Consider the following 72,089-nt stretch of genomic DNA (forward strand, 5'->3'; position numbering starts at 1 on the left):
CCTCAGTAATATTGATTTATTTAGTTGCTTTTGCATTCTCAATGCATTGGTACTTTCACATCCAGAAATATGACCCAGTATGTTTTCTTCATCCTCAGGCTTCTGCTTCTCTGGGGCTGAGCTAATGCTGTTTTCCCCAATCTTCAGGTTACCTGAAGCTCTTTGCAGGAAGAAAGAGAAACAGCTCTTGAATATACTGCTTCACTAGAAGCAGTGGGAAAGTGGATGGATGAGAGGAACCCATTTGGTTCTGGGTGTTGGTACTGTGGAGTCTCCAGAAAACCTCAGGTGCCCCATCATACCTTTGCACACTAGATTATGAACCATGTATTTTAGGATATACGCGTGTTCAGCTCAAAATGCAAAGAACATTAAATCAGATGCCTGGCTGTGCACATGAAGTGCATTTTAGAACCACCAGCTATTTACTACAGCCTTATTCAAGTCCCACTGAAATAAACATGTATTACAGTGAAGGATATATGCTTAGGCCCTATTGATTTTGAGGCTCTTGGCTGTCCGTAACATGAGATATCAAATGAATGAGACCGATTGCCATCTCTGTGTAACTATGCTTTTTCTCTGGCAGCCTTCTACCCATGGAAAATGGTTTGTGTGATTAGTTTGTCATACCACTAGTGCAAACAGATCAAAGTGAGCTTGCAAGACAAACCCAGACATTATTTTTGCAGCACAACTACAAATTAAATGGGGAACTGCCTAGATACTGCCTACATGGGAAGCCATTTATGGTAAGGGGCCCACTAATGTCAAAACACCAAACCCCATCATTTTCAAAGAAGCTGTAGGTATGGTTAAAGGGGAACCACAAGACAGTTACTTCGCACAAACAGCTTCCCCATGACATCCCAAAGGAAGCTATAGAGGAAGCTGCAGAAATAATGTTTGAAAGCAGGCCTTGGGTAGATGGAGGTACAAGAATGAGGTGATGGGAGAAGGTTCTTATACAATACTTAAACCTGTGACTGCACCCTGTAACTGCAAGCTTTGAAAATAATGCAGTGCAAGGTAGTTGCAAGGAAAAGAAAAGCCATGGTTACAAAATATATCAGTATACATATACAGACACATATCTGTATGGATGCATGTGCATTCTGTATGTTTATATATGTGATAACACCCTCACAGCCATTCACCCAAGTATATTTATTTGTACTATTAACCATACTCTCACATGCATGCACCACATTCACATACACACGCGTTCCAGATAAATCAAAGAAAAACAATATAAAAGCAACCAGTGCTGCGTGCTGATAAATTCACATAGTACTTTCCATTCAAATATAAGGCATAAATTAAAGGGAAAAAAGAGGGAAAGACAGACAAAGAAGTGATAGCAAAACAATTTAAATATAGAAGAATTTTCACAATTGGCATTTCATGTTAAATAAGAATAAATAAATTCATTACATCCATTCACATACCAATTTGTAAAAACAATAAATTATTTATTTTTCAGTGCTATGTTGCTTTTTTAATTTTTTGTTTTTTAAATTTTTAAATTTCTTTTTTTCTTTTTACATCTGTGATCAGTTACCAACATCATTCCCCACTCCTTCCACATAAGATAAACCATTTCCATGGAAAAGTTACTCCATTCAGCCTTATTCAATCTTTAAACCACCCAATAGGTTTCATACAGTGACAGCATGTGGTTTGAGGATTACAGCTTTCTAGTGTAAAGGATTATTTGGAAAGTTAGCCTTCACTGTACAGAGATGCACTGAATCATGGCACCAGTTGTGATTTTAGCAGTGGATACGCTCCCATTCAAGCTAGTAGAATTCTCAGAGAAAATCTGAATAACCAAGCAGTACATCAGGTGGTGACTAGATTTGAGTCTCTGGCACTGACCTGCTTCAAACATAGTCAGAAACTATAAAGTGACACAATTGGCACCAGTTTCACATTAATGAGTGCAGAAAGCAATGCGGAAGAGAGCAAGAGAGGTAGGGAGGGTGCAGGAAAAGGGCAAACACACAGTTCTCCTTAATTTTGCCTTTTTTATTTCTTGCCAAAGTGTACTGTGCTTACCATATGTCACACATGTCCTAGGATCATGCTATAATAAGGAAACTAAAATTCAGTTTCTTTCCATGATTTTACCTGAGTTTGAGTAACTTACATGTGCCCATGTAACTTAGACCATGATGACAGTGATCCTAAACACGCTTACTAGGAAGTTGGCTTCATGGAACTCAATCGCACACACTTCTACATGTATAGGATTACACTGTATGTACACCATCTCTGCATTTAGCTTACTGGATTCAGTTGCTTCTTTTGAGTTTTCCCTTTCCTGCTCTTGAAGGGACTACTTTCAGTTAAAAGTTTCCAATACTGTTGCTTGGGAAAACTAGAGTGTAAGGCAGGGATGGGGAACCTGTGGCCCTACACATGTTGTTGGGCTATCACTTCCTTCATCCCTGACCATCGGCCATGCTAGTTGGGGCTGATGGGATCTGAAGTCTAACAACATCTGGATGGCTACAGGTTCATCAACCCTAGAATATAGGAGCATTGATTCACTGATCTAACCAGTTCTTTTTTTCTAGAAATGGAGATGCTGGAACTCACCATGAACACCTCCCTTGTTGCCTTAGAATGGCAATGGCACCCACCTGAAAGGTGCTGGAACTGAGTTCCGGCAAGTTCCAGCTGGAAAAAAGCCCTGGCTATAACCCATAATGTTCAAGCACCTCAGGCCTCTGCTGATAAAGAATTTAGGCGAGTACTGAAAGGTGATCCTGGACATGGTGCCAAATATGATTAATTCTTCCGTTAATATAAAAAGATTAAATGTTGAAGATTAGCACCAGCTTGAAGTTCATGTCCTGGTTGTTTTTTTTAAATCTCTGCACTGCCCTTTCTTTCAGTTAAAAAAACCGATCACATCCCAAGATCACTGAAGAAAGAGCTGCATCTTTTATAGATAGAAAACTCAATCTCCTTGATTATGCACATAAGATCAGAATTTGTTTAATGGCATGAGAACTGTTTAAAGTCAGGGGACCTCTATATTTTGGAACAGAAAGTGGGTCAAAGAATGTACTAAACTGATATTGCATAGGTGGAAGCATTCTGCAGAAGTGTATTTCATATGTGGCACTCTTTCTCTGGACAGGAATCACAGGTATAAAAAGGAGGCGTGCATTTGAATGTGGATGTTGCTAATTCACCTTGCAATGCTACAGATGGGATGCACTTTTTTATCTACATCTGGATGCACAACCCTATCCATATTTTGCCACAACTAGCTATGCGTAATTACATATGCTAGAACAGTGCTGGAGAACAGCTGTTTTAATCGATCGATGTGTTTTCTGGAAACACCTGTTTGTTTGGATCAACATATTATGTACCTAGTAAATGGACCTACATTCTTCAAAGCCATATCTGTTTGGCTGGTCTTTTAGGGCAATTAGGACCATGCCTGCCTTCCTACAATCAGTCCAGCGGGTGCTGCTGCTGCCAGCTTCCTCCTTGCTAGTTTTGGTGTTGCCATTTTATAATGCAACAGAGAAGAGACTAGAGACATACTGAGAATTCATTGGCTCCGCCAGTCATTGGCTCTGGTTCCGGCTGATGTTGGCTCTGTCTCTATCTACTGTTGGTCTCCCTGCCTTCTGCACTACCAGTCCTAATGGGCATCAGTCTGACTTGGATGTGAAAGTGCAGTTGTCAATCATCATTGATGATAATGTCTTATCAAGTCAGGCTATTACTTATGAATGGGAGTACTACTGTACTCCAATGAAATAGCTGTAAACAGGACTTGTATCAGGTGTTGGCAACCTATAGCCCTCCCGATGTTGTTGGACTCCAAACCTGATCAGGCCTAGTTCATATGTCCAATGTTCAGGGATGGTGAAAGATGTCTGAAATGCCACAGGTTCTGGAGTGCCAACAGGAATGCAAACACATAGTTTTCTAGAGGGCCACAGGGTTTCCTCCTCCTGGCCTATATAAATGGGAGTGGTTTAACAATCTATTCACCCTAAAACATCCTACATTATAAAATAAATGCTTAGAATGGTGCATTCTAACCACTGTTCCAGAACAACATCAGAACTGGTGCTGGAGTGCAAATACTTTAGATCAAAATTAAACTTGGGTACTTTCAGATATAGTCCTGACTCCCCTGAAATCTAAAACTAAATTGCAATGGAAAATCAAGAATTATCCATACTTGCAATATTTGTGGAAGGCACTAGGAACAGAGGGGCAATCTTCTTTTACTGAGATTTTATACCCATATATATATTTTCCATATTATATAAACATCATCCAAAATTCAATTAATTTCATCACATTTCAGATCGAGGTATTTATGTTACCTTTCTAAAATGGAAAATTTATTTGCCTATGCCCTGGAAAAAATTGCACCCTTTTATTGGTGGAAATACTCTTCAGAATATTGACTATAGCCAGTGCTTTTTTTCCTCTAAAATAAATGTTTAGGGATACTCTCATTTTCCTACTCATATTGAAATACTGCCCCTCAATGAGGCTAAACTTATATTCACAAAATGTTTAGGGGTATGTGTACCCCTGGGTCCCCCCCAAAAAGCACTGACTATAGCTATCACTTCTTGTGGCCCTTGCTGAGCTATACTGTACATATTTTCTCAGAAGCTAGTCCCATTATACTCAATGGGGCTTACTCCCAAGTAAGTGGGTATAGGATTGCAGCCTTAATCTACAAAAATATGCAATGTCACAAAAAATAAATATATTTTATAGTTTTGTTTTTTTGTTTTAAAATTAACTAATTAAAACAAATTGTGCATGGGCACCCCCAATTGTATGGGAGTTTTGAGGTGCACCTGAAAGAATTCAATGGAGTGGCCCAAGCCACATGTGCAGAAGATTGCACATGCTCCATCACAACAATGGGACAGTTCGTGCACAATATATCTTGGTTCATAACTGAGCCTGTGCATTGGGATTGGTGTTGTCCGAGTGGTAAAAATGCATCCCAAAATTAGAAGTATTAGACAATACATTGCTACATGCAAGAAACCTATGCTATGTATTTTGATTTCTTCATAGCTTCTTCAGTAGATAACAAATTCACTACATTGTTAGATTTCCAGTAGAAGCCACTGTGAAACTAATAAAAGAAAGATGTGAATAGGTATCAGAATATTTGAGACAGTGAAGGCGTGATCCAGTGCCTCACCAAACTCTCTTATATGTGCTGCTCTCACATGTAGAATTCCTTCACATTGTCTCCCTGCACGTGGAAGGATGCACATATGGGACTGGATCATGACCCTCTCACTTGCTAAAACAGAATTAAGTATGCCCCCCTTTTTACATTTTCAAGATACATACTAGCAGCTCTTTCTCTTTCTCTCTTTTTGCTGCAGAGGTCCACTTGTATGAGAATATCTGGTTAGAAAGGCATTAATACAGAACTAAAGTCTTGTCAGGAAATTCCTAGGATGGAAATGCATTTCCTTTTGTCAAAAATTAAATCTTTTTTTTTTTTTAAATAAAGCAGCAAGCTCTTTAACTTTCCAGTAAAATATCCGCAGCCATTTTTGAAAATGTGGAGTCCTCAATGGCTGCAGACATACTTTGGTCAATCACTTGTGTTGTATAGAAAGGCCTTTGTTCTTCCACAAGATGATCAAGTGATTATAAAGTGACATACCAAAGCAGAGATATTTACAAATAGTATAAAAAAGCTATTGTGGTATCGTGGGTAAGTATGACAAGTTGTCTAAGGACATACTGTGTTAGAGGTAGGTGAGATAAGGGAGATGATTCACTGGTTTATCCTCTTCTTATTTGCAGATACAAAGGGCTTGTAGCGACTAATGTTTAGTGCCTTTGACATATCAAGATCACCTCACTGTGACTCAGAGCAGTGCATATCTTCATTTGGTCCAAATAGGCAGATTCTGCCCATAATTTGAGACAACATGAAAGCATATTGAAGTGTTGGCTTTTCTCTGTGCCGGGGTAGACCTTATGTCAAAGTGTCAACTACGACTTAATGAGGCTCCTTTTTAAGAAGTTGACGGAACCACAGGTTAACATTTTTTGAGCAAGCATTGCTTGAATGCTGAAGGTCTTTGAGACAGATGACACCCTTTAGCTAATTTTTCATTTCTGTCTTTGCACTGGACAGTTCTTGTGTGCCAGCCTGTGTCACATGTTCGAGAGCAAGAAAGCCACGGTCCAGTCACCCACTGGGGTTGGGTGAGCGGCGTTGCCAGTTTGTTACTGCTGCTGTTGCTGGTGACAGAGTTTGTCATTTGGGTTGGCTTCTTTGGCACATAAAAACTGTAACGGATGTCCAATGGTTTAGTTGGGTCAGTTGCAAGAATCTGTACAATTAGGATCTCCTTCGTGCCTGTATGTCCCATTGCATGCAAGAAATCGTCCTTGTGACTCCAGCCACTATAGTTCATGACAGTTCCGTTGAGGTCAATGATGGTTTCTGAGGTTGAGATCATGTATTTCCCATTGACAAGGTACTCACCATTTTTCTTTTTCAGGGCCAAGTAAGCTGTGAATCTACTCTGGTCTTTTGCTTTGAACTGTCGGATTTTGATGTGTGTTGCTCCTTCTGGTATTTTCACAATATCTGTGTAGCCCTTACTGAAATGTAAGAAAAGTACATGTTAGTGAGGAAGAAATGGATAGTCTTTCGAAACCTATTGAAGCCATTGATAGTAGTTCTTATCTGACAATGAACTGGGTCTAGCGTTAAATGTATCTGTCTTTTCTAATTTCCAATAGAAGATAAGCTAATTCAAATTCTGCTGAAGCCACTGAAAGCATCCCACTTTATTAGCACTTGTTGAAATACGGTATCACAAAAGTGATGACGAGAAATAGGGTGATAGTCAACTAAACTTTACTCATAGACCCATTGAACACAGCTAAGTGGTTCATTAAGTTTTGTAGGTCTAAGTAAAACTTAATTGAAAACTATTTGAGGCTTCAGAATGAATTTTTTGGGCTTAATTAAACTAAGTTAAATTACTTCCAAGAAGAGGTAAAGGTTGCACCCTCTAGAACCACCTTCATATTAAAATTTGAATGGGAGAAGAAATACCAGCTTCCCTGTCTTCTTAATTTCCCCCTATTAAATGTCATGAAACAATGACACTAATAGAGCAAGCTTGTATGGGGACAGGTAAAAGATGTGGGGTTAATTTGGAAAATATACCCGGGTTATCCCCCTGCTTTTTAAAGAAATGAAAAAAATACAACTGAATGAAAATTAAAATTAAGCGGACACATGCACACACACAAAAGTAATAATGGTAATACTAATTTTGATTATTTAATTCATAATCCCTGTGAAAAATAATTATTGGAGACTAGTATCTTTTTGTATTAGTATTAATTTCTGACTAGTTATTAATTTCTGAATTAATCCAAAAGCCACTTTGGAATCTCACCTATCTCTAGTGGTAACATTTAACTAATACATTTTACACAGTATAATTTCTATTGCTTTTTGAAGAATTATTACTCTCATGTGTCAGTCGTGTTATATATGAGTGAGTTTCATAACAGGAAACCTGACATTAAGTGAGGTCTTATATATTTAAAATGTGAAATTTGAAATATAGTTGAAATGCTCAGTCTGGTCAGGAACAAAAAAGGGTGAAGTATCCACACACTAATATAATATAATATAATATAATATAATATAATATAATATAATATAATATAATATAATATAATATCCATAATATAATAATATCCATAATATAATAATGTATAATATACACAGTTTGAGAGCAGTGGTAACTTGGATGTGCAAGGTAGTTACCACCAATCAGTTATTAGAAATATTATTAGAAAGGTAGGAATATCTAGCAAACAAGCCAACCTAATCAAGTGGCATACTTACTTGCCGATAACAAATGCCTTCGCTGTAGGTAGAAAACTTTGAGTGAAAACAAAATCTCTATTTTGTTAAGAGTGTGTGTGTTAAATTGGTGGAAAGCAGCTTAGTGGTGGAAGCTCTGCTATCTGCTATATATGAGTTCTGTTACACATCTGCTGCACACTCTATGTTTGAATGTGCAGCAGCACCTGTGAGACCTTTCCAGTGGAAGATGAGGTACTCTTGGGTGTATTTTTGCCATACAAAGTTGCTATTCAACACTGTATTTCACTGAACCCTACATAATTAGCTTTCACCATTGCAACAAACAATTCGGCTTGCAAAACAATAGCTGTGATCAGAATTCTTACCTTTTTTTATTAAAGGTTCCCATAATTTTTGTGCAGCTGGAATTGTCTCCGCCACAGATTCCACATTTATCATACTGCAGCTTTGAGCCAATAATGCCATCACATCCTGTTCTCACGCATTTGCCGCGGACACAGACTGAATTACTGTACGGCCTGCATTCCGTTCCATCAGTCACCTGTTGGATGAAGTCACTGCTGGTTAAAACTACAGTTTTAAGATTCATTTCTGGATGATTTCTTAGTGAACATTCTTAACTTATTGGGAAGCTCAAGAGCAGGGATGGCAGGAATTCAATTCAGTTTGCATTTAAAGCTGAATCTGTCAAATTCATACTTTCCAAAACAGTATCAAGAATGAAGCACAGCTGTGTTTGCAAATTCGCAGTCATCTGAATTTTGTGATGCAGTTCGCCAACCAAACAATGTTGACAAAAAAGCATGGTTGGAGGAGTCATGACATGGTGTACTATGTCATTTGTTATATTTACCTAATTTTAAGACCTGCTAAGGAACAGATGATTGTTATCATGTCATGACATGGGTGGTGCTGTGGGTTAAACCACAGAGCCTAGGACTTGCCGATCAGAAGGTCGGCGGTTCAAATCCCCGCAACGGGGTGAGCTTCCATTGCTCAGTCCCAGCTCCTGCCAACCTAGCAGTTCGAAAGCACATCAAAGTGCAAGTAGATAAATAGGTACTGCTCTGACAGGAAGGTAAACGGCGTTTCCGTGCACTGCTCTGGTTCGCCAGAAGCGGCTTAGTCATGCTGGCCACATGACCCGGAAGCTGTCTGATGACAAACGCCGGCTCCCTCGGCCAATAAAGCGAGATGAGCGCCACCACCCCAGAGTCGGCCACAACTGGACCTAATGGTCAGGGGTCCCTTTACCTTTACCTATGTAAAACCACAGAATTCAAAGAAGGTCTTTTACCCATGTATATAGTCTGATTTCCACAGCATGCTAAGCCAAAGATTGGCTTCGTAAAACTGTGTGAGCATGCAGGTTCACAAATAACAGCTAGTAGCCCCCTTGCCCTTCTCTGGTTCTTTTTGCTACTGCACCATGCTTAGTTAAAACAAGGTTTGGCTTAGCATATTATCTGGGGCTTGCCAGATCTGTCAGGAGAGAGAGAGAGAGAGAGAGAGAGAGAGAGAGAGAGAGAGAGAGAAAAGAAGCAACAGTCTGGCCAGGAGCTGTTGAAGATTTGGATATATAAAATCTTTCAGCTTAAACAGACCTTGGACATCCCTGCTATTCATAACACAAATATTTTGATATCTGAGAGAGAAGCAGTTATTGAAACTACACTTACCTTTTGAGAGAAAACTACATAGTAGCCAGTTCCTTTGGCTCGACAAGTGAGCTTGCAAACATCTCCCGGCAGCACTCCTGCATACTTGGGGACCCATTCTACAAAGGTTTTGACACCTTTTGCATCGGACTGGTAACCGTTTCTTGCTTCACATTGTTCCTGGCGAAAAGCTTTAGCTGGAGAAGGATGATCATTCATTACTATTTGTGTACATATATTCTCCCAATGCTAGCCTACACACAAGGTGTGCATCATTTCAAACACAAATTCACAACACTGGAAGACCCAGAATCCATCTTATCAAGGGACAGCCAATGCAAAGCTTATGGATCATATCCAACAAAACAACACATCATAGCAAACAGTATGCCACAATGTTACCATATTGTGATTCACCTGTGGAACAGCTGTCGTAGCATAAAGTAGGAAAAAACCTTGATATACTGTATATGGCCTATAGGTCTAATGTGCAACTAACACTCATCTAGTGAAGCCCTAACAGATCCTTTCAAAATCTCTCCGGGCAACTCTTCATTTCTTGGACTTCTCTTCTTCAACCACTAGATCAGATAACCACTTGCAATTGCATAAAGTGAATGTATCAATGTAGTTAACCCAGAACAGTAGTGAATGCAGAAATGTCAATTATTATTTAAACCTAGAGTCTCTGCAGAAATAGTCAAGAGTATTTAACCATGTCACTACTGCTCTGGGTACAGTAAGCAACACCATTTGCACAACATTTAAGAAGTACCACAGTCTCTGACATTGTTATTGACTTTGATTTGTGGAAAACATACCATTGGCAGGACACGGCAGGACATTACAGGAGCGGTAGATTGCCCTCTTTCCTGTGCAATACCGGCCATTGTTTCTAGGTGCAGGGTTATTGCAGTGACGATATGCAAACTGAACACCTCCACCACATGTGCGAGAGCACTGTCCCCATGGTCCCCAGGAACCCCAGTTCCCATGGTTTGAAGCCTGAAATATAAAGGATAAAGGTTAACAAAGCTCATCAGCCAAACTTGGAGAAGAAACACAACTTCCAAATTCACTGGCATTTGTGTCCCTGTTTTCTAATTGCATTCATTTCTTTCTCTGCGTCTTTTTCTCTTTTACTGAAACTAGAAATCTTGATGTCGGTATTCAGTGTCCAAGTTCAGTGTCCAATATAGTGCCACTGTATTCTGCTCTGGTCAGACCTCACCTGGAGTACTGTGTCCAGTTCTGGGCACCACAGTTCAAGAAGGACACTAACAAACTGGAACGTGTCCAGAGGAGGGCAACCAAAATGGTCAAAGGCCTGGAAACGATGCCTTATGAGGAACGGCTAAGGGAGCTGGGCATGTTTAGCCTGGAGACGAGGAGGTTAAGGGGTGATATGATAGCCATGTTCAAATATATAAAAGGATGTCACATAGAGGAGGGAGAAAGGTTGTTTTCTGCTGCTCCAGAGAAGTGGACACGGAGCAAAGGTTCCAAACTACAAGAAAGAAGATTCCACCTAAACATTAGGAAGAACTTCCTGACAGTAAGAGCTGTTCGGCAGTGGAATTTGCTGCCAAGGAGTGTGGTGGAATCTCCTTCTTTGGAGGTCTTTAAGCAGAGGCTTGACAACCATATGTCAGGAGTGCTCTGATGGTGTTTCCTGCTTGGCAGGGGGTTGGACTCGATGGCCCTTGTGGTCTCTTCCAACTCTATGATTCTATGATTCTATTCTATGATTCTAAGTTCAGAGGCAGCATGCCACTGATTACCAACAGCTGGTATTCAACAAAAGGACAGAGCTATTGCCTTCCTGACCTGCTTCTCAGCTTCTCTTGAGGCATCTGATTGGCCACTGTGTGGTATGCTACACTAGATGGAACATTGGTCAAATCCGGCAAGGCATTTCTTGTGTTCTCCTGCCCTTAGCGTGTTACCTTTTCAATATTCCATTTTGGATCAGAATCAAACTAGGTGAGTACTGCAAAATGTTGCATTCTAGTGCAAGATAAAGGTAACACTAAGGTCACAAGGAGTTTGTGTTTCTAAAACCAAGGACTACAAGGTAAGGAAGAACTCAGAGTTAACACCCAATTTGATCCTGGGGCAGCCATTGTACCAGCAGCTATGTCAGGTTCTCCCACTCTGGTGCAGATACAATCACTTGGCTGTGCACTAACAGCCCATAATCAACCAACCAACCAGGTAACATACTGTCATGGCACATGTATCCAGAAACTGTTCCAATTCCAGTAAGTTTGGTTCCAGTGAAGGCAGGAGCCCCTATCATGTGTTGTTAAAATGCTAGACTACAGGACCAGCATGTTCTGTGGCTGTTAGAGAGCTCGAGAATTCTTTTTAACCCAAGTGAGCAGGTAAGAGGTCCAGTATCAACTGTATCCTAACAAAGTGGGGTGCCTAGACTAATACCTTGTTCTGTTGATGATTAATTTCCCTTGAATTCTCACTCAAAACAGGCCACAGCATGATTGGGCCTTGTACACTTTCATATGGTTTGATCATTAAAGTAGCAACATACCGAGTAATATTTTTTCTTCGTTTTATCAACACATTTCCCCTGAAGGCAGATCCTTCCTTTTCCGCATGGCGTCCCCTCCACAGCAGGGAGTTTTTTGGTCAAACACACCATCTGACCTTGGCGAACAACCGCACACCACAGACGAGAGCACACATCCATTCCAGGACACACTGTGTATTCAGACCCAAATGCCAGCTTGCATTGACGAATGGCATCATATGTTTGTCCTGGAAGCTCCTCAGGGCCCAAGATCTGTTTTCGTGGTTGATCCAGTAAACAGTTACCTGAAAGGACAACCCAGTTTATAATTTGCTTCCTCTCTATGATGCTTGCCATACCTCTGAAGCTTCCAAACTAGATAAAGTGATCAAGAGTTTGTTCCAAATCCATTCAGTTCTCCGTTGGGCTCTTGTATATCATGTGGAAACGTCTAACAGTAACCTGCTTGTGGCTATATATCCTCTGCTTTTACAATAACCTTTATTTCACAGGCTGCAATTCATAACCCATTTATTTTATTTTCTAGTAGTCCCACCAGAGTAAGTTGGTCTTTAAATTACAGATATAGAAAAAGTATTTCCCCTACTATTAAAAAAAGAAAAGATTGCTCTGGCTTGCATGTCAGCTTATAATTGGTACTATCAGCTTCAGAACCGGGCATAGGGGTTTTCGTTTCTTTTTAATTTCCGTGTACTCAAACCCACTCTATGAGTGAGGTCTTCCATATATATCAATGGGACCTAGAGACATTTCAAAATAAACAAAGCTGTCATTTGAACATGCTGTTGAAAAGCTAAGCCTTCTTAATAAGGAAACCCAGAAAAAGCATGACACACAGCTGTAGCCAAGGGAAACTTGTAAGAAGGGAGGAAGATTCATTAAATCAAAAACCAAATCAGCACAGGAAAGGCCACATTGGTGGCAAGTGCTCATTGGGACCCCCTAAAACCAAGGAGAGCCACAAGACCAAAGAACAAACAGTTCATGTCTATACAAATGGAAAAGAACATGGTATAAGGCATAATTATGTTATCTGTGATGTCAAGCATTGACCTGGCACCATCTCTTTGGAAAAAAAGCCAAAACAACATCAAGTAGTTGTCCTGGAAATTCAATTTTAGAGGATTTTTCTTTCTCATAGAAGTAACTGGCTCTTATGCTAATACAGGGAATTGCAGCCAATCTGAAGAGCTTTCTGTCTTGTTTATAACCCTTGTAAGAGTCCTGTGTGGGTGCCTGTGGTTCAGCGAAGCTTCATTTCTCTTGAGCCAAAATAGATTACCACAACCTGTCTCTCGCTGCAAGCAGTGCCAACTTCCACTTGATGATGGATGAAAGCATGCAGAATATAAATACCTCCCAACTTCAGGGACTTTGAAAACATAATTGGGATAAAGGTCTATATTTCAGAACATTTCTTTTAAATAAAATCAATGATACCTCACTGCCATAAACAGAACTCAACCACCATGATTATTTGTCCCCTCATGATACAATTTTAGTTAAAACACCCTTCTGCATCATTACTTATTTCTCTCCTCAAGTTTATAACTTTATCAGCTCTCTGATGACCCTGAGCCAGCATGCAGGATATAACTTTTACCTCAGACATATTTCACTGCATTTTAAAAATAAACTAATGTGTCCTTGCTACTTGATGATACATTGTTGTGAAGTAAAACACCCCTGGGTTATCTTGTGCATGCTGAACTGTGCTTGGAGAATGAATAGGATAAGGAGACCAAACAACTTATCATCTATATATTTGGAAAAGTTGCTTGTTCGCTATGAATTTGGACACATCTTAAGATAAAAGCAAATTCTGCATTATGGTTCCTGAGATCAAGGAGCAGGATTTTTTTTGTTTGGTCTATATTTGGATGGGACGCTGGTGGGACACGGGTGGTGCTGTGGGTAAAACCTCAGCGCCTAGGACTTGCCGATTGCATGGTCGGCGGTTCGAATCCCTGCGGCGGGGTGAGCGCCCGTCGTTCGGTCCCAGCTCCTGCCCACCTAGCAGTTTGAAAGCACAATTAAGTGCAAGTAGATAAATAGGTACCGCTTTATAGCGGGAAGGTAAACGGCGTTTCCGTGTGCTGCTCTGGTGCCGGTTCGCTAGAGCAGCTTTGTCACGCTGGCCACGTGACCCGGAAGTGTCTGCGGACAGCGCTGGCTCCCGGCCTCTAGAGTGAGATGAGCGCACAATCCTAGAGTCTGTCAAGACTGGCTCATACGGGCAGGGGTACCTTTACCTTTACCTATATCTGGATACAATTGGGCATCATTTTGAATCAAGACAGTGGAATAAATATTTCAAAACCACTGATTCTAATAACGAATTTAAAAATGGCCCTGTCTTTTGGCTTCTTAGAATTCTTGAGCAGTGCTAGATGCAAGGCTACTAGTCTATGAAAAACATTTACAACATATACAGTTGCTACCTTTATATAGTCCACTGTATATGGTCCACAATATACAGCATGGCTAACACTGGAGTAATGTTGTGATTCTACACTAGGCTAGCAGCAAAGTCAACAAAACAATCATCTCAGTAGTTGTTTCTAATATGGAAATCCACACACAGCTAACAGCATCCTTCAAACAAGCATACTTTTGCCTGGGAAAATGCCAGAACTGCACAGCAAAAGAAAATCTGCCATTCCTATAATATAAGCCAAGTCCATAGCCCTGTGGTTGGGAGAAGACATGTAGGCAGACCCACCCCACCTCAGAAGAAATGCTGGAATCCTGTGTCCCTTGGGCCAAAGCTGGTCAACCACCCACTCCTGTCTTAACCACACTGTACTCTTCATATTACTGTAGTCTCAAAGCAGCCTAACATACAACACATATGTTTTTCTCACAGCCATGCACATGGCAAAGCAAACCAAACCATGTAATCTGGCACTGTGGGGCCTGTATACCTGAAGGAGCGTCTCCACCCCCATCGTTCAGCCCGGACACTGAGATCCAGCGCCGAGGGCCTTCTGGCGGTTCCCTCATTGCGAGAAGTGAGGCTACAGGGAACCAGACAGAGGGCCTTCTCGGTAGTGGCGCCTGCCCTGTGGAACGCCCTCCCATCAGATGTCAAAGAGATAAATAATTACCTGACATTCAGAAGACATCTTAAGGCAGCCCTGTTCAGGGAAGTTTTTAATATGTAACGCTGTACTGTTTTTAACACTGATTGGGAGCCGCCCAGAGTGGCTGGGGAAACTCAGCCAGATGGGCGGGGTATAAATAATAAATTATTATTATTATTATTATAGGACGGTGGAAAAGTAATGGCTCAGTACACAAGAAGTCCCTGGGTACAATGTCCTATGAGACATGTCAGGGAAAAACCACATACATTCACTGCAGTGCATCAAAAGAGCCAATTACAGTAATTGGCCCAACAGTATTATTCAAGTCTATCTTAACTATAGCCCAGGAGGCAGTGAAGATTTCTAAATTTCGTCTTGCTTTTAATCTGTCCAGGGTTTTTAACCTTCTGTCTTGGCTCTGTAATATTGTAAACTGACCTGCTTACAGCTGTGGGTGCTAAAGCCCCACAAGATTCCCATTTATAGCTTCAGTATTAAAAATAAATCTGAGGACCTTACTCAAAGCTTCCATTTGTATCTGAAGGTTCCTCCCCCTGGTCTTTGTATTTTCTAGAAGTGCACAAAGTGAACTTTCTGGATAATAGATAAGGGGTGCAAAATGCCCAGAAACTTAACATCGGGGGCCTCTGTCAAATAAGGATTAAATGCAAGGATTAAACTGTTCCTTTTCTCAAAAACATTCTGTCTCAGTTCTTGGACAAACACATTTAGACACTACAAACAAGCTTCTTCATTGCTTTACATGTTCCAATTAATGAGTTAAAACAGTATTTTTGGTAGCTCAGCATGTGACCCTCAATATTTACTCACCACATTGTTTATTCTAACAATAAACAGAAAAATAAGCCAGCTACTTTGCAAGTTTGCTATGTGTGTGGATTGAGAAATGCCAATGGCGGTCTATGATGAGGCAGCTGCTCAGAAGCCAGCTGGTGGCTGCAAGTAACCATGAAGGCTGTGCTTGAGAAACACTCTATTGATCACACATAGAACTGCTCAAGATTAAGTCTATGGCACTACTGCAGAAAGACGTAGTGGAAGGTTCTAGTTAGGCTTATGCATTCACCCAGGAACAATATCCAAAACACAATAACAACAATAGGGACGGGGGGAGGGGAGCTAACAAGACAGCCATCCACAAAGTCCACAGCAGCTATACTGACATATGGGAATCATGATGACACTTGCCAGCAGTGTCTCCCTATTAGGCATACATGGAAGGCATAAATTGCACATAGTCTGCTGTGCATTGACAACAGTGCCTGATCTGTTAGGCCATGCCGTGGCCAATGGTGAGGAGGCTAGGCTGTAGGACCCATATAGATTTCTGGGGCAGGAGATGGGGATCTTCAAGTTCTGCTGCATCCTTCTATGCAGACAATGTGTGTAAGAGTGAACGCCACACATCTCCCATAATGGAAGAGTTGCTTGAGCACCTCAATTGCTTTGGTTGCCCTTTCCTGCACATTTTCCAGCTCTGCAGCATTCATTTTGAGAAGCAGCAACCAGCAATGTATGTCATATTCCAAGGGTGATTGCACCACAGATTTATATGAAGGCACTGGTCACTTTATTTTTAGTCCCGTTTCTAATAATCCCTAACATGGAATTTGTCTTTCCCACCACTGCCACACACTGGGTCATGTTTTCATGGGCCAGTTCTCCACAACCTAAAGATCTCGTCCCTGGCGAGTCTTTGTGTCTCACTGCCTCCACATGCTTCTTTTTGGGAGCTCAAAAACAACAATATTGTGTTTCGGAGGTGGGGGGAAGGGAGAGACAACAGAAGGCAGGGTTGGCGTGCAGGAATCCTACTGTCAACACACACATGTAAGAGCAGAAAGGAGACACATTATAGGATTTTTGTTATCCTGGGAGTGAACCCTGTAACACACATCTTCTGCAAGTATCATGTTGATTGTGCAAACTGTGCCTTTAACTGAATCCTCCTCCACCACAGTTCCTACTTGCATTCTCATGTTTCATAGATGGTGATGCAGCAGAAGCAGCTGGCCAGCTAGGGGAAGACTGCTATGCTAGCTTCCTAGTAGGTAGGCCGCTGTCAGTGGCGTAGCGTGAGGGGTGCAGAGGGGGCCGGCCGCACCGGGCGCAACATCTGGTGGGGAGCGCGCTCGCACTCGCAGCTCTCTGCCCCTACTAAAATCCACAGGTTAGGGGGCGCAAATTACTTGCATTGCCCCGGGTGCTGACAACCCACGCTATGCCCCTGGTCGCTGTTGCTTTCTGGGAGGGAGGGGAGAAAGTGACAGGGAGGTAAAGGTGGTGCAAATGCATGGGTAGAGCCAATCCGGCACTCCTGCCAACGTGTCTGCACTCTGCTGACCTCCCCAGTGCTTCCTTCTCCTGCCACCTGCCAGGAAACTAGCATAGTGACTCCACCTCAGAAGTTGCTTCTTTGGGACATTCACACATCTTAATGTATGAGTGTGGCTCATGGACTCTTGATGGTGTGCTATGATTGGCTTCCGCATCACCCACCATTAGTGATAGCGGGAAGAGGGTATGGAGGAGGGGGAGGAGTTCTCCTGAGCTCTCCACCACCTCTTGTGAGTGCTTATTTTCATATAACAGTTATTTTGTTGATGCCAACAGGGGAGTTGGGGCCTAGCCTAGGGGAGAATAAGAATCAGACTAAGCCACCCATTCATCTCAGAATGAGACCCCTATCCATTGCTTCTCCTTATGCCATTCTAATTACATTTGCACAAAACTTCCACTGACTTTAACCTTATGTTAAATCTTGTGACCATACCATCACAACTTACCAAGCTGGTGTGATTTGGAGCTACACTAGCGAATGGACTTTTGCTGCAATCCCATCCTTGTCCAGCTAATGTTAACTTGGATAAGACTGCAATGCAATGTGTTTAAGACTACACTAAAGGAGTGTAGATATACTATGGGAAATACAACTGTAGATCTTTAATAAATGCCTTATAAAATTGCAGAAAATTAATACTACTACTACTACTAATAAAACTAATAACCCATTTGGCTGTGTTAGAGGCAGTTATCGACAAATAATAACGGGATGAAACATACCATTGCACACAGCACTCAAAACCATCCTACACAATGTTGCCTTTTACAAGTGCTGCATGCATATAGTATGTTTTTCATCCATAAGGATTTCAGTTTCCATAACAACTAGATCCATTCGTTCAGTTAGGTCATTTTTATCTAAGCATTCTGGAATTTGAAAAGGTTGTTTAAGAGCTCCAGTTGCGTTAGCAGCACAGTGAAGGATTTTAAGAGCATTTTGTTGTTGTTAAGGAGAAGCTGGGAAAGAACACTGAAATACTAATATTAGCTAAATAAATCAAACTGTCAGCTTTTGAAGCAGGGCTGTCTTCTGAAAAGACGTGGAAACCTGAGTTGAAATCTCTATTTAGCCCCTGATGCCTTGGGCAAGTCACTTTGCTCAATTTTAGTTCTCCACCTGCCAACTGGTGATAAAAGTGGCCTACAGTGGTACCTCGGGTTACATACACTTCAGGTTACATATGCTTCAGATTACAGACTCCGCTAACCCAGAAATAGTACCTCAGGTTAAAAACTTTGCTTCAGGATGAGAACAGAAATCGTGCTCCGGTGGTGCGGCGGCAGCGGGAGGCCCCATTAGCTAAAGTGGTGCTTCAGGTTAAGAACATTTTCAGATTAAGAACAGACCTCCAGAATGAATTAAGTACTTAACCTGAGGTACCACTGTACTTCACACTGTTGTAAATAATCTACCTATTTGCAATCCTTTTGGTATTTGCTATTACTACTTATTTTTATCTACCAGTATTACTAATACAACATCTCACTGCTGTTTACTATTCCTACAACAGCTTTTCCTCCTCATTTAGGTAGCGGTAGCAGAGTGCCAGGGGCTGTACTTCATTGCATTTAGGAGTCAGATAGCAATTATTGTAATAACATGAAGAATGTTAAAGAAAAGTGAAAGTAACTTCAATTCTAATTAGAATAACAAACACATATTTTATAAATTAGAGTTAAAATGTTTTTTTAAAAAATAAAGTTCCTAGCAGCACATAATGTCCAGCATGATATAGGACACTAAGATATCCATACATACCATGGCCATCATCCAGAAATTCTGTTATTGTTGCTGAAGTGCATTTGGACCAGGGTTTAGAAGCATCAATGCTTGTTAAGATGGAAGACATAAGCCTCTTATCTTCCATGGAACCAAAGTTCTCCTCACAGAATTTGGAGTCGTCATGGGAAAGTCCAAGGAGATGTCCTGAAGGAAGGAAACAGAACAGCATCTCAGTCTTAATACTCCTTTTAAATTAAAATATCCACCCAACTATTGATTCATTAGTCATTTATTTAAGAATGAGGGGACAAAAAAGCAGCTTGTCGAATAAACCTGCCACTATGTTATTTCGGATTATACTTGCAAAGCTTTATGAATGTGATTGGGACTATAAAGTTGGATATAAATATTCTAAATGAACTGAGTAATAGAATTGTAGAGTTGGAAGGGACCACGAGGGTCCAACTCCCTGCAACTCAGGAATCTTTTTGCCCAACTTGAGGCTTAAGCCCATAACCCTGAGATCAAGTTTCTCATGCTCTACTGACTGAGCTATCCTCAGAATCAGTATTTCATTTATTTAGTCATTTAAAATATTTCTTAATCACCCTCAAGCAGGAGATTCCTGGGCAGTGTACAAAAGTGTGATGAAAACTATTCACATATCCAACAAAAACAAAAGATAACTCAACAAAAAACACAAAAAGGTAGTAGAGCAAACACATAAAACCAAGGACCAAAGAAAGCAGTTCCAGTTAAAATAATCTAATCTAGGGAAATAGGAAAGTCCTAATCTGGCATCAAAAAGATTGCAATGTCAATGTGAGGCATTTTTCCTTGAGAAGGCCATTCTGAACCAGCACCACAGAAATGACCACAACTATTTAGTTCGTTATACACAGTGTAATATTAACGTAGAGAACCAGTAAGTTTTATTCTAGATATAAAACTATAGATATTTATAGCTTAGTGTTTGTATAGTGCTTGTACCTCCCCTGCCAGGTACAAGCAACTCCCCATTTACACAGGGGTTGCTTTCCAAGGCACCGTGTGCATCAGTGGGACACACATAAGCTCGGCACAGTATAATGTGAGACCAAGGTCGACTGCTCAATACTGCTGCATACTGCTGCAGATGATCCTGGCTATAATGTGCTATAGAGGAGGAGATGAAGTGCAAGCAAGATGCTTCATGCCAGGATGCTTGCTACACAAATTTGATAATGCAAGCTAGTGAAAGAACTCATACACCACAGGGGAATATGTGCTGCTTCTGCTTGCAAGCAGCTAGCAGGTAGGATCTAAGCACACATCTCTCCTGAGACTTCAGCAATGGGCATATAGATTTTGTTAGCACATCTCATTCTAAAGAAGGACTTCGTCCCACAGTTGACAGAAGAAGTAGCATTACTGTATTACTGGCCTACAAATGGCACATCCTTGTAGCTTCAACCGCAACTCACTGGGAAACACTAGATAGTGTGGGAGATTGTTTCTAAGATCTAGAGTGGGGTGGCAAACGAAAAGGTGCATCACACACACAAAAATGGTTTCCCCTTAGTTGCTGTCCACGGGATGCGGGTGGCGCTGTGGGTTAAACCACAGAGCCTAGGACTTGCCGGTCAGAAGGTCAGTTCGAATCCCTGTGACGGGGTGAGCTCACATTGCTCGGTCCCTGCTCCTGCCAACATAGCAGTTCAAAAGCACGTCAAAGTGCAAGTAGATCAATAGGTACCACTCTGGCAGGAAGGTAAACGGCGTTTTTGTGTGCACTGCTCTGGTTCGCCAGAAGCGGCTTAGTCATGCTGGCCACATGACCCAGAAGCTGTACGCCGGCTCCCTCGGCCGATAAAGTGAGATGAGTGCCGCAACCCAAGAGTCGGTCACGACTGGACCTAATGGTCAGGGGTCCCTTTACCTTTACCTAGTTGCTGTCATTCCATGCTACCACATTGCTTAATCTCACTTCTCTCGACTCCTCCCTTATTTATCCCTGAGGGAACATCCGGGGGAAATTTCCCCTTTCAAATCACTGCCATTTCGGAGATAATGCTCTGAAATCACCAGAAAGCTTTCAGCACAGTACTCAGCATGTACTATGCTTCTGTATACTATGGACTCCTGAAACAAACAACAACAAAAAGGGCCTGACATGTAACCATGGGCCAGACTGCACCCTTTATCAAGTTGTGGATTCGTATACTTCCAACAGATTTGAATTTTTTTTAAGACAGAGGCTCTGTATAGTCTTCTTTCTCTGTCAGTGCCAAAAAATCTTGAAAGGCCATCCTGAAACAAAGGATGCCTTTAAGAAACATGAAGACAGTGCTGGCTTTGCTGTCTCCATGGCTGATGTTATCACAGAGAGTGCATCAAACTCATGGAATGAGTGGCACCAGGGTGCTCTACTCACTGTTTTAAAGGCACTGCAGGCAGGCGGCACTCAACACTTCAATGAATTCTGAGGTAACTGAGCTCTTATTATAGTCATTTGCAACTGACATCAAGCTTGCTCTGAAAAAGCCAATGATATGTTAATGAGCTGGTTTTAGTAAAACCTGGGAATGTGGTGTCCCGAGAAAAAGGTGTGTCTGCACTGGAAGTGCCAAGCTCTGTCAGGCATGTTGGTAGGCAGAGGAATCGCTTACCTGGAAGCATTCTATATATGTATACTGTGGAAAGATGCCCATGACTTTGGGGTTTGAACAATGTGTTATCGTAGTTTAATTTCAAGATTTGGACATTTAACAGATTCTGAAACATTTCTTATAAAGGGAAACGCAACAAAGTAATTAAAATAAATGAAATTCTATTGGGCTTATATATTATAGAAAACTGGTATGAAAACAGCCAAGATAGATTTGGGATGGGTAATTCTACTTGATAAGTGGAATTGGATTTGGCATAATGTTCCTCAGCAAACAGACCTGAAGGGAAGTTTTTACATGTTTCCATTCCATTGGCACGTAACACTACTACATCCTTATCGGATAAATAGAACCGGCTGTTGGTAGTGCAAAGATGCAAGTGCTGGGATGCAGATTTTTTTTTTTTAAGTGTCCTAAAATAAGAAAATTCTGGGGGATAAAACCAGGGGAGTGATCCTATCTAACAGTTTTGCTTGAGGAGTGCAACAGGATCACTACTAAATTCATTTGCACTGATGCAACAGTATACGGACAGAGTGAAATCTATGCCAGTGAGCAGTATCACTGTGCCTGTGGGATCCTGTCACAAAGAAAAGTAGGCCCACTCACAGGTCACTCCCATCTTCTGTGCCAGAATAATGGTATGCTAACAAAATAGATGGTTTAAGTAAAACCATTCCCATTGGGGAGACATACTGGTACATGGTAGATTTGGAAGCCTATCCAAACCTCCTTCAGTTGGCCCATGTGTCCGCTTTGACTGGCTAAAATACTGTACTATCTCAGGTGTGTGTCTGTGCGTATGGCAATTCCCCTGGAATTTGGCACGTCTTTTACACTAAAGGTGTTCTGTCCTACTAAGTTTCAGCACCAAACACAGTCCCGTGAGCGCTGGTCCACACAGCTAGGCACCCTCAGTTGCATGGGAGAAGGTTAAAATGAGTAACGAATTTGAGCATGTTGTATTTGTTCAAAACAGACTTGAATTCTATATGTTTTAGCTCTGTGCTAAATATTTCTACTTCGATGTCTAGAAATGTGCCAAGATTATTATGAAAAGCATGATTGTAACATTACACAGCTGACACCTAACAGAACAGTGGTTACATGACCAACTTTTAGGGTATGTGTGTCCATATTTATAGAAGTTGTGAAGTTCATGTTGATTTTCCATTAGCTTAATCAAAGCTATACATTAAGGACTTATTCCACGACAACTTGCAGCATTATTTGGGTTTATTTCTCTTACCTCCCCCAACCCCCTTGCAACTGAAGCAATGCCCTTCAGTTGTACAAGCAGCTCTGTGATTAGATATTCTCTCCGCTCAGTTACTTTAGGAACTGATTGCAGCAACCACATATTTTCACTTAATAGGTTGAAAACATCATAGCACAACTGAAGGGGCCTCACCAAAAATATTTGGGTTGGAATTTTTGTTGCTGCAATTGCATGCTTAGAGAACCCTGGATTGTATCTGAAGCTTTTTTCTTTTCTTTTTAAAGGAAAGGTGGTTGTAGTGGTAACAAGAGGACAAGAGAATATTCCTGGTGCTTACGTTTGCTGACAGATTTTAGAGTTTGATTTGTTGGTTCATTGATATTTTGCCTTGTTGTATTCAGCCCTTTTTTCATTCTGAAGTTTCTTTTAAGATATTATGCTTGCAACTTAGATACCATACATTTCAGTATAATCTCATAGATTTCAATTCTACTTCAATGAATCTTACATATGTAGCATAAGGTTAAGGGTGTGTGGAAAAAAGAAGTCAGCACAGTTCTTTGTTGAAAATAATTGTGTTGAATAGTTGCACAGATGAATGAATGCATACATACATGTAAGGGAATCAAATGGAATGCATATATACAGGCATTCTGGTGACATGCGCTGCCCGTTCATGAAAGGACCATGACAAGTCCAAAACGCATGCTCTTGTGTCAGTGGTCCTTAATCCAATTTTCCTTTAACCACTTGAAAATGGCTGGGGGTCTTGGCAGACCATTTAACAACCTTTTAAATAAGCTTAATAAACTCTAATAAACTATTTTGTTCTCCAAATCAAAGCGCATACATTACTTGCTTTTAATAACTCTCCCCCCACCCCCAGTGCTGGCATCACCAGCAAAACCAGCACCATAGTATGAAGATCAAGGGCCTTCGGCCAGGACCTTGTTTGCTGTTCAATAATTTCCTAGCAAAATGGCCTTGGTCACTGTCAGAAAGCAAGCATTCTTGACTGTTCTTCAGCCTTTCCATGAGCCACTTGAATCAGCTTTGAAGACCACGGTTTAAGTACTTCTGCTCTAAATAATGTAGGAATTTTGTTTTGTTTCTTAATACATGGCATTCAAAAGCAAATCAAAAACTGCTTTTGTTTTTGTTTCCCTGTACCTTGACCTGCAAACAGAGAAGCAGTGCAATTCCATAGTCCAATTCAACATATAGGCATGAAAATGAAGTTAAACAGAAGTGTTTGGAAAAGAATTATTACTACGCACAGGTGTACTACTTTTTATTCCATCAGAGCATTGCTGTCACTATGTTTACGCTGGACCACTGGACAGAAGCAGTGACACAGCTTGCTAAGAATGCCACACGTCTTACAATATATTTACTCAGGAAATCACAGCTCGCTTGAGACATCTGTTTCTCAGTGTGGCCATGACTTTTACCTAACTTACCAGCTGGCATAACTGAGGCAGCAGGATGTCAAGCTACATGCCCAGGTTGAGTCAGCCACAAAGACTATGCAGTAACTTGTTTACTTGTACATACACGGCAATGTGCTGATTTGAAAAGCAGTGTGTTAGGTATGTTCCTTGCAAGCTACACACCAAGAAGTGATGCTTGTTGCAGGCTGCAGTCTTCTAACCTTTTGGGTAACCAGGGCTGGCTACAGCATCAGACAACTTTGGGTACCACTGAAACCTACCCTGGGCCCCCTTTAAGAAAATTTCCTGGCCTGGTGCTATGAGCAGCACCTGGCAGCTGGATCTAACTGGCATGTCATTTAACATGACAGTGGAGCATAGTGGGAAATTAAAATGAGATCGTCCAGTTACACCTTTACGAATTGGTGCACTGCTGCTACTTGCCACCATGGCCAGACAAGACTGCCAGAGCCCATCAAGGGAGAGAGGCAGCCAATCAGAGGGCACGTTGCCCCCTCAAATCTGGCATCAGCCTTGGCCTGAGGCTAATGATATGCAGATAAGGATTTTTTAATGTTAAGGTATTAAAACAGTAAAGCTTTAGTGCTAAACACACATGGTATGATCCTGAATACCAGTCAGCTACTAAGATGCTTGTCTTATTAGAAAACTCTCTCCCTGCCCCCGTTATATTTTGCCACACACACAGAGGTCATATTTCTTCAAGGTCAAATTTCAACATCAAGATGCTAACATTTAATGGGAGTCTAATATCATATTGTTTACTAATGCCACTGCTTGCTTTGCAGTAAAAATATAATAGATACTGACATCCATGCTTATCATACATTCATCCCCCCCCTTCAAACATAGATTCCAAGAGCTGAGGTCAATCTCGGTTTCCTGCTGCTTTCCTGAGGGCAGGGATACTGAGATTTGGCTCTGGATATCTGGCTGAGGTTTCGAGCTCTGCTGTGTAACTTTTGAAAACATGACCTCTCTTAATCTAATCATCTACAGAGGGTACATTCACACAGAGATCAGCACAAACTTTAACCACAGCCAAACTCAAGTGGAGATGCTGTTGTGTCTGAAGTACTTCCATAGTCTCGGCTAGAATTGTTCGCTTTGATTTTCACATGCCTGAGTTCCCATTAAAAATCACTTCACAGCCTCTGTAACTGCAAGACTGGATTCTGCTTTTAAAAACACTCAAGAATATCAGCAGTAGAAAAAGTATTGAAGAGCCCCATTATTCTGAAGCAATGGAGTTTCCTTCTCGTCTGACATGCCAATTACAGAACAGAACAGCCTTCATTGAAAGGGGAAATTTCATGCCACCATGTCCGTACAGCAGGTGGGGCAATTATTGCCCTTACAAGTTAATGAAAACAGACCTGGGCAAGCTAAGAATTTGTAGTCAAAGTTTAAACTGGCATTAATCAGCAACCTTTTGCAAAGGTCATGCCCAAGGCTGAAAGCAACAGTTGAAGTCTCTGCCCTATCGCTCACCTCTCACCATGGCTTAATGCTGAGTGCTCGTCTTTTCTCTTTGCCCGAGTAAGCATGTTTATGGGGGCTTAGCCCAAATGCTTTGCTCGCACCAGAAGCTTAAATGGGGAACTTTTCAAAGAAGTAACAATGCGAATGCATTAAATATTTTCTTCCCACAGATGTCAGCAGAGCAGCTGTGGGTTAATTATAGTCTCTGGGTTTTTAGAAAAGCCACAGAGCCTGATTCAGACACCTGGATATTTGCCCAAACTTTATCTCTCCCAGGGGAAGGCCAAGATGAAAGCTAGACATCCTTCACAATTGTTTCTTTTGCCCATAAGGACTCCAAAAGATTTGCTCCTGTCTAGCCTAGGGCTTGCTCTTATCTAAGCTATCCTGACAGGCCTTCAACTCAAAAAGCTCCCTGTTCAGCACAGGCGTTAAAAAAAGAAGAAGCAACAGTGGATTTTATAATGTTTTCGCATGCACTTTTCAAATAATAAACTACCCATACAGAACACAGTCTTTGCTCAATGCAGTGCATGCTGCTATTAGGTTAAGCATTGTGTATAAATTACTGAATCACAGATTTGAATGCACCTGTTACAGAGGACGTTGGCTACATTCTACACACACACACACACACACACACACACACACACACACACAAACTTACACCAATGCCATCAGGAAAAAGAAAGCTATTGACAGCAGACTGCCTTTGCTTTGCATTCTATCCTGTGATTCAGCAGGGCATCTTCCTATTTTCATCTCCCTTGACGTCTGTACCATCTCTACTGTACCAGCCTTGCCATTTATCTCATACAGAGATCCACCTGTGATGCCTCTACTGAGTTGGGCCACTAGCTCGAACCATATTACACCGGTTATTAAATATATGCATTAGTTGGTGTTTTGTTTCTGGACTGAATTCTGATTTTTACAAATAACATATAAAGTCCTGAACAGTGTGGGGCCTAACTATTTGAGGGAGTACCTCTTTCTTTATGTTCTCGCCTATTAGTTGGCATCTTCCAGTGAGACTCTCCTTACTGCTCTGCCACTGGAAAATTCAGAAAGCAGGTGAAAGTGTTCGGACATTAGTGCCACTGTAATCTGAAATTCTTGAGCCCTAGAAGTGGAGAGAGAGAGCCTGAACTCCGCTGAAAAGGCCAAGTCTGTTACTTGGGGGTGCTCCTTGATACGGCTTTGTCACTTGAGGCCCAGGTAGCCGCAGAGGCAAGGAGTGCCTATTTACAACTATGGCAGGTTTGTGCAGAAAGCATTCTTTCTTTTTCAAGCATACTAGAACATAAAGCCGACACACAGAGATAATCTCATATTCTCTGCAGACACACAGCATCCCCAATCAGGAGTGGACTTTGGTCTTTCAAAGCCAAAATTTGTGCACCCTACCTTCCATTTTGCACATGCACAGCGCCATAGTTGTGGTACCCACCTCTTGGCTTTGCACTCAATGCGGGGGAACCAGTTGCGCTGCCCTAAAGTTGCCTCTGCCCCAACCTCATCACTCCTGCAATTGCTCCACTCACCTATATATTTTGTCCTGAGATAAGGTTCCAGGACTCCCCTCATCTATACTGACTAAGGCACAGATCTCAAGAAGTTTGACTGTTGTTGATTTCTGCAACTCATTCCCCACACCCGTAGTCTTTAACTGTAACACAAAGGAAACCTGGCTGCATTTAAAATATCAACTGGAGTTGAGCGCTAGGTGGTTGGAAATATCAAGGAAGAGAACGTGAGTAGAAACATTTGTTCCCATCTGATCTCTGTTGATGCCCAAGCTTTCCCCAAGCCAGTACAACCCTCTTTGCTTCTCTTCTATTGTCTTCTTCATTCCTCCCACACATACTTATACATAAAAGTCAACCGCATGCAAAACAGATGCATGCGGCTAGCTAGCCTTATGGAAGTTATTTTCCTGCATCCATGAGATTTGTCCCACGCCCATTCCATGACCACTTCCTGGAACATCTTAGACCATTGTCTGGTATACAGCCTTTTCCTTAGACCATTGTCTGGTATACAGTCTACTTCTATATTGTTCAGACCTCTGGATATAGCCGGGTTGACATCATCAGTAACAACAGTGATTTTTGCCAAGAGCAGGGGAAGAAAATATGTCTGAGTCTAGGGCCATGTAGCATATGGCATGCTTTTAAAAGACAGCTATTCATGGAAATATGTGTAAGATGGTGAAGCTAGTTCCATCTCTGGTAGTAGACTAACATGGCCGCTCCACTGGACTTGGGTCTCCCGCTGTTTTTGTACTACAATTCCCATCATCCCTGACAACTGATCGTACTAGCTAGGGATTGTGGGAGTTGTAGTCCAAAAACAGATGGAGACTCACGTTGAACAGGTTGAGTTCCAATGAACTGGGGGGGGGGAGGGTGCCAGTAAAACTTCCCATCCAAGCAGGTCCCCTACAGCTCAACAGGACAAAACATTTTAATATTTGAGAACTATGAGTTTAAGGGATTCTTATTGTTTAAAAAACTGATCTGATCTGTCCTATATTTGCAAACTACTACAGCTGTCTCCAACTTAGTGCCATCCAGATGCTTTTGGACAACAACTCCTATCACTCCTCACCATCGGCCATGATGGCTGGGGCTGATGGGAGTTGGAGTCCAACAATGTCTGGAGGGCACCAGGTTGGGGAGGACTGAATCAGTAAAACTGGTAGTCCTGTTCGGGCATGCTGCTTGCATGTAAAAATAGTTTAAAAAATGAATTTATTTTTAATCAAACGAAATACTGCCCCTTCCACTGTATGAAATTACATAGTGAGGGGGAGCACTTTTTAAAAATAAAACCCCACAAGATAAATAGGAGGAAATGAACAGGAAGGAAGGGGAGGAAAAAAGAAGCCAAGATGCAAAAATGGACAGCTTCAGGAGGCACCAGGGGCCACAGTATATGAGTTTGGGGGCTGTATGTGGCTCATGCGCAACAAGTTGCCTACCTGTGGGCTAAACCACCTGGCAGCAGCTCTCCAGAATTCCCTTGCTTTACTTGGAGATAGCAGGAATTGAAGCCAGAATCTTCTGCATGCAAAATAGGTACTCTACCTTGGTACTGCTACAGCCCTTCCTCCAATCTCCAATTTGGCCAAGGTTAATAATTATAACGTAAACTAATTCATTTTCTAAGCAAGTCTCCTTGTATTAGTTAAGGAAATGCTTGGAGTTGATCAATCTGAATGGTTAATTTTCATGCTGCCCTCATACAGGCCATGACATGTGACTATGTCATTTCCATTTTTAAAAAAAGAGCACGTTTAACACTATTGCCTGGTGGTGAAAGCTGCTGCTGGTGAGTGAAAGTTGTTAAGACTAGTGGTGAAAGTAGCTAGGAAAAATAAATTTTCCCCTTGAAGGGGGGACGGGCACTGTCCAGACAAAGAGCTTATTCAGTTTGTACCCCCCAGAATGCTATCCAGACTGGAGTGGAGTTAGGAAAGGGCCTTCAGGCTGCTCACACCCGTCTGTACTTAGTCTGGTAGGCAGAATGCAAGGGATACAGCCAAGAAATCCTGTGCTCAAATAAAGACGGGAGTTCCCTATCCAGTCAGCATCTTCAACCTGCAAGGAGGAAAGTGAGCAAGGATCAGGAGGAGAAAGCTCACTCCTGATCTCAGTGTCTTCCTGCAACTTCCACAAGTTGTTCCCTACATTCTTCAGAGCTCTGGGTGTGGCTAGGTTAACTTTTGTAACAGCAGCAGGACAACAGCAGCAGCGGTGTCTACTACCAAATGCTAATGTCATTTGTTTGAGTTTAAGGTACCATGAAACAATAAGACTTGGGTATTTTTTCTGCAAGAGACTAACACAGCCAGACCTCTGGAAACTGTTACTCTAATGTAAGGGTAGACAATGAGGTGCCCTTCAAATGGGATGAATCCCCGACTACTGGCCATGATGAGAGTTGCAGTCCAAGGACACCCAGACGGCACCATTCAGATTCCTTCCAATTTTTCAGTGTGGTCCTCCAGCCAAGCAATGTGTACAAAAGTGAATATACTACTGCCTGAAAAGGCATCTATTAGTAAAAATAACGTAGAGAAAAATGCATTATATTAGGAGATAGACTTGCACAAACATGTACACAAATGTGTGATTTGGGAGAAATTCACACTAAAGTGATAATAATTTATCTGAACCTAAGATTGGAAGGCAGGGATGCGGGTGGCGCTGTGGGTTAAACCACTGAGCCTAGGATTTGCCGATCAGAAGGTCGGTGGTTCGAATCCCCTCAGCGGGGTGTGCTCCCATTGCTCTGTCCCTGTTCCTGCCCACCTAGCAGTTCAAAAGCATGTCAAAGTGCAAGTAGATAAATAGGTACCGCTCCGATGGGAAGGTAAACAGCGTTTCCGTGCACTGCTCTGGTTCTCCAGAAGCAGCTTAGTCATGCTGGCCACATGACCCGGAAGCTGTACACCAACTCCATTGGCCAGTAAAGCAAGATGAGCGCCACAACCCCAGAGTCATCCATGACTGGACCTAATGGTCAGGGGTCCCTTTACCTTTAAGATTGGAAAAATGAGAAACTGAGAACAACAAGGTTCGCTCATCCCTATGTAGCATAGAGTAATGAGACTGTGCAGCTTTTGAAAGGGCTGGCTATGCAAGAATAACAGCAGCACAAACCTATTTGAGAGAAGCTATTCAACCAGGGAGTCCAAAAGCAAATAAAATTTCTACAGAATGGATTCAGACATCCAATTAAAAAACCTCTTCACGTGGGAATAATTTCCCCTTCCCGTTAACAGCCACTGAATTGCTTTACGACAAAACCTTCAAATAACCACCTTTTATGTGATATTTGCTGTTGTCACAGGAGCAATCTGGCAGTTTGAATTATAGCTAAAGAGAAGGGTAGAAGCAAATATAGAATTAATTTAGCAGATTTCTATACCACCCTTGAAGAAATTTATATCCAGGGTGCTCTACACTATTACAATGTCACAAGAATAAAAACACATTATAAAGCCGCAGGCAGACAAGAAAGAAACACTAGCCATTTTTATAACTGTATGAAAGATAAAAGACTCAGAAAATAAAGCAGGGGTTAGTTGGCCTCTTCAAGATAGTGTTGTTGGCTTCAAGTGAGCTTCCCTAGGAAGGGTGCACCATGAATGGGGAACAAGCAATGCAGTCTACTACTACATTTCAAATTTTGAGAGCGTGCCGGAGGAACCATGCACAAAATGGCTTTCATGGAGGGGCTGTGGCATACCAGGAAATAGTCACCATGGGGAGTGTGTCATAACACAAAATTAGAGAGATGGCCGCCCCTGACAACCTTATGCTTACCAGGGGGAGTCAGCTATGTTGGTTAGAGTGTGATGTTGATAATGCTAAGGTCCCTGTAGGGGACAGCTGCCTATTCCTGCCTTGCAGGGGGTTGGACTAGATGATCCTCAGGGTCCCTTCCAAGTCTATGATTCTGTCTTGCTGGTCCTGATTATGGAGAAGATACACACATCCTGACACTGTTGCTGTAGGGAGCATTCCTCAGTACCAGGAAAAGTATCAAGGAACAATCAAACCTTGGTTGTTGAATGTAATGCTTTCAGGAAGCCTATCTGGCTTCCAAATTGTTCGACAACCACGATGCGGCTTCTGATTGGTTTTTCGACTTCCAAAAAGTTTTCAAAAACTGCAACACTTCTGGGTTTTCGGTGTCCAGGAACCAAATGTTCCAAAACAGAGGCGTTTGGGAACTGAGGTTTGACTGTACCAACACCACTCTCATTTCAGATAAATTGTTTAGGGGTACCTGCATGCTTTCCCCCATAACTTTATTTCTAGTAGGACTGGAGCATCTCCCCAGGGGGTCACTGGAAGCCTTTATGGGTGCCATGGCAGTCACAGGCACCAGGTTGGTGATCCCAGGTCTACTCTAGCTGGCAGCACTCTCCAAAGTTTCAGGAAGAGGTCTCTTCTTGCCAACTGATACTTTCTGTCACAAAGATACAGGTCCTTTTCAGCTTTTAGTGACGCTTGGCAGCCTCAAACAGCTTGTTTCCTGAGGTAGAGAGCCTCAGAAATATGCCACCGTTATGATCTATTTCCAAATGTTTCCAGACTAGAGCTCCTCCTTTGCTAAAGGGTGTCCGGTGTCAGTAGTTACATTAGCACTACTAATAAAACCCATGATTTCAGTTTTTGTGTGTTTCTTTATGTTAGGGTCAAATGATATTAAGCACAACACCCTTGCATCCTACCTGCTCGCTGTTTGAAAACTGAACTGGCACGGCAATACTCCCAAAGCAAACTTTACTTTGGTTTGGCACAAGTTACAAGGCAAAGCCGTAGTTGGCACTCTCTGAAAGTTCCCTTAGCCTTGTTATTTCCTTCCAAGAATGTAAAGGGGTGAGGGAGAACTGTTTTCCATTTTTAAATTTAGTGTTCACTCTGCACAGCTAATGTTCCTCATGGAAAACATCTCTAGCGATTGTGACTATGTTAGCATGCAAGGCAAATGTAGACCTGAAAAGCCTACTCTCTTGGTAAACAGGGACCCCGAGTTTCACCACGGCTGTTACTTTAGGCAAGAAGCACCCTATATTTCATCTTACAGAATGTCTAGCTGGTACAAGAGACCCCCTGGTAAAAGGAGGGCTGATTTTGGAACAGCCCTCTCTTCCTGCTTCCTCCTGCACTTAACAGCTCAGTGTAAAATAAAGGCTGTCGTTTAAATTTACAGCCAGCTGTTCTCTGGCTAAACTCTGGATGGATCATCTTCCTTACGTGAATTAAAGCTGGAAAAGCTGTGGGTTCTCTGGGCACTGAAAAAGGCAGCTGCTGTGTTTGTACATGTTCGTCGCTGAAACAGACCCACACTTTAGGAATGCAGGAAACTTCCTTGCGTTTAAGGGGGACCATTCCTCTCTATAGCTCAATAACATCTACAGAGACTGGCAAGGGCTCTCCAGGATGCAAGACACGAGTCCTTTCAAGCCCTGCCTGGAGATACCAGGAATCGAATCTGGGGTCTTCTACATGCAGAGCATATGTTCTGCCACTCAGCAATAACCCTTTCCTTAACATCCATGCTCCAATCTACAAATGATCTTCCCCTGGCAATGTTTTGAGAGTACGTGTAGTGCAGGGCACACCTCAGCTTGGGTGCTGCACACTTGAAACTTCACATCAGCCCACTGGCACCTGATCTGCCATGGGGTGCTTGAGCTGCTTGGATCATGTTCCTGCCACTCCAAATAACAACACTGGAAACAGACCTGATCTTGCCAAAGGTGCCAGTCAGTAGGGAAGGTTGACTTGGCTCAGGGAAGCAGGACTGCAAAGCACCTTGAGTGATTCTGGTGTGATAATCAGTGCTTGCTGGCTTTGAAAAGCTATTTTGCCACTTTCGAATTGTAGACATGGAATGGGTCCCCAAGGCTCATCTAGTCCAACCTCCTGAAGTGCAGGAATCTCAACTAGATCACACATGACAGGTGGCCATCCAACCTCTGCTTAAAAATCTCCAAGGAAGGAGAGTCCACAACCTCCTGAGGGAGACCGTTCCAATACCGGACAGCTGTCACCATCAGAAAGTTCTTCCTGATGTTTAGTTGGAATCTCCTTCCTTGTAACATGAAGCCATTGGTTCAGGTTCCAGCATCTGGAGCAGGAGAAAACAAGCTTGCTCCATCCTCCATGTGACAGCACAGTCTGGACTAGATGGCCATTGGGATTTCCTCCATCTCTACAATTCTATCATTCTATGAAATTGCTGTTGATGCATTGTTAGTATAATTGCATATGTTTTTAGTTGTGCGGCGGTTTCAGATATTCTAAGCTGCCTTGCGAGAATATTGTATTTTGAAAGGTGGTTAATTCACGTATAATTTTTTTTTAGTAATATCTACATTAGAAAAGCCTTACATTATTTTTGCCATTCAAAAAAAGGAATGGGAAGTGAAACATGATACCAAAGCTTGCTGTTAATATCCAGTGCTATAATAGCTGGCAGCTAATATGACCATCCAGTCAAATATACTTTTAGTTAAATATACCCAGAAATACCTACTTGAAAAATGTTGCAGTAGTGTTCAAGCTACTGCTATTCTGCATAGGAATGAACTTGCAAATGCCAAAATTAGCTATTTGAAGAGGAAATGTTAAAAGAGTAAATGTTAATAACCCCCCCAATAGATTATCTCTAGTTCATGAATACACTTGGGCGATGGCATAGAAAATCTGAACTTGCTTGTGAATGTTCATGTCAGCTCTTTTTTCCTGCCAAGAAAACATTCCAAAATAATCCTGGTGTCTGTTCCTGGGTCTATTTTGTAATTATTGTAGAATCCCCAATAAACGAGCCTTGATTATCTGAACCTCACTGCTATCTAAAGTTACACCCCTACAGTCACACCACTGCACGAGATAAACAGTGCTCCCTTTCACCAGAATTTCCAATTACCCCATCATTTGAAACTTGCATCTTGCCATTCAGAGGAATGTGGTGGTACAATATAAACAGCAAGCCACTTAACCCAGTAGGCAGACATATATAGAAAGCTGTTTACCCGCCAAGTGAGCTCAAATTCTTCATTGATGGGAGGGACCCCTCTTTGAAAGGGACATGAATGGACAGTAGCAGCCCTCCAATTTCCATTCCGATCATTGCTTAAAAGTGACACTGTCAGAAAGGAAACACCTACTGTGTACCTCCACTTGCCTTCTGATCCCCTATTAGTTAACCCCAAAGTGCCTATGTACACAGCCTTAATCCCCAAGTGTATATGTGAACCAGGGGGAAATCTGGAATTACTTGTAAAGTATTTTGGTTACTAATGCAGCTGTTACAAGTGTTGTATTTGGCAAGGGAACAGAAAAGGCACTGCATACCAATTTCGTGAGCCACCGTAAAAGCCGCATGGAGGCCGTCATCTTCAATCACTGCACAGCTGCGCTCAGGAGAGCATATGGTTCCAACGTCAGCCATTCCCAGAGTATCACATGAATGGTGCCCACATAAATCCTGCCGAGGAAGGAAAGGGAAAAGAAAGCATTTGAAGTACAGTTTTGCACCCACAGGCAATGACAGCTCTGAGCTGAAGGCTCTTTGCAAGCAGCAAGACACGGCGGACGATAACAGCCGACACCAGGAGGGCAACGACAAAGTCAACATGAGCAACGCCGTGGGCTCTTCAGCAGACTCGCTCAAAGCTCAAGCTGACAATTTGCTAAGATCAGTCGGAAACCGTTTCCATATATTGTAAAGAAAGCTGGGGGGGGCAGCTCTTGAGTTAACTCATATACTGTATACTGTTTTACTATTCAGAAACACCATTCTAAAAGTGTGAGGAAGACGTTCCTAAGGAGGTGAAGACACATGCTGGCTGTGGAGGGTTTAGTGTGGGCCAGTTCTCTGCGTATGCCTTGCTGGACTGGGAGGTGGTGTTCCAATTCTCTTTTGCCAACTCAGGCTGACATGAGAATCTGCAATGTGCTGATTATCAGTGATGAAGGCCGTTTTGGCAACTATTCCCATCTCTGAGCTTTTCAGTGCTTCCCAGGGACTTTCCCCCAGTTGCAGCATAATCTTCTTCCCCTTTCTTCTGACCTGCCAGGCCCGGGATGGTTGCCAAAATATTTTGCTTTAAGGCAAGGGTTATTGTATCTGAGAGGGCAAAGCTCATCTGTTTGGGTTCCTTACATGATCTAGGGGGAAGTACTTGGAGTATCAACTCCTGAGCCAACTTCAACTCCTATTGTTTTTAACATGATCAGAAAGTAAATCTAACTTCTGAAAAAGAAATAACAAAACTTGGAAATGTCAGAGCAGCCTGACTCTCTTATCCTTCATTCTCTGATAAGTAACTTTGAAAGCAGAGTTATTTCTCATGGGTGTGGCTCACAGCTCCATGGATCAAGAAAGGATTGCTACTGCTGATCCTTTACCACATAGCTGTCACTTTTAATTTTATATTCCTGCCTCAGGTTTCTTATTCCCTTAGAGATGTATACAGGTGCACAGGTAATTTTAGTCATTACATTTCTATCCCACCTTACCTTCGATTTTATTTGGTTTTTTAATTTATTGAATATCTATACCACCCTTCATCCAAGGATCACAGGAAAGTTTACAATATAGAAACACAAAACTACATACCATAATAGTAAACAAAAACAATACCCCACACACAGTTTAAAAAGCCACAGATAGTTTAATTAGGCAAAGGCCTGCTTGTAGAGGAATGTTTTTGCCTGGCGCCTAAAAATATGTAATGAAGGTGCCAGGTGAGCCTCCCTTGGCAGAGCATTCCACAAATGGAAAGCCACCACAGAAAAGGCTCGTTTTTGCTTTGCCACCCTCCAACCTCCTATGGGAGGTGGGCACACAAAAGGGCTTCAGTTGGTGGTGGCAGGGCCCAGGTCGGTTCACTTGAGGAGAGGCAACGCTCGGAGCTCAAGATGGCAATACATCGCTCCGCCCCATTTTATCCTCCCATTGACCCTGAGAGGTACGGTAGGCCAAGAAATACTGAGTGACCTTAGGTCACCCAGTGAGCTTCATAGCCGAGTGGGAATTTGAACCCTAGCCTCCCAGATCCTAGCCCAACACTCTAACCGCTGCACCACACTCTAATGGACAGCTAACGGGAAATCCTGGACATGCAATTTTATGCATTGCAGTGTTGTTGCATTATTGAAGAACTGTTCTAATAATAAGGCCCTTGATATGGCTGTTTACTTCAAACCCTTGATAGGTATTGTCATTTTAAATCATGGGTAGGCAAACTAAGGCCCAGGGGCTGGATCCGGCCCAATCACCTTCTAAATCCAGCCCACGGACGGTTCGGGAATCAGCTGATATACGGCTGATCCACCCCCCAGCACACATCCCACATGACGCTTTGGAGACCATTCAGCTTTCTTTGATTGAGATAGGCCCTCTACTTTTGCTTGTAGACAGTGTACACAGACAGAAACATAGGGTTTGAAACCCGACCAATCCTGTTCTAACATCAGGAGTTGCTCATGAAAGTTTTCTATAAGCACCATTTTAATTTGCGATTATGTGACACGACAAACAACACTTTATGTGTATTGGCAAGCAACATTTTTCAGTTAAGTTCTAATACTAGCGTTTCTGGAGAACATGGCCATAGCTGTGATATCTGCCCCTCCCTTATCAGAAAGGAAGTGATGGATTATCCCACTAATGTAAGTGGGAATTTAAGTGTGACTAACAAAGTGTGGAGCCAATCCACTGAGTTGTTTGGGCACATTAACAGTATAAATAATGTGGTTGAAATGCTCATCAACTCAAAGGGAAATGTTTCTGCTTAAAGCCCCTCATTTTGTCCACTGCTTATTCTACAAAGTAATATTGAAAAAAGTATGGATTCTGGTCAGGCACACATGTTCTGTGCCTGCAATTCTACAGCAAGTGCAGCACATTTCTTGCAATGAATGAGTGAGTCTCTAATTATTCAGAGTTTATGGTGTAGGTTAGCCTGTGTATGGATACCAAAACTGCTCAAAAAGGCCATAGAAAGGTAAATGTGGCAGACCCTTGATTAAAAGCAGCACCTGTGAAAACAATTTAGATGCTCCCTAGGAGTAATTCCAATCAGAGTAAGTGGCTTTCCTTTTTTTTTTACCTAAAACACAAAAAATAAAAATACTGCTGTTTTTACAAGAAACCATCCAAGAAACCCATCAGCACGATGCCTTATTTTTTCTAAATCCACAATTTCCGTTTTATTCAAATATTCTTTTTACCACTTCCATGAAAATTATGCACACATACTATATTGTTACTATCCCATAGTGACTCTTAGCCGCAAGTGCTTAACCTCTCACTCTAATAATTCTGGCAACAGGGCATTGTAGACATCCTACTTTAACAACTGTTGCTTTATGGATGTGCATGCATGTTTCTATATGCCACTAAATTTGATAATTTGCACGATTCATGAAATGTGTAGAATATTGCTGAGTTCATGAAACATCCCAAATGCTCTGCCTAGTTAAGGAAGAAAGCAAATCTAATGACTAACTCACATCATTGGCTATGCTTCTGCCTAATTCACCAACTTGCAGGAATTTGGCAAACCATGCAAATTTAATGTTTTAAATGTAATTTATATAAAAGCTAGGCTACAGTCACATACATTACTTACTGGCCCTCCCGCTGAAATTTCTTTTCTTTTGATAAAAGGTGCTTACTTTTCAGTAGGTGTGAAGAGGATTATGCTAGGAGGGATTTCATGAAAAGAAACAGGCTATTTCATGAAAGCTGGAATACTTTGCTAATTTCATGACCAATTTTTATGATTGGTAGTATGACCAAAATGGTCAGTATGGTGGCTGGCAACTAGATTGGCCAAAGACAGTGTGCAGGGGCAAAGGGATGACTCCTACTGCAGTGCCTCTCTCACTGAAGACCTCCAAAGGCTTCACACTGGAGTATCTCCCCCATTCATCTATTTGCAACTAAGAGCTGTCTGAGACAAAGGGCCAAATGAGAAAAGATGCCATTCATACATGAACAATCGTTGCATCTGCCACTAGGGCTGGGGCTGTGAGAAACATCAGAAGCAGCCACCAAGTGAGGAAGTCCTGGCCTGTGTGGGACTAACATCTAGCTGCTTCAGTTCTGGACCTGGAGACTCAGCTACAGACCGGCATTTGTTGGAACATTGGACAACAGGGGTGGGGGGAAGGGAGGCTCATGGAATTTGCAGGTGTCGCCAAACTGGGAGGGGTAGCCAATGCTCCAGAAGACTGAATTGAGATTCAATATGTCCCTAACTGATTGGAGAGCTGGGCCAAAACTAACAAAATAAATTTCAATAGAGACAAATATAAGGTTCTACAGTTAGGCAGGTGGAGGACACCAGTAGTACATGTGAAAAGGATCGAGGGGTCTTAGTCAACAGTGTGATGCTCTAGCAAAACAACAGACAAACAAACAAACAAAAGCTAATGCTTTTCTAGGCTGCATCAACAAAAGTATAGTGTCCCAATCAAGGGAAGCAATAGTACCACTCTATTCTGCCTTGGATCTGCAGTACTGTGTACAATTCTCGGTGGTAGAATTTAAGGAGAATATTGACAAGCCGGAATGTGTGCAGAAAGGGGTAACCAAGCCTTATGAGGAATGGTTGAGGGAGTTGGGTATGTTACCTAGGCCTCTTGACTAAACACCGCTGTACCACACATGCATTTTAAAAGAAAGATTCCAGCAGCTGGCCTCAACTTATCTGATATTCCTTCAAAGTAGCTGGATCAATACAAAGTCACAGCACAGGAAGCGTGCAATGTAGGGTTGCAATGTAAAAGGAAACTTAAGGCTTGACACTATTGATTTAGGAAAAAATGAGCAGGACATCACAAAATCTGTAACTCATTTGACAGTCTCTTAGAGGTCAGGATTTGGGGGGTGGGGCAGAGTTACATTTGGAAATTAATGATAAGGGATTTTGTATTTCCCCATAACGAACTCATTTTCTGAGTGCCTATCCTTATGAAGTCAACATGATACTATCCACATAGAAAAAAGAGCCATTAACATGCTCAGAGGAAGCCTAATGTTTGCAGAAGTAGAAAAAAAAATAGGCGGGGGGACAGTGACTAAGAGGGCAAGGAGCCAAAGTCCAAATAGCCCAATGAAGTCTGAGCTTGCTCAGTGAGCACAGAACTAGCTGACTGTTAGAACATGGAAACGGAAAACTAGGGAGGAGGTAATGAAACCTCCTAGAATAGGGCATGGCTGATGGACTGAAACACTGAGCAGACTATGCTGCAACATTTTGTGCTAGGTACCACATGCTTAGGGAACCACCACCAAGAGTTACCTGTCTGATTTGTATGTCTCTTCAGCCCTTTGTTTCTATGGTACAGTGGTCTCTGGAGGTACAGCAGCTACTACTATTTGTCAATTCAAGCATCACACTTGAATAAACCATAGCACAAACCATGGTTTATAAGTGACGTATTTTAAGCATGCTAGCCTGTATTTACGTGAATGACAGTGGAGTTTCTTTAGGAAGATCAAATGCAATCGTTTTAGCACAATCAGGGTCTCAGTTAAAATTGACATTAAATACTTAGAACCCCTATAGCTATATTTCTGGCATTTGGTATTATAGCCTGTCCCCTGGAATACAAACACAGGATAGTGGTTTGTTAAGGAAAAGTCACTAGTGCCAAAGAAAGCATGCATTTTGCTCAACATAATTAGCATTTATAAGACTTGGATAACTCAGCACTTGCTGTTAAGTTTCAGTACCACTTTCACTTTGATAATTAACCGGATCCCACATACAAGTGCTGCATGGAAAACGGCAAAGCAATGACCTCTGGCTGATATGCGGTTTTTCTTAATGAGACAGGCGTGTTAACATTATCGTTGAATATACCACCCAGTTCTTGAACCACCCAGCTTTCAAGACTTGGCTACTTTTATGTCTTTTGTGAGAAACATCTCTTTCAGTTTTCACATGACTTGGGGAAGGGTGAGAGGGAAATAATATAAGTGGACTTAGTCCAAACTGCTTACTGTATTCTGTCTCCCAGAGCTTCTGCTCCAATTGATCTCAGGTGATGACGGAAATAGATTTGGTGGATTTTACAGAGTGACAATGAAACAGGCTCAAGTAATGAGAAGAATGGCGTTGGTTTAGACAGCTGGAACCCTCTTCCATCATGTGTTTGCCTTGTGACAGGCAGTCTGGAGAACATTGTTTGAGTCAATAAGCAGTGTTAACACAGCAAATAACTAGTTTCCAGAACCACCAAATTAGTCATGGGCAGACAGGACTGATGCTCAACATATTGGCTAATGTAAATGGACTTAACATGCAGAATGCCTTGGGCATGAACATTTGAAAATCTTACCCTTGGCAGGAGTTCTTAAACAGATCTGGCTTTTAACCAACTACATACCCACGCAACCCAAATAAATTACATGTCTCATCAATCTTCAGTCTTATAATACCAATTTGGAAGCAATCCCACTGAACTGAGTATGGTGCTGTTAACAACTCTACTTGGACCAATGTAGGCTACTAGGTTAAATTGTTGCCATATTCCATGAAGTGGCTTTTACATTGTATGGAAGCTCAAATATAAAGTGGAAGTTAACAGGAAACATCAAGAAAACAGAACAAACAGGAGTGGGAAGGGGAATGAAAAATCTCACTGATAAGCAGCAAGGCAGTTAAGAGTTCCTCTAACTTCCTTTGACTCTCACCTCAGGTCCCATTCCTACATCTTTTCCAACTGCAATACTGTTAACCTGTCTCAGGGTACTGAGTTAGAACAGGTTATCAATTGAAACAAAGATTGAAATGCATGCAACAGAATAAGCTTCCCCCCAAAAAACTTCACAAAGAACAACCAAATTCAATAATATATTGTGCAGGTATTTATGCAAATAAATGTTCCATGTGGCTTGCTGACTCACTCACTCCATCAAAGAGACATAAATTGTTAGATTACTTCTTCTACAACTATTAAGCTAAAACTTGGTATATCTGTGGTCCAAGACCACAATTACTGCAATTCCTAGAAAAAATGTTGAAAATGGGACATTTTTACAGTTAGCGGTCAAAATTTAGTAAATAAAGTTTTCCTCCAACTCTACAATTCTATGAAACCCTCATAAAATAGGCCAGCATTCCAGCAGAGACACAGATTAGCAAAATATGTGACTGAATGTTGGACTCTGAGTTCTATACACACTTGTATCATCCTCAGAAACACTCTTCACATGTTACTCAACACAGATACTAAATAAATGCTAGAAAGCTGAGTTCTGGAGGTAGTAATAGTGGTTTTGTAGTCATTTTCAGTAGTGTTCAAAGCAACCCCCTTAACAGAATAAGCCTTTGCATGTTTACTCAGAAGGAAGCCTCACTGTGCTTGATGATGCTTACATCCTAATTAAGGATTGCAGCCTAAGTGTATCATGAGTCCCTTGATAAGAAGAATGGTAACAGCAGACAAGATTTCATGAAAGTCAGTATACCTACTATTTCAGATCTTTCCCTGAAATACAGTTTTGGGAGCTTACAAGGTTTGCTCTGGGCATGCATGCGCTGTTGTTACAGAGCAAGTGCAGAACCCCTCAAGTCTAGATGGCCACGTGAGTGAAGAAAGCAGGGCATGATCCTCTGCAGTACAAAGGCATCCATGTCAGACTTCCGGGGTGGCGCCATCGGTAATGGCGGACTCCCTCTAAATTGGAGGGACCAGCTCCGCATGAAACGGGTCTTTTCCGCTACGGCGAAGCGGGGACCCTTCTGGAAATCACAGGCGGATGAAGCCTGTGACCGTGGGACTCGGCGGGCACCCTTAGCGCCCCCCCAACCCGCAAAGGAACCCACTAACGGGCTCCGAAGCGACGAGGGGGAAGTGGCACGATGCTGTGAGTCAATTGCTTTTTCTGCGGAGTGAAGCCGTATAGCCGTTATCGGAGAGCGCTGCCTTTTTCCTGGGACAATTTGGCATCTAAAATAACCACCCGTGAGTACTGAAACACTGAATAATTGGACTTGAATTAAGAACTGGCGAAATAGAAAGGAATTTGGACTTAAAATTTACACTAATTTGGTACTGAAACGGGAAGGTCTAAACAGGAAGTCAGCCTTCCGTTTCCTTGTAGCCAGAACAAAGCAAAGACAACGTAAACTAGAGCTTTGAAAATCACTTTTAAAGGATTGGCTTTCATCATTTAAAATCACTGAGCCCCTCTTCGGCAGCAGGAGAAGAAGGGGGATCTTTTTTGGGGGGGCTGTTTAAACCTGCAGAAGTGAGTTTAAAGCAAAGTAATTTTCCACCGTCCTGATCCTGGAGTGGGGTGTCAGAATTGACGTTTGAAGCTCATTGACCAGAAACAAATGTCTCTGACAGATAGTTAAGAGAAGAGAAACATAGTGATTCCATTGTTTCCTTTCGCATTTTAAAAGAACAAATATGGACAAAATATCACAAAAAAGAAACTTTGTTGCTATTGTTATCAAAAGAAAGAACAACTAGAAGCTTTCCCCCTAGAGGGGGATTGTGAAATTGTAACTAATTCCTGGGAGCTTGCAGCTGTCTCAGATTACAACCGTGGGAAAGGATTTGTGACCTTGCAGGACAATGTCTTCAGAAGCACTGTTGGGTGCTTTCTGTAAAATAAATGCCCTATTGGATCAGTTAAGCCAGAAGATGGATTTAATGACTAATGCGGCCAGAACCCTTGAACAGGTAGTGGGAAATTATATGGAGCCCACCCAGGAACTAAAACAGGAGTGTGCCATGACAGAACAACTGAAAGAAGAGGATGTTGTTGAATCTTGGGCGCTAGAGACGGAGGGAGCAGCGGCCCAGCAGGAACATAAATTTTTGGAGTTGAAAATGAACTTGGAAAAAACCAGACTTGGAAAGATAAAGTTTGGTTAGGTTTGGAAATGGGGGGCTGGATAGACTCCCCTTTACAGGGAGATCTGGACTTTTCGAGTCTGGCAATGGGCCGTCTGATGTCTGGAGCTGTGGGGGCTCTCAATTTTGGAGGGAATCTGGAACATGTTTTTAAATACCATATGGAGTCCAGTCTGGTCTATGGAAAAGGGGCTGACTTGTTGAAAAGGGTCCAAAACATTATCAAGCTGGAGTTCCCGAGAGTGAAAGGAAAATATGAAGAAGAGCTGCGGAAGGGACATGGAAGAGACTTGAGGGCCTCGGATATAAGGTTACCAGGTTAATGTGCTAGATTAATAGGTTAAAAAGGACTGACAAAGCCCGGGACCAGGAGGAAGGGACGCTGGATGAAGATTGGATTGTTTTGCTCTTTTTTATATATAATTAAGATTGTTCTAGAAAATTAATGAATGTTAGAAAAATGTTGAAATGAAATTACTTGGCTCTTGTAAAAATGTCTAAAGAATTAGGTAAGAATGTTAAGGTTAGGAGAAGTTGGTAAAATAAGATTTAAGCTTTAAATTTTAAGGTTTCTATATGATAAGATGAAAATAGAATTAAGGTAATGTAATGACAGAATATTATGAACTAAGGAAAGGATTTGCTGAGATTATTATTAATCAGGAAACAAGAAAAGGGAGGAGGAGGAGGTCAAAGAAAGAAGGTATTGAAAGTGGGGAATCTGAGAATGATGGTTTTATTTTTTATTTTTATTTTTCTGTCTTGTTTTTTCTTCGTGTGTGTGAAATTTTCTTTTTTTTTTAAACAAACCTTTTTTCCAATAAATATCCTTAAAAAAAAAAAGTACAAAGGCATCCATGTCAAGTCTGGAGCTAACTAAGCAAATTTATTACAGAGCAAGTGGAACTTGGTGAGACAAACACACTGCACATCCCCCTTTAGGCTCAGCGAACTTGTTTCACCAATTTGAGGGGTGATTTCGACCACTGCATAAAAGTTCAGCATGAAAAATGTCACAAGAAAAAGTGTTGCTACATAACAAGTAAATAAACACATGTTTAACTAGTAACTCCATTTTTAAAGCAGCCTGTATTCTGACAAATGTTACATGCATTCAAAACAAGAATTTCTGAAGACTAGAGATGGTTAACTTGTGGCCAGCCAGATATAGTTGGACTTCCACTCCCGCCAGTCAACACAGCCCCAAAACCAGGAAGGTTGTATTCCAGTGGCATCTGTTAGTCACTTGTGTTATAGACCACTGACAATATGAGAGCACATCCTATGGCAATCTGAATATTCAATGAACATAAAGTTAGGCATGAAGAATTGTTTGCATATTATGTTTAGGGATGGAATGATCTGTCCATTTAGATTATCATTTTTCCAGTCTTAAATTCAGTTCTCCACATTTCTGGAGCAATTTGTGATTTTAAAAAATCACTGTGAAAATTCATCAGCATTTTCATGACAATTTCTGCTAATAAGCTTACTGTTATATGTAGTTTTGACTGATTTCTGCAAACAATTTCCCCTATATTATTACCCATTTTCTGCACACTTTCCTCTAATATATGCATTTCCGTAAACATTGGTTGGAGAACTACAAATTCAGATACCCAGCACAAATTTCAAACAATGCCTGCTTTTCCATTTGATAGATTTGCCTTTAAACATGAATTGAATTGAATTGAATTGCTCCCTAATTCTAATTGTGGTGGGTTCATTTGATAGATGATATGCAAATATTAGTCTACTGAAGTTCAAAGTGGCCTTGAATAATAAACAGGGATGGAAAGTGTACCTCACACATTTGATCCACAACCAAAAAACAAGCAATTTAGAAGAAGGCATCTGGGTATACAAAAACTTAACAGAGCAGCATTTGGAGCCCATCAAAACATGGTACTGTGGCTAAGCGTCTAGTTGCTAAGCAACCGACTTCATACTTTCAAAACAGAGTTGTAAAAGTTGAACACTCATGCCAATTGCTGCTACTTCTCGTCTTGTTGAAAAAACAAAAATGGGTAAAAAAAACCTCCACAAAAAACACCAGTAGGCTTGAAAAAGCCCTGTGCCCTGTGAGATGTTTCTCCTCTGACACTTTTACCTTTTAACTCTTTTTCATGTTTACTGTCTGCAAATGTGAACAGTGAATCATTCACTTCAAATGCCGTTAGATGAAGACCTATGCACATTTATTCATTCTTGGACACCTCTCTTTCTTCCCTAGATTGTTTTTTTAATTGAGGAAAATCAATTCAGATGTATCTCCAATGAACTGAAAATGCCAGATTTAGACATCAGTTTATATACCGGTAATCTGAGATAATAGAGCTGAAGTGAGCAGAAGATGTGACAGTTCTCGTGTTTCAGTTACCCCTTGCAAGGACAGCATAGACAAGGAACGCTATGTCTGGCCATTAACTTTGTTGCAAAATCTGCATCCCTTGTTAATGCTCAAAAGAAATGTCAATGGGACAAGGCAAAACTCACATGGGCAAAATGTATGGTTCTTGTTTCTTCTACATAATGCTCCTCTACATTGTTTTGATGTACCTCCAACCTGCAACTTAACCATCTCATTCCAAAGTTTTCAAAATGATTTAGTGAGAGAATTAGTAAGGCTGAGTAAGGGTTGAGCATCACAGTAGATACCCAATGAAAGGCCCACACAACTTCTTCATCACAAGTTGGTGCATTACAACACAAATCAATAAGTCAGCAGTCCATTTCTAGCCTTCTTCAAGGACTGAACAAAAACAATGACAAACAACTTGTGTGGGTCAGCTAGCTTGTGCACAGTGATCCATGTGATAATATCTGCACAAAATGTCCAGAAGAGTAGCTGTATAGGTCTGTTGCAGTAAAAACCAAAAAGATTGTTGTGGCACCAAACACATTTATTACAATGTAAGATTTTATGGCCTAGAGTCCACTTCATCAGAAGAGAAAGTGGATTCTAGTCCAAGAAAGAAAGCTGATGGCATGTGTTATCCTTTAAGGTGCCACAACACTCTTTGTTGATTTTATACACAAAGGATTTGTGCTCTAGATGGCAATTTCATATGATTATCCCACCATGTGCACATCCAGTTCATGTTCTGAAGGTATAATGGCAGTCTACCTATATGTCAATTTGAATTGGTTATATATCTGAAGTGGATCATCCCACTTTGGTAATATGGACTGCTCCTAAAAGCTATTGCTAACTATCAGGAGGACACTACATTGGTCATACCTGATGTGCAGTAATTAAAAACTTGGCTTAAGAATACTGAGTTGCCACCTTGTTAGATCCCGTTCCCTGGGAAACTCTAGTGCATGCATATGTGTGTGACTGTATTGAGAAAAATGCAAGTTGTCAAGCTCTGTTCTCTCCAAAGCTATTTTCTAAAATCAGGTGGACCATCAAACGACTTGCTTATATAAGCTGCAGAATCAGATTGAGGGAAGCTAGTCTCAAAGGAGCCTAGAAAAGCATGTCAGATTTTGTTTGTGTTGATAAAAATCTGGGTTGAACTCAGGAGACCCCTGAGTTCATGGTTGAAAACAAATGGCTTTGGACATCAACAGAGAGAACATACAGCACAAGTGCAGCACGACAGGAACACCATAATATTTCAAGTATTTGGAGGAATAAATAAACATACGAGGGCTTTTTCTGTCTCTCTCCTTACTCCTTCACTGGAGTAACTCATTCCACAAACTATCCCAAGCCTCTCTTTTTCCTGGCACTCTTGTGATGTAGCGGAGGAAGGGAACTCTAACGGAAAGTTATGTGTTTTTCTGAATTAAAGAAGGAAAAGCGGAAGAACGCGCTGAAGGGGACATTCATGTTGAAGAGTTCTGCTGCATAAACAGTGTCACATGTTCATCTGGAACCACTCCCCTTAACTAGTTCAGCCAATGCTGCTGGATTATCACTCAGCACTCATCCAGCAAGCTGTATGGAGAACCCTTGCCAGTTCAGAATTCTAACAGATTAGGAGACCAATTTCCACGCTGTGGATAATGAGGCATTGGAGCCCCACCCCTCGCCTACCTTGGTGCACCACTTTTCTGCAGCTATGTTTACATGTGGTTTGAATTTACGTCCCCCTTTCTTGAGCCACACATGTTGCGCCTCTCCAGTTTTATTGCTACTTTCTTTTCATGCTGGAAATGCCATGTTAAATTACCAGCAACTAAGCAAGGAAGTTGTGAGCTCCCTGAGGCCACCTCACACATTTTCCTTTCCCTCTAATCTCAACAGAGTCAGACTGGGATTTGAGCCAGAGGTGTTCATAGTTCTTATTCTCATCTGGTAGATACACTGAAAGATTGACAAGCCTACCAGTGCCTTATCTTATTACTTAAATGGGTTCATTTCCACCACCACCCAACAGAAAATTTAGGTGAGCTTCAGCACTGGGTATAAGTTTGGCTAGAACATGTGTTGCGTCATCTTAATAGAGGAATATACATTGCTGTTGAGGAGCAACATCAATAGAAAAAAACCTTACTTTTATTTATTTTTTAAAATCCTAACAGCTTGCTCTCCTATAATAAGAATCTCCTAATGGTTATTCTATGCAAATTATGGACACATGACAGCCTTATGAGAAAGTTAACAGGTTGTAGGTGGAATGAGGACATGAATCTTGGAAGAGCTTGTTGAAAGATGAGCAATGCACATACTGTCTCTCTGCACTACCAGGTGTCAGGGATGTCTTCGGCACAGGTTTCTGCTCACTGGGCAGGATTTAAAGATCATAATTGCTGTGATAGGTCATAGCTCAGTGGTTAGAGCACAGGCTTTGCATGCAAATGGTCCCAGGTTCAATTCCCAGCACCTCCTCATTGGATTGGGAATTGACTCCTGTATGAAACCCTGAAGCTGCCAGTCAGTGTAGACAGTACTAAACTAGATGGACCAATGGCCTGATAAGTTCCAAAAACCTCTGGTTGGCAACTGTGCTTACAAACACCTGTTTAAGATCCTACTTTTGTTACAACATAAATTGCATCAGTTCTTCACCATCAGCATACAGAGCTCCAACAGTTCTACTTCCAATCTGCGCACCAGTGGGAGAAACATCTCATGGTTAGTGCAATGAGTGCAGGAGGATGCTGAATCTAAAATGGACACATGACCCCATTGCTTGTTATTTTGTTTGGAAACAAGGGCGCTTCCCCACAGCAGGTCATTGTGAACCCAGCGCTGCTCATGCATGCAACTTTTGCACATGTGATATTCTCATCAAATTGCCAACCTATCCTCCCCCTCCCCCACTGAATCCAGAGTGACTATTTCCAATGATTTAAAAAAACAACAACAAGCAAAACTTTAGTTTTCTGCAGGAACAGTAAACCCACAAGAAATGGGAAAATAACAGGGGGACTACCTTTGATGAGGACATAACATGAATGCTGTGCAGAACTTGGGCACAGGAGCAACACCGAGTCAACAATAAGCTGCTGTGTGGAAGCACCCTGGGCTTCCCTATCCATATGTGTCTATCATCTATCTATCTATCTATCTATCATCTATCTATCTATCATCTATCTATATCTATCTATCTATCATCTATCTATATCTATCTATCATCTATCATCTATCTATCTATCATCTATCTATATCTATCTATCTATCATCTATCTATATCTATCTATCATCTATCATCTATCTATCATCTATCTATATCTATCTATCATCTATCATCTACCTATCATCTATCATCTATCTCTCTCCCCTTTCACTCAGGCTCCCTAGCAGATGCTTGGAATTATTACTGGAACCTCAAGTATCCACTAAACCTTAGCATTAGTGATATTGAACCCAATGGCAAACGGGTGTTTTCAGTAGCACTTTGGATTCTTAAGACATCATCTACGATACCTTTGGACATTTATAACCAGAGATGAATTTAAAAAGAAAAAAAGAAAAAGCAGCAATACAATCACATACATTCATAAAGCCCAAGAGAGGACCTCTTGGGTCATCAAGTCCAACACACCTGCGGTGAAGCAGAAGAATGAAGCTGAGGGTGATGAACCCAGCTCCGCAAGGCTGGCGGAGGCCTGAGCGGGATCCCAAACCTACCTCACGGGTGAAGAGGATGGCAGCGTCGTAATGTTCCTCGTGTTGGTCGTCCAGTTGGTTGTGCTGGTGCTGCCACTTGCAGAAGTTCTTGAGGGTGGTGGCTGCGTTCTTGTTCACCTCCAAGCCCTTCTCCTTGTCCCCCAGCACCACCACCTTCACCACCGCCAGGCGGATGTGGTTCTCAATACTGGCGTGTCCATAGAGGCGGGAGGCAATGGTGGCCAAGGTCAACAGGTAGTGATGGAGACCCTTGCCGTACTTCTTGGCCATGGAGTCGTCGGCCACCAGCAGAAGCTCCACCTGCCTGGCCCGCGAGATGGAGCGCCGTTTTCTGCTTCGGAGGCTGGCCGGCGGGGAGAAGTTTCCCGACAGCGCCGCCCTGGTGGTGAAATCCGTCTCCTCCTGCCGCAGGCCCAGCCTCTTCTGGTCCAGAAAGGGCACCTTGGGCGAGCCGCGCGTCTCGCAGCTGGGCCGAGAAGGCACCGTTTGGAAGCTGAAGTGCTCCTTGGAGAAGAGGTGCGCCACCCGCGCGGACTCCCCGTCGTAGATGCGCTCCCGGGCGGGCTCCTCCTCCTCCTCCTCGGCCCCTTTCCCGCCGTCGTCTGCCAGACGCAGCGGCTTCACCGTGTAGCGGGCGTGCTTGACCGCGAAGTAGCCGTCCAAGCCGCCGCAAAGGTCGAAGACGGCCAAGGACTGCGCGCTACCGTCCACGGTTCCGCGGTAGTAGCAGCGCCCCTTGCCCTGGAGCAGCTGCTCCGCGGAGCCCAGCAGCGCGTCCTTCTCCAGGTCCAACAGGAAGCGCTGCCCGCCGGCGTACAGGACGTAGCCCACCTTGCCGCCCCCCGAGTACGTCTGGTCCACGCGCTCCACGAGGCCGCTGGACCCGCGTGGCTGCTGTTGCTGCTCCGGGACGAAGAAGGGGGGCGCAGCGCCCGGCGGCGGCGCTGCTGCTGCTGCTTTGGAGAGCTGCACAGCTTTATCATAGGCAGGTGCTGAAGTTGCCGGGGAAACTCCGACGGCCGAGGCAGCCGCTTGCAAGCTTGCAAGCAGCAGCAGCGCCGGCAGCGGAGGGCAAGGCAACTTCAGCAGCATGGTGGGCTCCGCAGCAGCAGCAGCAGCAGACGGATAATCGATTGCCGGGTCGGCGATCCGGGCGGGAGATCGGGCAGATCGGGGCGCGAACGGGACAGGCTGGTGGAAAACAAAAGGCTGGAGAAGTCTTCGCCGGACGAGTCAAGAGCGCATCGGTGGGAGGGAGACGCGGCTCTCGCAGCAGCCAGGAGGCATCGGCGAAGTTGGGACTTTGCGCCTCGCTCTGTCTCGCTCGCTCTCTCGGCCACCGAGTCATCCGACGGGAGCGAGGTCGGCTCTGGCACAGCTCCGAGGCTCTCGCCGGCTTCCTCCGTCCCCTTGTTTTTTGGGTTGATGAGTTGGTTTGGAGAGGCGGACGGCAGAAAGAGTGAGTGAGTGAATGTGTGTGAGACAGAGAGAGGTAGGAGAAAACAAGCCCTCCCTTGCCGGCCAGGGGGTGGGAGAAAGGTCCCAGATTCTCAAGGTTCCCCCTCCTCCCTCTCCGAGTTTAATGGGTGTTTGGCGGCGGCGGCGTTATCCCCAGTCCGCCGATGTGAACAAGAGGAGAAGAGCGAGAGCTGTGAAGATGAGAGGAGGTGGAACAATGAATTTATAGTGGAATGCCATCCTGCAATGGCAATTTCAACAATTCGTCATTGCAGGCTGCCTCTTAAAGGGAGAGCTTCGCAGCCTCCACTCCCACACTTCCTTCTCGTTTAATCAGACACCGGAGCGCGCGGGGGGGGGGGCGGAGAGGGGGAGGAAGAAAGAAGGACGGGGCGGGGGAGGTTCGCGGAGGTGAGAAAGCGAGCGAGGCAACGGAGCAGGGAGGGGACGTTTGTTCAAGCGGGGCGGGGGAGGAAACCCACCCGATCGCCTCTCGGAATCCTTTAAAGCCACAGCGTCCCCTGGTAAAAGGTTGAGATTTCTTCACCAGCCCTGTTTACTTGCTACAACCTTTCGCTTTCTTCCCCCGGTGTCCTGCCAGGTTGGCCCCTGATCCTGTTATGGCACTTAGGTCTTTATTGGGCGGGTGATGAGACAACTTTATAGGGACAGGAAAAGGCTGGATCTTCCTGAAACTTTTTCTTTCTTTCTTCTGCCGCCGTCTCGGCAGATGCCCGGTAGGGAAGAAGACAACAACACACGTGCGGCACTTTCCTGGCGTGCTGCAAACAGGGCGAGGAGGGAATGGTTAGCGCACCAGAAGAGGCAGCAGCCGCTGCGACAGCACCAAGGAAGGCTGAGGGGGCGCTGCTCTGTCCTGCAGCTCCTGCCCAGGGCAGCAGCTGCCACTTCTCTGCAAACAGGAGAAAAAGCCGAGCCCTTTCCCCTTCCTTTTATCTTTATCGCTTGGATTCTCACGGCAAGCCTGCCTGTCATTATCCCAAGCCAACTGTCACTTAGTCTCCAAGGCCTGTAATTTCCTCCCACGCCCAAGAGAAGGGCAGAAAAGGTTAGGAAGAGTTAACTCTTACCACAGTCTTGGAAGGAAAAGGCCTTCCCACCTTCTGCCCAGCCTAACCCATGTCCCCCCCGCCCTGGTGACCCGACAGGCGGGCACATAGTCTCAGCTGACTGCCAATTTCATTATTCCACCCAGATTGGCTCTCTGCAACCCCAAAGGAAGAAGCCAAGATAGAACTGCCTCTTTACAGAAGTGGATGTGACAAGTGAAAAGGGAACCAGGCTAATCTGGTCAAATGAGGTATCAAAGTGGACAAGTTTCACAGGAGTAAACAAGGAGTCCTATTCGTGGTTGTGTATGTGTGTGTTTGCTGTGCTTGTTGGATCTCTGCAGCTTCAGAGGCTATGTAAATAATGGGACTCTATCACCTATGTAGAAAAGAATTCTGTCTGGGAAAGATAATGACCTTATTTTTATTCACAGAATCATAGAATTGCAAAGGACCACAAGGATAATCTAGTCCGACCACCTCCAATGCAGGAATCTTTTTGCCCAACGTGGGGCAACCCTGACATTAAGTGTCGTGAGCTCTAGCAACCAAACCGTATACAAAGTATACAGTATTGTGGCCTGTAAAACATAAACGTGACAATGTCTTGGCTAAGATAATCAATGTTTCGATTCTATTTTACTTTTAGAAAGGACCAACTAGAAAGGACTGTAACCCCAACTCTTTGCACTTCTTCAAAGTCCCTCACATTTGCCTCCTAACAAATTAATGTATGGTTCATGACTGGCATTCTGAATTAGCAGTCCCAACCTCAAGTCACTTAAAAAAAGGGAAAAGGGTACCTTGGCCTGTTGACAGTGAAGCTGTGCATATGCGTGTCTACTCATAAGTAAGTCCTCCGGCTGAATTCAGTAAGGCCATAAGGGCTTAATCTCAGGCAAAGTGTGCATTGGATTGCAGCCTAAGGCTACTATGCCACTATCCCATCACAGACCACACTGGGCTACAAGCAGGGAGCTTGTCGAAAGGTGCAAACAGAACAAATAGCTCCACATGATTGCAGCAAAGAAACCAAGGTGCAGTGTACAGACTGAGTAGTCCTGATGGACCTGGGCTGTGATCATAGGACAGGCAGTTGGGAACATTACACTTGGCCTTATTCTGGAGTCTCTAGTGCAACAAGAAAGGATTCAGCATTTACCCTGTATTCATTTTGGATTGTCCATATATATATATATATATATATATATATATATATATATATATATGTTTCCTAGCTGAACAGGAGCTCCTGGCTTAGTATCAAACCCTGTCTTGGAATCATGCGAATGAGTGTGGATTGAGGCTCAAGCTTCATGCTCCTTGCTCCCACTCCCTCCTATCCTCCCATGCTGTGATCACTTCCCTACCTTCCTGCTTCCTGCTGTCTATATCTGAACTGCCAAGCTGTAGTTTATGCTTTCCCTGCAAGCCCTGGTTTGCAGTACAAACTATAGTACACCCAACTGGGCTGTAACAGCAAACCATAGACTTCTTTAGACACCCAAGAGCAAAATGTGGGAGGCAGGCATGTGCCTCCACGCGCTACACTTCCCAGTCTCCAGCTAAATGTGCTTGGAAGCTCTCTTCAAAATTTTGCAATAAACAGAAAGATAGGACATGGAATGCTTGAGTGAATCCAAGCCCCTACATCCTTGTTATTGTTGCATGTTTAAACACCTGAAGTGGGCCATGGTTCATCAGGAAGGGAATCAGTAGTTTCCTGGCAAGATTTTAGTGTAGCTGTATGATTCTAGAAGTCATCTTTTTTTCCTTTTTTTTTTAACAAAGAAAAGACAAAGGATTAAGCTTGATTGCTTGATTTTTAGCTTGCCAGAGTGGTTCCCAGCAATTAAAACCCAATGTAAATTACCATTAAAAATGCTGCTGCAGAAGGGGAGGAGGTCGTAGCTGGGTCTGAACTCAGAACTGATAGATTCTAACCTTAACAGAAATTCTTTGGCAAGACCCATGCATGAGGTATATAGATTTATGTTCAGAACAACACTAAGGGGGCTACCTCAGTTACATGCCGTGGTCGTAACAAAGATCCTTTTATTGAGAGATTAGGAGGCTTCAAGAGGCCAAACACTTTGTAGCAAATATGGCATTTACTATCATGAATGACCCCACAGAAACTTTGTAGCAAGACCTGTACATGATTATATAGATCGCTGTTCAAAACAACAGTATTTCAGCACTATGGAGTAATATGCCTTGTCATAAAGAATAGCTTTTGGTGGAGAGATTTGTCAAGGCCCACTATAATACATCATTATATAATAGTTTCTTTTCAGTGTTTGTCCTTCTTGCCCTCTTTATTCTTAACAGCATTCCCTTGTTAACATTTCTCAGGTTACCACACCACCAAATCCTTGTCAGATAGTTCTGACCTGGAAATCATAGGGCTGACCTTTCCCAGCTCAAAGGTACAAAGCCCCAAATCCTTGAATAGCTTGAGATTACACGAGTTACATTTTTTTAAAAAAAAAATCAAATGGGGCCTTGGTGGAACCACATGTACTTTTGACAGCCGAAGGGTATAAGTTACTCTTTGTTATTAGATCACCACACTGGTTAGAATCAGCACTGGGAGAGTAACATAGGAACCAATATAGATATATTTTTTCTTTTGTTTAGATTCTTGCAAAACAGGCCTTATTCTACTTAACATGAATAAAAACTTTTTTTTTGCATTGTATTCTGCTCTAACCAAGCAGCCTAGGTTTTGCAAAGCTGTCACTGCCACAAGGTGCAGGAAAGCTGACAATGTGCTTTGCTATGTTGTATCAGTCTCGGTCTTTTCAGAAGTTGCATTGTCTTATGTGATAGTTTGACTAGGACACCACAATAAAGAAATGTGACCAAAAGGAATTGTTGACCCAATCAAGCAAACTCAGAAAAGGTGCCTTACGTACCAGCCTGTCTTACAGATCAGCTGTAAAACAGTGTTAATAACTAGAAGGTAAAAGGTAAAGGACCCCTGGACAGTTAGGTCCAGTCAAAGGCGACTAGAGGTTGCGGTGATCATCTCGCTTTGAGGCCGAGGGAGCCAGCGTTTGTCCACAGACAGCTTTCTGAGTCATGTGGCCAGCATGACTAAACCGCTTCTGGCACAACGGAACACTGTGACAGAAACCAGAGCGCACAGAAACGCCATTTACCTTCCCGCCACAGCAGTACCTATTTATCTACTTGTGCTGGTGCTTTCAAACTGCTAGATTGGCAGGAGCTGGGACAGACCAATGGGAGCTCATCCCATCACAGGGATTCAAACGGCCAACCTTCAGATCAGCAAGCCCCCGAGACTCAGTGGTTTAGACCACAGCACCACCCCACTAGAATGCTACAGTGATTGGCAGAACAATTTTACTTCTGTCCTGGGGGAGAGACAGAGGTATCGCCATATCTGAAGCCCTGCTGACCCCTGTCAGTCAAGGCAGATGGATGGGCCAGCCTAGACTCCATTGACTCTTGGCCAGGCATGCTCTGCCCTGCACCTGAAGCACCACATTTGAGGGGCATGTGCCCTCTGCTGCTGACAGGAATACCACCAGCGATAGCTCCAGAACAGCTCACACCTTCAGCAGGCACAGCAGGGGCTTCTACAGAAGACCCCCCCCCAAATAATAATCAGAGCCCAGCAGAGGGTCCTTCTCCATCACACCCAAGCACACACATACCACAGCATGGCTGAGGAAAGTTTCCAAAATGTAGTTTTCCCATCTAAAAATATTCATTTATAATTAATACAGTGAATTGCTTTTGCTTCATGTTAAAGAGGATTTTCCTTTTGCCCTGCATGGAGCACTGCAGCTTTAAGAAGCAAAGTTTTGCTTTTCTTTGTGATATCTTCCTGAAGGAGAGCAGCGTGGGAAGTAAAGGAAACGCCTTTGGCTTAGCCGTTGTGTTTTTGTAAGTGGTGTGTGTGTGTGTGTGTGTAACGTATGGCTAATGGTTTCATCAGCAGGCTGAAAACCTACATGAGCTTCATATGTCCTCTTAAGGCAAGTAGCTGTATGTGGGTCAGTGCGGAAGCTGGGTCATAAAAAAGGCAATTGGTTTTACTGGTGTGTTATATCGGGAAGAGCCTGTCCATGAAATTGTGGGTACAAAGAAAAAAAAAAAGATGGTTGAAAATCCAAGCACTCTAACGTGTTTCTGCTTTGCTTCAGAAATCAGCATCAATGGGAAATACTGAAATTTTATGGCACAAATATCCCCAGTATAATAGTTTAATTGATACGCCTTCCAAAGAAGATAGTTTTTTTAAAAATCCACAAGCCTGTGTGTGTGTAGAGTGCATGAAGTCTTGGGTATTTTATAGAGGCCTCACATCACACCATTTTCTAGGTTTAATGCAACTGCTGAACTCACATAAATCACAGTGCAAAATAAATGGGTAATTTTTGACCACTGAACCTAATATGAAACGTGTTTAAAACACATGTTGGGTGGAGACATCTGACTACAGGAAGTATCGGATGCTTTTGGACCCTTACCTTTTCTTCCCAAAACCACAGCAAGAATATCAAGGGAAGGGTAAAATGTTAACTGTTCCCTTTTAAAAAAATATGAAACTTCTTGTAAAAATATGTTTTAAAACAAGATATCTATAGATATATCTCTATATAGAGATATAGATAATGTCGTTTCCAGCTGTTGCTTCACAAAAATGCAGAGGTCAAAAACTTTAGAAGTCTTTGCTCTGGGAGAAGCAAAAGTTTCCTTAATCTCCCTCCTGCCATTTAAGAGCCACCTCTGCAATGGTTAATGTATCTGTAGCAAGGCAGGACAAATGTAACTAGGCCCAAGCGCAGTTCCAATAGTAGCCCTTTAGGCCACTATTCCTTGAAAAGGGCATTCAAAACTCAGAATGGCCAAGAACTTTTTTGTGTTGCTTTCAAGAGTGCCATCACAGCAAGGGTTAAGCCTTAACCCTTAAAAGTGGAATGACTGCTGGTGCTGACTGATCACGTTTATGTGCAAATGGGTGTGAAGTGGGATTGCGCCTGTGACCACATCTCCTCCGTGTGCATTCATCATAACTTCCAGACACAGCCTACATGAATATATGAAGCTGCCCTATACCAAAGCAGGCCATTGGTCCTTCTTGCTCAGCATTTTCTAGAGCTGAGCAAAAATTTCTCACAAGACATTTTCCTGTGAAAATTTCTGGAGATTTTTCTTCTCCCTTCACTCTTAGCCTTTCTGTTCCACATAGCCTGTTGACTCCAATCTTCTATTTTTCCCACAGTACCATTTGCCTGATCTTTTCTCTTTTCTCCATCCACTTTTCTCTCTTAACATCTTTTCTCTCTTAAGTTCCTCTTTGTAGGAAGTCTTTCCCTCTACCACCATTTTCTTTCCTCTTCTCTATGAGCTATACTTTGGAGCTCATTTCAGAGCATGTGAAAGAAACACAAAGATAATGGCAATGCCCATATGAAGCTTCGGAGATATCCTGAAATAGCCCACCAACGATCTAGCCCAATATTTGTCTACTCGGACTGGCATGGACTCAGGTGGAGGCATTTTCCAGCCCCTCTTGAGATCCATTTAATTCAAGATGTCAGAGGTTAAGCAGGATATTCTGCATGCAAAGTATATTTATGAGCTATCCATCTCCCAATGGCAATAATATCAGCTTTCATGGTTCCTCCAATTCACCCTACACAAATATACAATACCTTTTGTGAAAAACAGAGTCTACTGCAATTTCTCTTCACTCTTCCTGTGTCTCTTGATAGGAGTTTCATCTACTAGATATGGGGGATACTGTTCCAATAGATCAGAATAGAAGGTTCCCTGATGATTGTGCTTTGAGCTTTTGAAGGGTACAATGTCAGACATGGCTTTCAAATAGTAGAGTTCTACATCCATATATCCTCACAGCTGTAATATTCATTTTGGAAAGCAACCCCATCCAAGGCAAGCAGCCTAATGATTATACATTATTACAGCAGCTGGCCACTGAGCAAAGTTTGCTTTATCCTTAATATTTGCCTAAAATAATAGTATAAAAAGAAGGGATATTCAATCTTTTATTATTATTTTAAGCCTGCCAAGAAATTTTAACCTGGGGGAACAAAACATGGATGCTTCCATCCTGCGGTGACATTTTCAATACATCCTTTATAGGAGTCGCCAGACTGATATAACTTGAGATTCTCACTAGCTTCCCTTAGGATCAGGTGTTGCACTGTGCATAATATTCTATTCTGTGTCTCCATATGAATGGCTGGAACAGAGGAAACCTTGTGTATTCATGCACTTCTTCCAGTTCATTTCCTCTATTGTCCTGTGCAGTTCTTTTTCTCATCTAACCTGAAAGCCCTGTCTTAAAAAGAGAGAGAGAGAGAAATTGTATCCTTCTGCCCCTGATAAATTATCATTGAAAAGTAACATAAGACAATAGCAGCACTTACTCTCAAAGGACATTACTGTGTAAGACATTTAAGATGGACTAAGGAACCTTAAATTGTTTTGCAGTTTCCTGCAGGAAGATAGCAATTCTGTTCAGTTACAGCCAGTAAATAATAAATGGTGAACCAAGCACTTTATAGCACACAAAGATCTATTTCACTGGCCTGCCCCTGATGACCTAGCATTGGCGAAACGTCTATATTGCACTGTGTAAGAATCGGGAAGGTACTCAACAAAGTTGTACTCAGAGGTGACCAACTGAAATTAATAAACATGACTAAGTTAGGTCCATTAACTTCTCTGTGTAAAACTTATTTGAATACTACTCAATATATTTCCAAGCAGCAGAGTCTTGAGGTTAGATCCAAAGGTTGTTTCCTCAAACTAGTAAAAAAAGCATTGTTTTATGAATAAGGGAGAAACAATTGGGGTATAATATTCCTTGCTAAAAGGCCATGTTTTCATGTAATGCTAATTGTGCCAGTTCTGAAGAAATGAATGACAGCAGGTGATTGCAGGCATAATTGACATCAGCAACAGAAAGGCAGCTAGTTCATACTCAGCGTATTATGGAAGGTCTTACAGCTTTCGACATGCAATGTGAGCTCCTATTTCTGAGTCAGTTTTGCTGTGCTAACAGCACTGCTTGGGAGTAAGTATTGGCATTACATGTGCAAACCTTTAAGCATGTGCTTTACTGGCAATTATTCAATGGTAATCCATTCCCACCCAGCTAATCTCCTCTACCCACTACACTGTTCCCTCTTCTGTCCACCCACCCAGTTCCAACATTTGTTCCATGCCCCCTTCAGCTCCCCCATCCTCCTTACATTAATATTTCATACTCCATGTGATCGCCTCTCCTCTGCTGTCCAGACACAACCTCTAGATTTGGTACATTCCATCTGGACTTATTCCCTAGACATGGCAGTGATACGATTAATAAGTTGATGGGTGGACGGAATATATGCTTTGCCAAGCCTAGGTTACAACCATGCTATACTGTGCCCAGTGGTGCTGATCTGGCTGCCCTTCCATAGTGGGCCACAGTCAGCTGTGAAAAGGGCCCCATCTGCATTATACATTTTTTAATTGGGTTTTATAAACAAGAACAATGTTATACAAATACATTTAAAGCAGTAACACAACAATTCAAACAGTCATGGCTTCTCCCAAAGAATCCTGGGGAGTGGTTGGTGTTTTTTTAAGGGTGCTAAGAATTGTTAGGAGACCCTACCCCACTCACAGAGCTACAACTCTCAGAGTGCTTTTACAATCTCTGACCAAGTCCTCTTCCCAGGCCAGTTGTTTTGAGAATCCCTTTATATACAAATCTTGAACAACTAACCAGTTTTAATCATTGGAGTACTTTTCCTATATTAATCAATATAAGTGAAAATGCAAAACTAGGGAGGACTTTATATTTTACCATTATTGTGTATTATGCCTTGATATACCAAAGCAGTTTGGGGCTTTTCCCTTGCAAAATATGTTAAAATGCAGAATTCAATTTTCAAAGGATCAACATGTAAGCTTCTGTTTTTCAGGAAAGGTTAAGAACTTACAAGCAAATGTTCTCCTCTAATTGGACACACTCCAGCAAAGCTCCCTAATATAACACGTTTATGTTATTTGCAGTAAAACCCACATTTTTATGCATTTGTATATGCATTTTTTTGTACATGCTACTTAATTGGAGAACTCCATTGCAAAATTTGAAGAAGTGCAATTTTTAAGGATGGCTATGTTTTGGTTCCCCTTCATGGATCACTGCCTTGCCGTGGCGAAGGGGCTTGAAGAACTCAGAGAAGCTATGAACTACGCCGAGCAGGGCACACAAGATGAACAGGTCATAGTGGAGAGTTTTGACCAAACGTGATCCACCTGGAGGAGGAACTGGCAAGCCACTGGTCCCATCACCTCCTGGCAAATAGAAGGGGAAGAAATGGAGGCAGTGAGAGATTTTACTTTCTTGGGCTCCATGATCACTGCAGATGGTGACAGCAGCCACGAAATTAAAAGACGCCTGCTTCTTGGGAGAAGGGCAATGACAGGCCTAGACAGCATCTTGAGAAGTAGAGACGTCACCTTGCCAACAAAGATCCGTATAGTTAAAGCCATGGTTTTCCCAGTAGTGATGTATGGAAGTGAGAGCTGGACCATAAAGAAGGCTGATCGCCGAAGAATTGATGCTTTTGAATTATGGTGCTGGAGAAGACTCTTGAGAGTCCCATGGACTGCAAGAAGATCAAACGCATCCATTCTTAATGAAATCAGCCCTGAGTGCTCACTGGAAGGACAGATCGTGAAGCTGAGGCTCCAGTACTTTGGCCACCTCATGAGAAGAGAAGACTCCCTGGAGAAGACACTGATGCTGGGAAAGATGGAGGGCACAAGGAGAAGGGGGCGACAGAGGATGAGATGGTTGGATAGTGTTCTCGAAGCCACAAACATGAGTCTGACCAAACTGCGGGAGGTAGTGGAGGACAGAGGTGCCTGGCGTGCTCTGGTCCATGGGGTCACGAAGAGTCGGACACGACTAAACGACTAAACAACAACATGTTTTGGTTTGTGTATTGTTTCAGAAAGTATGAATTGTGCAGATTTGCATTTCCATATGATCTGAATCAAATGTCTCCCCCATCCTTTGTTTTTAAAGTCAGGCAGAGTATGGGAGAATAAGCATGGACAAACCAAAGTATAGGTTTTCTCACTGAGGTGGTAAATCTCTTCCTGAATCATATCACTTCAGAGTCTCTCTTGGGAGGGAGGTAAAGCTCAGATTATTAGATGATCCTCCAGACAAAATAACCAAGGAATCTTCAATGTCAGAGAAAAAGTTTCTACTCTATCTAGCCTTGACATTTTGCTTTCTATGTGCAGCAGTACAGCACATACGTAGCTTCCCTTCAAATAAGAACTACTTCATCCAACCCTTTCCCCCATTCCCCATAAGGGCACTGCTATGTTGCACCATTTGCCACAGTGTGGTGAATTCTTACAGATTTGTTCTGCACATTGATTCCTTATCCTGCCCCCTCCATGCCTTGTGTCAGTAGTTGCACTTGTTGGTGAGAGATGCGCTATGGCAGAATCAGCCCTTATGTGTTTGTGCTTGTTTAATGCAACAGTGGGGAGCCTGTGACCCTCCAGATATTCTTGGACTATAGCTACAACTCCCATCGACCCTTGATCCATGTTGGCCTGCAGCTATTGGGAGTTGGAGTCCAACAGCATCTGCATGCTCAACACCCTTTGTGTCACACATACTCTGGTGACTCAATTATACATAGCTTTTTAATAAGATAATCAGTTATATGTAAAGCAGACAAGGACCCATCCTCTTAGTACATTATCTGTAGATATTTGAAGAAAGGAAATAAATGCATTGCTTAAGCTATATCTGCTCTAAAACTCTTCTTTGAAATACTGTATCAATATTTCTCCCGAAATGTGACTTATATTGGGACACAGGCAAGATTCCAGAACAAATTTAAATAGGCACCGCTGGGGTAGTAAAAGCCACAGAAAGTTGGCAGTCTAATGGTATTACATATGGAAGTAGTGTGAGCACCTACCATGTGTTTGCTCTGATAAAACCCAATGAGGCCTATCATTATTTTTGAAATGTGTTTCTCTTACCGCAGGTAAAATTGCATTGTGTGCAAGTCCCATTTGGTGGGACTACGGGGTTTTTGTTCAGTTCAAATGGCTGAAATCTCTTTTGCTTGCCAGCCGTGGGTGTCTGAGCTTTGCTGGATTGCAGAGTAATCAGGAGGAAACGATAGACCACAGGATGCATACAGCAGTTGGAGTTATAAACATTTACCAGAACTCTGCTTTCAGAAAGAAACTCAAGCTGCTGCACTGGCACTCTTTCAAGTAGAGGTCTTTTGGATCCATCCCACTGACTTGGGAAATTCCAAAATGGTGGTTTTCAAAATAAATTTCCAAATCTAGCCACATCTGAAGCAACTCAGAAAATGCTGCTTTGGAGGATAGGATTAACACATTTCCCACACTCAACAACAAAAACCATATTTTGATATATCGTTTTCCTCCCTCTTTGCTATAGTACTACCACAACTCTTCCTCCTCCTCCTCCTCCTCCTCTTCTTCTTCGTCTTCTTTCCTCAGAATTTCCAAACATTCAGCTTTCATAAAATGTCAGTAATAAGTGGTGTCTATTAAAACAGGCAACCAATTCAATTCTCACAGGTGAAATATGAGGTCTACTGACTGTGCTGATCAACAGTAATTGTTGCATTTTGCACTACTTGCAGCTTCTGAAATGTGTCTAAAGGAAACCCCACATAGTGTGAATTTCAGTAACACAGTCTGGAGGTTACTAGATCACTTTTTACACAGGACTACTAACCCATCTAAAGACAGACTGTATCATCACTTTCTGGACTCATAAACCCAGAACACATAATACTTTCATTTTGTGTAGATTCAGTTTCTTTTTATTTTCTTTTTTTGGCCTTCATCTCGCCCATCGCCACCTCCAGGCACTTGTCCAGAACTTCAGTGGCATCTCCTGATTCAGTTGGAATAGAAAGAGAGAGCTGAGTATTATCAGCATACTGATGGCACCTCACTCCAAATAGGAAGGCAACCCTATAGACCATATGTACCGAGGGCTTCAGCTGTTCCCCTGCTCAGCTCTGCTACTGGTGGGGAATAATCCAAACTAAAGTCGGCTGGCTGTATATGTGGTAGGATTTCTTGTGTCATAAAGGAAGAGCTATCTTCTTGTTCGAAGGTTAAGTCTCCCAGTTTTGTTTGCATAATTCAGTGCCAGACGAGAGTTCAGATAGCTACAAAGGGGACATATTGGTAGAGATAAACATCCAGAAGAATTTAGAAAACACATATAACAGAGGCCGCCTCTGACATTGTATATATCTTGTGTCTATATTCAAGGGAAGCTTACATTTTGTTAAAGAACCACGGCATAATAAATCATAAGATCAAACAAATAATGCATCAGAATAAAACAGCATATAATGGAGAGTTTCAGGGACCAGATTGTTTAAAAGGGTTGTTCAGAGATTCCATCCATGGTTAACAACACCGTGCAAGCAAGAAGTGGGTCTCCATGAAACAGTTTCTTCCCCTGGAATCTGCAGGTAGAATACAAATATTGAAAGGAAGGGCACCCTTAATGAGATTCAAAATATTTTAATACTTCCATTTAAAGCTATGCTTCTCTTACTGACATTTTATTAAAATGTAAGCATGCTTTTTTAAAGATAAAGTTGTGTTTCTTTCATAATATAAAACAAATATGCGGTTCAGAACTTTGTAAAGGTGGCAATTAAGGATGTGCTCACAATGTATCCATTTTCCGTGACACAATTTTATTTTTATCATTCTAGCAAACTTAACATGAGTAATGTTTCCTTCACTCATGTTAGTTGAACAAATATTTACTGACTTGTCTAAAATGTTTAAACTGAATTAGATAATTTACATGGATGTAAGTCTCATCAAACACAATGGAAATTTCTTCTGAGCAGACATATATTGTGCTGTTAAAAATGCTATTGATCATGAAAATTTGTGCACATTCAATTTTTAGAAGATAAGTCTTATTCACAGGAGAGGTGATTTATTGCAGCTGTTCAGCTATGGACAATGGGAAACATGAGATAAGCCAATGTGGTCTTGGCTGTGGGAAGTAACAGATTCGGTTTAGGAAACTGGTTCAAATAGGCGCATATTTAGTTACAGAGTGGCTCTTGGCAAGCCACTGACTTCAAACTTTACATTTTCTCACATACGGTGGTCATGTGTGCATTAATGGGGGGGGGGAGCAAATGCATCAACAAAACAGGGGACAAAAGAAGACATTGATATGCAAAAAAATTATTGCATGTGCGAATTTATATGTATAGCTGTTGATGAGCAACTTCAAAGCCCCTGCTCTCATAACTGTTTATCTTTAAACAGGGCAGCCCTTCAAACAGAGGGCTATTCTCTGTCATTCAAATAAATTAGGACCCATGGCCAACCTATCTTCACAGTGATGGGTCAGGCTAAAATGCTACACACCAAGCTCTTGGCATGAAAGGTAGGATATAAATGCTAGACACAGCCTCCATTCCAGGGAATTTCCTATTCCTGATATTCATTCTATTCTATCCTTGATTAAATTATTATTATTATTTATTGAATTTATATACCACCCTATACCCAGAGGTCTCAGGGAAGTTCACAGAAATATCAACATAAAAACCACTATATATATATATATATATATATATATATATATATATATATTCAAAATAAAAACAACAACCCAATAACCCCCCCCAAAAAAGACACATTTTAAAAGGGCATAGAAGGTAAAAAATTCAGTGTTTGGGCTTAATCCAGGGCATGGTGAAGTCAATGGCCTATCTCTTTTTGACATCAAAAGTCCATGAGCCAAGCATCACTCTCTCACACACAACACACAGTGTAAGTTGCAATGTGTGGGTGGTTATAGATCAAATGGCTCCTTTGCTTTGACAGAAAATACATTTTGTTTTCAAAATGTGTGTTTCTAGGGGGATTCAGGTTTCTGCTAAAGCCTGAAGTGTGATTAGTGCTTCCGTTCTTCTACTTAGGTATCAGCATGGGGTGACTTGGCCAAGTCAAAACCAAGAAGGCTGGTTAAAAATTCTTCCAAATAATATTTTCCAAAAGAAATCAGCTTGATGGTAGTAGATGAAAGGCTGTCAGCTTCCCTTCATTAGCTTTTTCATGCATGCAGAACTAAACATGTCATTTTGGTACGTGTGGCTTACTATTTCAAAGAAAATGGAAGCTTCTTGGCTTCTGCCATTTCACCAGAGATGTGTGTGCCACCTTCCCACCCATCACTTTCCTCTCCAGCAGGAAGGCAAAAAGTGCAAAGAATAAAAATATATTTTTTGCTAAATGTATATTATAGACTATATGCCCTGTTTCTGAGTTGCTATTGGAATGACAAATATTTACCAGATACCTAGATGGCTAAGAGCCTAATACATGCAGAGAAATCTTTGTCACGGTGAAATGTTCCTGGAAATATACTTTAGAGCATGCATGCAAAAGTCAGAGGCAAAGATTCTAGCCCAGCATGTCCCCTAGAAAGGAACTGCATGGTGAATATAATGGGAGCAACAAACCACATTTGAACCAGTAGTCATGATTTGTTTTCCTCAGACAAACCATGACTGGGAAAACAAGAATAAACTTTGGCTGATCATCTTGATTTGTCGGGCGCAAAGCAAACCATGATCCCTGGTTCAGATATAATGCTCAGCCAAGGATGATGGCTGGTTGCTCCCACTCCAGCCGAGGGAGAAGCAAAGCTGGTGCCATTATGTTCACAGGTGATTCCTTTCCTGGGGACAGTCTGGGCCAGGAAAGGAGCAAAGAAGGAATCATCTGTGTGTTTATGACAAACTATTAACTATACTTTACTGTTATGTGTAAACACTACCAATGTGTGACCCAGGAAAACCAGGGTTCTACTGTTGCTTTCTGACATGAACTGCACTGAGCCTTTGCACTGGGTGGAATAAAAGTCTAGATAGATAAAATAAATATGGAAAAAGCCTATAATACATCATGAGGGCTTTTAGAAAGTTAGGACAGACTTTCACAGATAGGTTTGGCAATTGCTTTCTTGAAACATCCTTTTGCTGCTTTGATATAGACTGAACAAATTAAAAATTTAGTGGAAATATGGTTATTGTAATGAAGAATCAATTTCTAAGGTAATTTATTCAAACTAAACAGCTCTGCTTTTAACAAGGACTTTTAATTGGGCAGTAGAACTTCCTGCCGCCCTTCTCTCCGTGTTCCTCTGAGCAGCCCATAAATCTGTAATTATGTTTCCCCAACTCTCCGGAATAGATTTAGGGGTTGGGGGGCAGGGAAAGGAGAGGGTGGGGAAATTTCATTGTGCAACTAAAAGTTCTTGAACTAGTGTGATTGCTTAGTTGGATATCACCCTAAGTGAGGTGTTCACCAATTATTTATAGCTGGGGTTGGGGGGTTAGGGAAAGAACTTCACTCATGAAATCTTGTAGTAGCATGGGTCAGACAGATCTAAATTGAGTCAGCTTGTTGTTGTTGTTTTTTAAAAAAATATTGACTAACATTTTAAAATATGATTAAGGATTAAGAATTAAGGATTAATATTTGATGGACAGGCAGGTATGCAATTATAATGAAGGTATCTAGGTATAATTTAATGTACAGCAATTTATTTCATTAAAAATACAAATGGGTTTTTTAAAAATGCCATCAGAGTTCACATTTCACCCTGAGAATCCCAAAATGTGCCCCACCCTAAGTTTGTTTCAATGTCTGGTTCTTTATTTTACATGCTAACACGGGTGGAGAGTGCAAGAGATAACAAATCAAAAACATTAAATATTAAATGAGACCATCACATATTTTTTCTCTCTGTGGAAAATATTTGAATATATAAATCTTTGTTTCTAGTCTGAGGTCATACTTCCAAGTAGTTAATCACTGGAATGAGTTTATGGAGGTGCACCCAGTTCTCCAAACTAACTTGCACAACTTGTTACTCCCGTTAATGTAATATATGTTCACACTCCCACCATAGTTTATTAACCTTCAGAGGAAGTTAGGGCATAAGAAGACTGAAGCTGGGAGTTTCTCAATGTTTTAATTAACTTGCATTCAGGTCCTTAAGTGCCTGAGGCAGTGTGAGTCCTTTGGAAATGGATGGGGCTGGCACAGAGAAGATTTTTGAGAAGAGGTGTGTTTAAAATAACATATTCCTGGCAGGACAAGACATTCATGATACTCTTTCGCTTTGCAGAGAGTGTCACTATTAGCCAAATGTTGCTGCTTAATTTCTCCAGAGCCCCCAAAGGGAGGAATATTCTGCTTAGATGAGGTGGAGCCCTTATAACTCACAGAATTCAAGAGCCTATGGGTACTAACATTCCTTGAAATGTCTGCTTTTAATTATACTCATATTTGCTCTGCCAGATAGCAGGTGGAATGACTTTTGAGTGAGCAGGAGTATCTTATATAAGATCCGCTCAGCAATTCTCTTGAAGGGATTCTCTTTCAAGGTTACCTGCATTGGCTTGAGATGATTCTCAGTGAACTCTAGTGAACCCTCTAAAGTCTGGAGCAGCCAGCCAGTCATAAAATGAGGCATTTGCTTCTGTACTAAATAGATGGCAATACAAACCTGCCTTAGCTATTTTCACTGTTCTTCGGTCACATGATTTTTACAGTCACCCCAAGGTCAAGGCCAGCTGAAGACATTTTACTGCCTGAGAAGGACAAGGCGATGGCATTCCACATATGGAAGCTAATGACTTTACTTCAACACTAGAAAGGGGATAACATTTGTGAGTGGCAGGGCAGCTCAGGCAGTGAAGACATGGCTCAGTCTCCTGCTGCGCCATTGCTGCTTGCTCATTGCTTTGCTTGGCCCATTTTGCCACTCAGACAAATACTGCAATACAACAGTGGTGGTGCAAGCACACATCACATGAACAGACCAACATATCTACATTTGCAATACCTGCTGGAGTGGGTGGCTTCGACTGGCTGCATCTCTGCTTGCTCAGGCAGGGGTCTCTCCCAACAGCACTGTCCATGATGTGTTGGTTATTTGCAACCCCCTTAGCTCAGAAAACCACAGGTGTTTCACATTGTAATTTCAAGTGGCGAAATTTGGGGCTTACCATTCTTTCCCATCATTTAAAATTTAGCAGAGTGCGTTGCTCAAAAAGCCACTGTTCTATAACAGAACAGGTAGTGCAGTGTGACAGGAAGTTTAGAAACAGAGAAAGAAATGTTAGCTCTATAATCTGGAATACTAATGCAGTGATCCCCGCATCTGAATGCATCCTAAATCCTGATGGGTAAGGGTTGAGAGAGCATATTGTGGGCCACACATTTGTAAGCATCTGGTATACATTCTCAGGCCTCAAAAAAAGAAAAAGAAAAAAAGAAACTGACCCCACAAAATAAAACAAGACCCTGCAGATCCAATGCATCCACTAGGCATGTCCCCAACATACTCTGTTTTTGAGCTCACCAGCTGACGATCAGTGTCAGTGGAAAAGTGACAGTAATAGAGCTTTTAGTTGCCACATTAGAGAAGCCTCCACCCACAGACTCTTGTCTCTGCATGTTGATTGGGAGATGCACAGCATGTGACAGCCAGGCTCAGCATGTGAAGTGGGGCTCTGCTCTGCCCTCCTGGCTGACATGGTGCGGGCACTTACTGGGACCAGTATGGGGCAGAGCAGAGTGGTGGCAAGAGTGGCAAAAACACTGGGTGGGGGCACATCAGCCGCCCTCTCAGACAGTTTTTATTGTGCGGTTTGCTATAACTGATTTTTTTGTTTTGTTTTAAGTTGTGCTTTTTCCAGTTTAATACTATGCAAATAACACAAATACTACTAAGTCAGCATATGAACATCAAATATTGTTTTGCTTTTGTGTTAAATTGAACAGTCATTTTGCCTTAGATAAAACTTCATAAAACTTTTCACAGGACATTGGATCAAGTAAAAACGTTCTGGCGCAATGGAAAAAACTGCACTTCACTTTTCACCTGTCTTTTCCAAAACGTGCTGCCAGAAATGTAAGACGTTTGACAGAGTTTCAGTGGAATGCTTTTCTTCTCAAAGAAACAAAGGCTTTATTTTCAGACTCTTCAAATCCGTATCTAAAAAGAGACATTTGCTTTGTGGTCTAGGGACTGAGACATCTGTGTTTGAAATAATTTAGTTAACACGTGCTATTCCTTTTATATGCCTTTGTTAGAACTTATTTTTATTTCTGTTATGACCTTAAGACTCACTTCTGCAATCTGGTGGGTATATCCACATTTCCAAGGGAAAGAGATGGAAATTATGCAACTCAGTAATCTGGATCGTGTTTCAGAATTAAGCTTTAAGGATTCATTCTAAATGCTATTTAGTACTCCCAATCCTGGTGATGGAATGGAAGAAACTGATCAGTGGCTTCAACACCTGCCAAGACCGAGCTGCCTATATTAGGGCATTTGTGCATAATTTGAGGGAAATGATCCTGTGACCACAGAATGCCTCACTCAGCTTAACCTACATTTACTGCTTCATAGCCCAATTCACTTCTAGCAGCTTAGCAATGGAGTGATAAATGTAGAATGAACTGTGAGGAGGGGGCATGAGGAACCAGTCACCCAAGTGTTTTGCCGTACACTGAACTCTACATGGATCCACTCAGCCTACTGTCACTATATGCAAATTCAGTGGTGTAGTTTAATTAATTCAAGTTGAGCAATTTCAAGACAAATGTTCACTTTTCAGTTATCTTCACTACCATAGGTTTGAATGAGGCAGGTGTTACTCTGAGTCCCAGTGGAGACTAGTCCATTAGGGCAAATATGGTATTGTCCCCATAATCTTCAGTCTTGATTCCTCCAAGCCCTCCTGTCCAGAAGGTAGCTTTGCCATGGTTTCAGTGTCGACCTTGTAGAATTCAGCAGAAAGCAAGACAGGAACAAGAGAAACTAGTTGGTTAGAGTTAGATGGTTCTGCCTGCCATTGGCTCTTGCGCCGCCTAATTTCAATCTCCCTGTCTTCTGCCCTACCAGCCTCAATGTGCCTCAGCCACTACTTCTGAGCCCTATAATGCAGGAATGGTTAACCTTTTCTAGTCAAGTCAAAAATGTCTTGCTTATTGCCCAGTAATATGAAGATAAGCTACTTGAGAAGTCTTGCTTTTATTTCCCATATTTCACTCGCTTCTGTTCCAAATTTCCAGGGCCAGCCCTATCAGTGGGCACATTTAAAGATGCAAGAAGGTATGGAAGGTAATGGTGGCAGCCAGTAGAGGTCAGTGGGGCAGTGTGGATGGGGAGGTTTGGCTCACCTGGCTTCCTAATGCCGAATGTTGCTGCTGTTTGTCAAGAGGGGAGGGGCAAACTTGCAGGGAGCTCAACATGGTGTGGATGTGACAGGGGAGCCCATCCAATGCTCCCACTACTGTAGTTGCGCAACAAAACTCCTCTTCCTCCCACTCCTGTTCCTCTTGACAAACAGCATCTATGTTCCGTGTGGGGAAACCAGGTGAGCAATGTTACATCACAGATCACTACCGGCAGCACTACCAGTGACTGCTCCCTTCTGTTGGAAGACAGAACTGTGTGTGCCATGTGGCCTGTCTTTCACTGCCCAGGCTAGCCTGATACCTTCAGGTTCAGTGGAGAATCCTATCACCAGTGTTGAAGTATGATTCAACTGTCTGCCTGGTCAGCTGCTGTACATGGAATATGGCTTAGGGCACTATTGGTCCTGTGCCTCAGGTGGCAAAATGCCTTGGGCCAGTGCTAAAAAGGCATTGCATGTCATGTTTTACTGATCCACTTATTCTTCTCTTTGAACCATGTTATATTTCCCCTACCTCCTAAAATGGAATTACTTCATCCAACAGCACTTCCATGTAATTGCAGCCCTCTGTAGCTAATGGAAAGTAGTCATTGACCCAGCAATGTTTACTAGCTTCTTAGGACAAGGCTATATAGACTTATTGCTTCCAAGATTCCCACATACCCACACAAGTTTTTGCTTTTTGAGCCTGGAGAATTAAACATCCAGAGCATCTGGACCAGCTACATAATTGTGAATTATGCAATTATGTAGGAGTGTGTGGATTACTGAACAATTCCCTGGCATGTTTGGTCACTGTGATGTTCCATGTTCCTGCCTTTTGTGCACAACAAAAATGTTTTGAAATATGTCAGAGCAATTGGCTGGCTGTTCATTTTTAAAGCCAGATGAGCTGTGTTTTGCCTGTTATTCCTTAAAGGAGTGGAGATAAAGTTAAGCATCATCAACTGTTTCCTTTTTGTCAGCAACATCCTTGCATGTCCTTAACAACCTCTGCAAATACAAATGGAGCTGCTAGTGGGGAGATCATATTTTATCTTTATTTTCTCCATCTCCATATATGTCACTGCATATTAGCTGGTAGCAGTACTGCATTAGGTTCAATAGACCACAAACTCACCTGTAACACTTACGTGGAAGCCCATCACCTTCCAACATGGAGACAACAGTGCTATGATCCATGTACACCACAAAGTGGACATAACACTAGGCCAGCTCAGTGTTTTGGATGGGGTTGCATTCCCCTTGAAAAACTAGGTGGGCAGTTGCTGAATTCTGCCTTGTTCCTGGATTCCTAGCTAGTAGTTTTGTTCAGGAATGCTTTGTCAAGGTTAAGTATATACACCTGCTGTGCCTGCTTCTGAGAATAGAGATGTTGCCATGCCTAAGTTACATCAACATTTTACTTACTGTAATATGTTCTATATGGGGTTGCATTTGAAGAACATCCAGACACACAATGGCAAATCTCTTGACAGATTATTTTTATTGTACACTATATCACTATATACTATTCTGACCTCCTTAGGGAGGAAAAGCAAGATATAAATGATTTAAATCATGTGCAGACATTTATATACATGCATCCATTTGCACATGCAAACAAGATGTGATCAACAAAGAATTTGTGGCAACTCTGATCTCCCTCCACACACCAACTGTA

General features: G+C 42.2%; 1 protein-coding gene across 1 annotated transcript; it reads right to left on the reverse strand.

Moving 5' to 3' along the window:
• Nucleotides 1-3,095: 3,095 nt before the first annotated feature.
• Nucleotides 3,096-51,360, reverse strand: ADAMTS5 (ADAM metallopeptidase with thrombospondin type 1 motif 5). The gene is made up of 8 exons (XM_053386544.1): nt 49,561-51,360; nt 34,944-35,076; nt 19,301-19,468; nt 12,092-12,375; nt 10,365-10,548; nt 9,565-9,740; nt 8,251-8,426; nt 3,096-6,636 (listed from the first exon to the last, which is right to left on the reverse strand). The coding sequence occupies exons 1-8, from the start codon at nt 50,650-50,652 to the stop codon at nt 6,066-6,068; spliced, it is 2,784 nt and encodes a 927-aa protein (XP_053242519.1). The 5' UTR covers nt 50,653-51,360; the 3' UTR covers nt 3,096-6,065.
• Between the last annotated feature and the right edge of the window lie 20,729 nt (nt 51,361-72,089).

The sequence above is a fragment of the Podarcis raffonei genome, chromosome 4 (genome assembly GCF_027172205.1).
Source record: "Podarcis raffonei isolate rPodRaf1 chromosome 4, rPodRaf1.pri, whole genome shotgun sequence".
In the NCBI taxonomy this organism is placed as follows: Eukaryota; Metazoa; Chordata; class Lepidosauria; order Squamata; family Lacertidae; genus Podarcis; species Podarcis raffonei.

Coding starts and splice junctions, on each gene's coding strand:
- ADAMTS5 (XM_053386544.1), bottom strand. CDS start 50,652: ATGCTGCTGAAGTTGCCTTGCCCTCCGCTGCCGGCGCTGCTGCTGCTT. Junction 12,376..19,300: donor ATTTCTGGATGATGGCCATG/GTATGTATGGAT, acceptor TTGTCCTTTCAG/GTAACTGTTTACTGGATCAA. Junction 9,741..10,364: donor CCTGCCGTGTCCTGCCAATG/GTATGTTTTCCA, acceptor ATCCTTCTCCAG/CTAAAGCTTTTCGCCAGGAA.